Here is a 72,089-nt window from a genome sequence, read left to right as displayed (position 1 = left end):
TTGAAGGCTTTCAATTCTGACATATCAATAATGATCCACTCGCTAGGAGGCAATACCCTCCCGCAAGCTTTTGAGATAGCGGTCCAAGTAGAGAATAACCTAATCGATGCAAGGAAGCTCACGCCATGCCCTCTCATGTCAGTCTTTCCCAAGCTATCTAACCAAGCCTCTAAAGAAGCCGCGCCTAGAACATCTGCTCCTCAATCCATGTATATGTACCCTGACCCCCAGCAAGCATATGCCCCTCCGTAGTCATCTTTGGCCATGGAAGTCAACGACATGAAGAATTTGTTGAGAACCTTCTCCAATGAAATTGTCAATCTAAAAAGGGCCTAGATCTCACCCACTAGACCCCCTTTCCAACAAACTTTCTAAAGGAAAAGACCCTCTTACCAGCAGAACCAATATGCAAACAACCATGCTGATAAATTCATGCAACCAAATGGTCAAACAATCCCGATCCCCAATCCTTTGCAGACCGTTTACCCCAGCACCATTAAGGAGTTGATAGTGGGGCAAAATAATCTAGCGGACGATACTAACTCTTGGTGTTTTCCATGCAATAATTCTCACGCTCCCAAAAATTGTCCGAGAGGTAATTTGCAGCAAAAATTTTTAGAGCAATGGAGCTTACGCATGACACCAGATGAGTCAGCCTATGCGTCTCCCGACATGGATAACGCATCTCTCATTACCCAAATGTAGGGTATGTTGATGTAACAAGAGGTAGAGATAGCTCCACACCATGCACTATTCTCTTGGATGGAGGACGAAGATGTCATACTCACCAATGGCACAACTAACTCAAGGGAAGGGGCCCCCCTCATGCAATCAGATTATACCGCCAAAATAGGAGGCTACTTGTTCTTAGACTGGTCCCACCTTATCCTCTACACTCAGTGCGGTGCCAAACTCAAAATCCTTTCAGAACCCCTTCATGTTGAACACGTAGTAGATCAGGGCATGCTCAATTTTGAACCCACTCATACTTCCATCTCAAATGAAGAAAGGAAAACCATAGAGCTTTTGGAGGATGAAGAAGTGACTAGGGACATTCCACCCGATCAAGAGATTTTCTTAAATGAATTCATAGACTCTGATCCATACTCCAACTACCATGCCACTGGCCTAGGTACTTACTACATCTTTGACAAAAACCAGGTCATCCCTAAACTTATCAAGGAACCATCCTCCGAAGAGGAGTTGTCCTCCGCACTCTGGACCCTACACTTTGATGGTGTGAGATGCAAAGTAGGTTCAAGAACTGGGATTTGCCTCACTTCACCATTAGGTGAACGGACTATGAAGTCTTTTCATCTACAATTCGCATGCTCGAACAATGAAGTAGAGTATGAAGGACTGATCTAGGGTTTGAGCTTGGCGGAGAGGATGGGTATCAAAAAATTGAAAGTTCTGGGTGATTCTAAGCTGGTGGTGCACCAAGTCCGAGGAATCTCTAGCGCCAAACACGTCTGCATGATATCCTACTATCACAAAACATGGGATCTGATTAAAAGCTTTGATGCTTTCAATATCTAGAGAGTTCCTCGAAAAGAAAATATTGCGACTGACCAAATGGCCACCATTGGATCACAATTTGACCCTATGGCAGACCTGCTCGCCAATTCCCAAATAGTTTGTGTGGTTGTTCGACCAGCTATTCTTGATAACAACACTCATTGGCAAGTCTTCTAAAGTGATGAGAAGATTGCCATGTTCATTCAAAACTCAGGGGACTTCGCAGATCAGCTGCAACCTAAGGTGAAAGAGGCTTATCGAAACCAAATCATCCAGTTGAGATCCAACAACCTTCCTAACGGGTTGATCACCTTGGAAAATTTGTTCGATCATGATGACACCAAAAATGATAAGCAAAAGCTTACAACCAATAAAGGAGACTATACCAAAATGTTGGTAGGAGGTGGAAGGATGCTCAAGGTCGGGAAGGAGGTTCCTCCAGAAGACAAACAAAGATTGACTCGATATTGTGATGAATATATGGGTGTACTAGCATGGTCCTATAAATATTTAAAAGGTTACAATCCCAACATCATTCAGCACACCATCGAGCTTATTGATGGAGCCAAACCGGTCCGACAAAAGTAGAGACCGGTCAATCCGAAGATTGAATCCCTCATGGCCCAAGAGCTGAAAAAGATGATAGAATCCAGAATCATCTACCCCATCAAGCACAACACCTGGGTATCCAACCTAGTACGAGTCAGGAAAAATAACGGAGACATCTGGCTTTGCGTGGACTTCAGAGACTTAAACCAGGCATCTTTAAAAGATCGCTACCCTTTTCCATCAATGGAACAATTTCTAAGCATGGTGGTGGGATCAAAGATATTCTCAATGCTAGATGGTTTCTCGATTTACAATCAATTCTTAGTGAAGCCAGAGGATCAACACAAGATGACTTTCATATCCAAATGGGGAACATTTGCCTACAAAAAAATGCCTTTTGGGTTGTCAAATACCGGCGCAACTTTTCAAAGAGCTATGGACTTGGCATTCAAGGAGCTCATCAACAAGTTCATCCTCATATATTTGGATGACTTAACGGTGTTTTCAAAGCACAGAGAAAATCATTTCAATCATATCAAGGTAGAGTTCCAAAATTGTCTAGAGTTTGGGATGTCTTTAAACCCCAAAAAATGTATCTTCAAAGTCCCTCAAGGGAAACTACTAGGACATATAGTGTCCAAGGAAGGGGTCTCCATCAACCTTGACCGAGTTAAAGCAATAAAAGAGCTTCCCCTCCCTGTCAATAAAAAGGGGGTCCAGTCTTTCCTAGGAGAGATTAACTTTGTCAGCCACTTTATTTCTGATTTTGTGGGGATGGTAAGGCCTATCACCTTGATGCTCAAGAAGGAAATGCATTTCAAATGGACTCTCGAAGCTAAGGAAGCTTTTGAGAAGATCAAAAAGGCTATTTGTTTAGCCCCCATTCTATCCAACCTGGATATGTCTAAAGACTTCATAATGTATGTTCTCTGGTCACTATAGCATTGCTATGGTCCTGACCCAGAAAGACGCAGAAAATGGGAGTGAGCACTCTATAGCCTTTCATTCAAAGACCCTGAAGGAATATCATGTGAAGTATAATTTAGTTGAAAAATAATCTTTGGTCGTGGTCAAGGGCCTCAAAAAATTCAAGCACTTCATCACCTGCAATAAGACTACAGTGTGTGTTGCTCATCCAGCAGTCAGAGAATACATCATGGAAGGTGAAATCGTTGAGAAAAGGGCAAACTGGATCACTAAAATCCTAGAGTATGATATTGACATCAGGCCCACCAAAATAATTTGTGGCAAAGGCTTGTGCGAATATATAGCTCAAGAGTGCCAACCCTGAGAAATGAAGACGACCATAGAAGGAGTTGTGATGGTTACCTCTGAGCCATCAGAGACATGCTGGATGGAGACCTGAAAACACTTCATGAAGATGGGGAGCTTCCTCGAAGGTCTTCTAGAGGTCTTCCCCCTAAAAATAAGAGACTATATAGGCTTCAGAATAGAAGTTTCCGCTTGGTGGATGATATACTTTTCAAAAGAAATTTTGATGGAGTCCTACTCCGTTGTGTGAGCCAATGCCAGACTGGTAAGATCTTATAGGAGTTTCACTACGACTCGTTAGGAGGTCACTTTTCAGCACAAACGACCATCATCAAGATCACTCATGTCAGATATTTTTGGCCCTCCATGTTCAAAGATGTGCACACCTTGGTGAGGGAGTGCAAAGAATGCTAGTATTACACTGGCAGGTGTAAAAAGGCGGCAATGCCACTCAGACCCATAATGGTGGAGGAACCCTTTGCTCAATGGGGACTCAACTTTATAGGGATGATCAATCCTTCGAGCTCAGCCAGACATAAGTGGATCCTAACCGCTAGCGACTACTTCACCAGATGGTCAGAAGTTGTTCCCTTAAAGAATTCATCAAAGACCAAGGTGTTGACATTCCTAGAGGACCTAGTGTGTCGATATGGTCTGCCAAAGACCATAATATCGGATAACACACATGCATTTGTGGGTTCACAAATCACCCAATTTTCCCTCAGCAAAGGTATTTACCTAAAAACCTCCTCTAACTACTATCCGCAAGTAAATGGGCTCGTCGAGTCCACTAATAAAAATCTTATTAAACTCATTAATAGGATAGGCTTGGAGTACAAGAGGGAGTGGCACCACCACTTGAGGAGTGCGTTATGGGCTGACCAAATAATGCCCAAGCAAGTCTTGAAGAACTCCTCACACAAGCTGGTCTATGGTAAGGATGCACTTTTTCCCATTTCCTTAGAGATCTCAGCCTTGCAGTTACTCAAGTCCATCGAAGTAGCAGAAAACAATCCTATGGACATAAGATTGGTGGAGATTATGGAACTAGAAGAGGTTAGAGAAGTAGCTTTCGCATCTCTCTTGAACCATCAGCAAACTATCAAGAGGTGGTTCGAAAGCAAAAAGAGTTCTGACCCGGGATTCAAACAAGGTGACCTTGTGTTAAAGTATAATGAAAGAACGGCCAAGCCCGGTCAGCATGCTAAGCTCAATGGATTATGGGAGGGACCTTTCCGCATCATAAGTTGTAAAGGTTTCAATTTGTTTGACCTCAAGGATATGCAAGGGGACTCTCTCTAGATCCCTGTCAATGGTTTCTATCTTAAACCTTTTCACTAGCAGTTTCTCTCTAAATGTATATAATGTAAATAATGCTTTTGTGTGCTTTATTTAATTATTCCCAGTCATATTCCCAAGTAGGCAAAATGAAATCACAAGATATGCCATAATTAAACAAGAGAAAAGAAAAATCATTATATTATGGGTGTTTTATTATTATAAAATTCATAGACAGACCCCTGGCCTTCCTTTTTTTAAAAGTTGCAAGATGAAGCCCTCAGCGACAAACCACCATTTTCTCAAAGACTCTCTCCATCTTCATCTTCCTCCATCTAAAAGTCAAGGTCTCCACTATCATCTGACGTATCCTCTCCCTCTAACCACTCATAGTTAGAAGCACCACCAGGCACCCCACCCATGGAGATAACAACCAGATTTGGTTGAATGTGTGGTGTTAAGGCCTGAGGGAAAATGTAATCCCAAAAATCAGAGTACCATTCGGTACCATCCAGAGCAGGAATTATCAGATGGACATGGAGGAGGAACTTCGCAGTGAGCTCTGCTTGAAAATGGTTGTCTAATAGCGTTGTCATCCTTAGACCACTGATAAGCGGGTGCCAAGTCACCTCCTCAATGGAAGTAATAAAGCACCTCAGATCCAACGCTAGAGGAAGGCCCCTGAAAGGGACGTAGTATGCCACCACATCTTCCAGCCCTCCCAGGTGTCTTGGGAGAAGGGTGCCTTGGTAAGCACGAGGTCAATAGCCCAGCCAATCTGGAATCCAGTAGTGAAGCGATAAAACATGAACAAATGTTTGTGTTCATGCGGTATTGGTCCATGTTATCTATAAAATCCTCGCCAAGCACCCATTTGATAGCAGCAACAATCAAGGGATTCTTTCACCTTATCATCATCTACAGCCTTCGATCAGAAATGTTCCCAAGGAAAGCGACTTGAGCTTTGCTGCTAACAAGTCTAACAGGAGTGTCCATATCCTAAAGGAACTTTGTCATCAAAGTAGAACCTGCACAAAAGAATGTTTGAAAAGACATATTTATAATAGATTCTCAACTCAGGATGACAAGTGACAAATACGCTAATGCTCTCGATTTTCAATGCTCCTATCATGTTTCATTAATTCGCACGATAGAGAAAGGTCTGATTCAAAATTGGCAATGTCCTGCCTGGTACCTCGAAGAAAGAGGTGATGTAAATAGATGCCACGTGTATGTGTAGGTACATCGTGTTTTAAAACATAACTCCTGCAGGACTGTCTTATCTTGTGCGAAGCCCACTGGCTGTCGATTTTCTTGGTAAAAGAGGAGATCCATCTGGGCGAGATTTTTGTCTCAAGTGGCTTTAATTAATAGCGGGCTAAATAAGTTTCCTTTGGGAATCATGAATGGCGGTGCTTGTCCTTTTTAGGGTTAATTGCAACTGCAAAATGAGTTGGCATGCGTGTAAATGGACGTTTGCTTTTAAGTGTCCCCTGTCACAAAAATATAGGTGCACAGAGCATTAAAGGAAGTGGGTCACCCGATGATCATCTTATTGCTCTTTCTATAACCTAAGTGTCCATTTTCTTTTGAAGGGTTGACAGAGAAAAGCCCTCTTGCAGAAAATGGAAGCCGAGACTTCTTCCTCAGGTGCTACTCAAGGGAAACTATGGGTCAATGTTTTCGAAGAGCTCTCCTATTCTTCCCACGCCATACCACCTAGGGCGGATTATCCAAAAACCAAGGTCAGGCCAAAGACAGTTACCCGCAATACGTCCGCTATAATTAATTCTTTTGAAAATGTTTCCGAGCCCGAGCTCTGCAAACAACTCAAAAGATTTAGGGAGGTTGCAGGAAGTAGAATGTTGCATCATAGAGCGGAGCCACAATCCATGGCTACTCAATTTTGCAGCAGTGGCACACCCCAATTTGTAGTCCCTATGGTTCCTTACTATCTGGATTTTGCCACCACGTGTGCCTATGGGTTCGACCCCATTTCCTAATCGTTTAGCGGCTCATCCTTAAGAGTAGTGTTCTCCTTGGAATCCATAAGGGTTATGATGTGTTGTCCCATTTTTGAGGGAATAGAGGTGTTCTCTGAGAATACTATGGAAGAATTTTGGAACATCAAAAGGGATGCCTTATCGTTTTGCTAGAGTGTCCTTAATCGGAGTCTATCCTTCGGGCTTCTGAGTCTCCCTTTATGCTTCAGTGACCTGAAGCATGATGAACTCAAAGATATCTCGTCTACTATTGCATGGCTATGTGATCATGAGAATGACCAAGAAATCGCGGTCATTATGATGGGTTTCCTTTTCAAATGTCATAAACAAAGGGAGTCTTTTCATTTTGATTTCTTTGTTTTCATATCCAGGGCCATGATAAGGCAGCTATCAGAATTTCAGCAGTTGAGGTGGTTCAAATTCACCTTGATCTTGGTCCATCTGTTCTTGCACCAGAATGAGGCCTTCTTCAACCAACACATGTGGTTGGCTATCTGCGATGAGTTAGGGAACCAGATGTTGGTGTCATCTTGGACACCCATTCTACTAGCTTCTTACGATGCATATCGATTTTCCAACTATTTCTTAACACCCATCCTTAGGGATTTTGGTTCAATCCCTAATGAACCGCTTGCCCGCTTCTCTCAGATTCAAATGAACTAGATGTGTAATGAGCGCCCCCCTGTGACTGGTTCATAGGTAGTGATTTCTCTTTCGTCTGGATGCATGGTTTCTCTGAGGAACCATTCCTCTTACCTACTTATGTGACTGAGAGAACCCTTGCTCTGGAAATTGCGCAGCAATTAGTAAGAATCGAGAGAGCCATCACGGCGGGAAAGCATGACACCTCCATCACTGAAGACCACAAGGCAATTGGTCCCATTAGTCTAGTCCAGAGAAACAAGAATGAGGAAGTCCTGACATCCAAGCTGGTGCAACTCAGCCTAGTGGTGATTGATGATTATTGGAGTTACGACCCAGATGGGTGTCTTAGCAAAAGGAAGAATGCAGTGAAACATGAGCCTTCGAGCTCATGGGAAGGTCACACAAATCCATAGGTGAATGACCCAAGTTTGTATGTGGGTCTCAATGATTTTCCCATCCTAAAGTGGCCCTCATGGTTGAGCTTCTACACAGCCATGCAGAAGTATAACCCAACAAAGCCCATTTCCTAGGAAATGCTAGAAGCCATGATTGTAGATTCCTGGCCTAGAAAGAAGAGGGAGGATTTTTGGATCTACCGGCAAGAAGTATGTCAGCTTAGGGCTAGCATCAAGAATGCCCCTTTCAACAAATGTTTCAAGCTAGAATGGCGTGAGCACAATAAATCTGATGAAGAGACAAGTGATATTTCCCCACGTGGGTACTCATCTCCCGAGGTGGCCCAGCAGCAAGACATAGAGGTTATAAGTATCAAAGAGCCAGATCTTGAGCCCCATATTATTCTTCCTCTCGCTAGTTCCGCTCGCAAGCCTTGTTCTCAGGCTGGCAAGAGACAAGCAGAGAAATAGGCGCATGACTTCCCTCCTAGTAAAAGGCAGTATCTGAGTTCCACAAAGAAGATTTCATCTCCTCAAGCCACGGGGTTTCCCTTAGATCCTCAACGGTTGGTGACTTCCATGGTTTAGGTACGCCCTTCTTTGCCTTTTCCTTCTACTCAGGTTGTTTCTTCTGATGCCCCTCTTGTTGCAATGCAAACCTAGATTCCTACCGCCCTTACACTAGCACCCGTCGGAACACCAGTTGATCCCCAAGAAGCATTTCCACAGGCCTCTATTCCATTCCCAGCCTCTATTTTCATCCCTGTAGCATTTTCCTCTCAGATGTCTGAAGCAGCCACCATCTCGCGTAGGCTTGGTTTTGGAGAGTCCACTCCTCCCCAGAATATTAGAGTAGTGTCCGTTGATCCGTTCCCCTAAGGAGCCTCTCCCTTCATCCCATTATTTTCTCCAGCCACGCTTACACAACCTATCTAGGATGCTTTTGGTGGCCCCATTTCCCAGTTTCCCTTTGCGGTGCCCCCTGGCGCAGCTTTTGCAAGCCAGGTTATTGCCAACCCAGATGATTTCCAACAATAGGTTTCTTATTCCAAGACCACATGTATTGGCAGGATTGGCAAACGGAAAGAAATGGAAGGTACTAGGCCAGCCCGTCCACACCTACAAACGCATTTCAACAAGGAAAAAGATTGTCTTTTCTTTGCAAATATGTTCCCCAAGGTTGATAAGCTGGAAGCCCAAATGAGACCCAACGATTACACTCTACACTTTATTGGCATCAACCTCCTAAATGCTACAGTGTACGACAAGGTTGAAATGATGGAGGAAACTTTGAAGGCCATGTCTTCGGACTTCATCAAAAAGAGTCCTCATATGGAGAAGCCTCAAATGGAGAATGTGAACCTCTGAGAATCTCTGGCCTAGTAGAGAAAAGAAGATAAATCTTGGAATTTCGAGATCAATCACCTACAAGGATTGCTGACATAGGCTAATTCGGAGAAAGGAAAGCTGTAGGGCACCCTTAATAATGTGAGTTCTCAATTGAAGGGCAAGGACACAATGAGAAATGTAGCTTTGAAGGAACTGCAGGAAATGGACCAAGAGATCTAGCAGCTAAAGGCCACTTCTAGAGATGCCACCCAAGTGCAAGCATAATTGCATGAGGAGATTTGTCTAAAAGAAGAGTACGCATAGCAACTAAGCGATGCACAGGTCATGCTATCGAAGGAGAAAGTGAGATTTGAAATAGAGTTGCATGAAAAAGACAATGGCATAGAGCGAGTCGAGAGAAAATTTCTAGATGCAGAGGTTTTGCTACAGCAGGGGCAAGATCGTATATCGTAACTCCAACAGACTGTGCGGGATGGAAGTGTCAGGATCCTCACTCTGGAAAGCCAAGTGATCATCGAGCAAGATAGGTGCAGGGAGCTACAACATGAAATAATGACAAAGAGTGAGGAAGTCTCACGATTGCTAAGTATTTCTCCCCCCGTGCAGGTTTCTCAAGACTTTTCTCCGATCATGTTGGAATTGTATGCTTCCCATTGGGAAAGAATTAAGTAGTGCAGCCCCTCGTTGTAGCTCGTGTTGAGGTTCATCAGATAAGCACAATGCCTCTACGTCGAGGTGGGAGCCCTCATCAATGATTCTATGGTCGTCATTGGTCCCAAGATCCTCGTGGCTCAAGACCTAATCCAAATGTTGTATGCGGCCCAAGATGAAGAGTTGAGAGTGAAGGGAATAGAAGACCGCCGACAATTTATCAAGAAAACTAATGCTTTCATCAACCACCATAGAGTGATCATGCATATATCAGTGATGTTGGAGCCATTGTAGATCTCCATCATGGACATCAAGCAGTGTGTAGAGAGGTTTGTTTCGTTAGGCCTACCTTCTCCTTTCCCCGCGAATGGTTCTGTGTTGGAAGTTGAGAGAATTTTAGAGCAAATCAAGCAATCACAGTAGGATAGAACTTTCCTCTAGTGCCTAAACAATCCCATCTCTATGGAAGAGGTTGAGCATCTCCTACACCCCCTCGCCCATCTCTACATGCTTCCAAAACTGGTCCATGATGAACCGGTAGGCTTGCCATTCGATGAGATAATCTGTCTAGATCGGCATTACCAGAGTCTCGAAGCACAAACACTGCCCTCCAAGGAAGAATGGACTCCATTGCAGCAGGTCTTTGATCTGCTCCGACCTATTCTGACATGAAGTCTAGTCTCTGAACCAGCATTTTTGGGTTCTAGCATTCCGTAGGCAGAATGCCCCCTTTTAGTCGCCAAGAAATGTTAACATTATTTTGGGGTTGTCCATAGGCGGCATTTTAATCGGGTGGCACCCCTTTCTTTTGACTTCCCAGTTGTGCTCACCGTACAGGATAGGTGTCTTTTCGACATTGTTCCTATTGGCCTAATTTTTCTGTTTGAGGTTAGGGGCAACGCGAATTTGCCAAATGGCTCGAGTTTTGATGACTGTGCATCCTGTTGGACCTCACTCTGCATCATGTGAAGATAGGGACACATGGTGCCTTCGCACTGCCAGTCCTATTTCTATTTAGATGCTCCTTTTTGGATGTCCTCGAAGCTACCATGTGTTACCCATGGTGACTTGTCTCTCTGGCTGTGATTCACGTCAAAATATTTTCTGATTGGGAAGGTATGGAGATGATACAACAAGGTGGAGGCAATAACCTCGAAAGTAGTTTTGCTGGGTGTGTTCCTACAGGATGCCACAATGGTTTTTTCTACTTAGAAGCAATTGCGGGAGGATGGCAGATGCTTTGGACTGTTAGCCGAACCAGGGGCTCTATTTATGCACTTTTCTTTCCTGTTTTAGGGGTTCAAAACTTTTATGAAAAAGAACAATTAAGTATTCTAGATAGCATTTAAGCCTTTTCGTTATTGTTTTCTAAGGAAAGGATAATCAAATTGTGCCCACGGCCTTTGTGATATTTGTTTTTAGTATGTTGTAATAGTTTTATGTGCATTCTTATAATTATGATGACTTTGGAGATATATGTCTAATACTCTGTCGATTAAACTATGTTTTGCACTTGTTATCTGGTGGATGCGTGATGTATGTTTCTTTATGTTAAAAGGAATCTTGGTTGTGTCTTGTTTATGGTTATGTTCTGATATATAGATTGTTAAATGGGCTTTAAAACTGGATGTTTCTAGGTTTTACATGTTGTTTATGTGTTTCCCAAAATGCTCTGGTGTATCGCCTAAATAGTCTAGATCATTTGTCTTTAAGTTTCTTCTTTCCCTTTTCCCCCCAATCACAAGGAAGAGTCGGCTTCTTAAATCCAGAGGTCATTCAGTGATTTCAGCGCAATAGGTCCCCCATCACTGAATTTCCCATAAGGCGATTTGTTTCGAAAGTAAAATTTAGAGTCAACAATTACATAAAGTATGCCTCTCAATGTTGCACAAAAATATCCTAGGAGCTACAAATTAATGGTGAGAATCATAGGGAAGAGAAGCCAACATCATTACAAACCCTAAAATTTGTGTCTCCACGTCCACTTTTCCCTAGGTTCTTATTTTCCCCACGTTCATCTTTTTCCTCAGACAAGTGTATATCTCACTGCCCTATGCTCATCTTTGTTTGATCTAACTCACCACGTGAGTTGACGAGGAAGCACGTACCTTCACTCCCGCTAGCCCACACCCCATTTTCTTTCATTGTGAAATTATTTTAGGGTGAAGGGGAGAGCTACTCGCCTACCCCGCTATCCTACGACTCCCATCTTGTCGTTGCATGCTTCATGTGGGGTGAAAAAATAAAGAAACTTCAAGCTTTTTAAATGCTTGAGGGGACTTTATAAAGTCTCATTTTATTCACCTCTTATATTTCTCATAGGCCCACCAAGAAAATACACCAACACATTCAAAAGTCAATTTATATCAAGATGATAAACAATTTTAACATTGTCATCAACCATAGATATTGTCAAATATGTTAAATCACCCAAAATGCTTTAGATAACCTGGCCCACTTTCATCTTCCCCTTTGGATATATAATAATATTATTTAAATCCAATATGATTTAAATAGTATATATTTTTCTTGAATTATCTCCATTTGATCTTGTAGGATGGACCTCATTTTTATTTAAACCAATAATGATTTAAATAAATATCTCTTTAAATTAGCACCAATCTGTCTCACTAGGTCACAACTTTAGTCAGGTCCTGGGCAGGCTCGGCTTAAAAAAAATAGTTTTTTGACAACCGACCTATGAATAGGATCTAAAGCATCAATTAGATGCATTCCAGACTTTGAAAACTCGAGTGGGTGTTCATTAGATTTAACGTTTGACACTTATGGGCTCTAGTCAAAACAACCTGAGTAGCCTCTAGAACTAGCTTTAAAAAGTGATCAAATCACCTCCTTAAGCCTTAAAAACTTGCATACTTGCAAAATGTAATATGAGGAATCCACAATGCCAAGCCATAGCTCATGAAAATACCTAAGGCAAAATATTTTAATGTCTAAAGTTGTCTACTCAAATTTTTTTGAAAAAGGCACTTTTCCAACCATTCTGAAATCTGTACAAACACTAAATTGAAAAAATATCAAACCTCAATTTCAGGGGCTGACACTTGGCAAACTAATACATCTAGATATCATAAGAATGTTTGCAAGAGGTTTATCTTAATTTGATCACATGTGCAAAATATTAGCCCCCAAACTTGCCTTCTCTGAAAATTCTAGGAATGTTGATTTCTAAACCCTAAAAAAATCCATTTGGAATTGGCCTCAAAAAATATCAAATGAGGTCCTGGGGCACCATAAACTAGAAAAGTTGTAGGAAATTATATAGATAATCACTATGAACTTACACCTTTGCATGCAGGTCATTAAGTTGCTTAACAAAAATTCAAACTTTGGGCTACTTTTGAAGATTTTCCAATATCTAATTTGCAAATCTGAACAATTTGCAAATGGATTTGACTTGGAAAACTCATCAAATGGATTCATGGGGCTATCCCAACTAAAATGGGGCTTCATTAAGATTCATAAAATCACCAAAAAATGTTGGTTTGACATGACATTGAACTGGTGACAAAATAAAAACTCTCAAAGATGGCCTACTCAAAAAGGTTAATCAATTGCAATTAGCAAACCTACCTATGGACCTCCAAACAAGGGCATAAAAAACCCATCAAAAATGATCATGGGAAGCTAAAAACTAACATATGCTATCTCTGATAAGTGCTCAACACTTCCCCAAAGTTATTTTTCATGACAATCCAGGTGTGAAAATATAGGCTCTCAAGGTGAGTTACTTGGGTTGATTCTACAGGAGCACCTGAGTGTCATGAGAAAAAAATTTAGCATTGGCCCTCAAACTTTGGCAAAATTTTTGAGGTCCAAAATTACCCAGACAAATAACTTCAATATCTAATGTATGGAAAAATAATAATTTTTCAATGAATTTTTTTTAGTGATGTTTTAAAGTAAAACAACTCACCGAGACATAGTTTTCATGGGACATCTAATTCCATCTAACTTCCTATTTGAAGAGGATTCTCTCCTCTAGTGCACCATATATTTTTATTTTTTTAAATATGTTTTAATTTTTAATCAGCCTCATGTTTGATTATAAAATCATACGTATAGTAAATTTAAAAAGGTCTCAACGAAACTAATCATTTTTTTTTGGATTTTATACTTTAACTCTACAAAAGGGTGTTGTTAGACTTTCATAAAATTATCCCTAGTTGGAGAAGTCCGGAGTTCATGTTGAATTTTTTTTTTTTTTCCCCAAAAGAGGGGTTAATCTACCAAATAGGCGGCCACATAAATGATTTTGGTTGAAAGGGTTTTACCTGAAACACTTTCGATTGAAACCTTTTCATCCAAAATCTTACACAAAATTTAATCCATTTCAAATTTTCAATGGAAAAAATATTTTATTATTTTGGATTAAGAATTTTGCCTAAAACTATATGCACCACATATATGCCACATGGTTTCACTCAAAAATATTTAGGGTGAAGTTGTTATGCTCAAAACTATTTGGTTGGCCAAAAGTGTGACATGACTTTGTGTTATTACATTGGAACAAAACTATTTAAGGTACATGTTTTAATTCTATGTATAAACAATAGTTGGTATTTCAATTTATAATTCATTTTTAACCCTAGTCAGTTTGAGGACCAAACTTGTCAAAGGCATAGTGGTTATTTGCTCAAGGTTGGAGGTAGCAAATTGAGTATAATGAAATACAATTTATCCTAGTAAATAAATGATCAAAACTAGAATCTTATTTGAGATTTTATCCTAGACCTACTATAGAAACATTTGTACTATGAAAATAATTTGCAACAAAAACTTTGCTACATGAACAAAATTAATTTTCCTATATGAAAAAATAATTATTTGTTGTAGAAAAGGAGTACTCTATAATAGAAAATAAATCTATCTCATTCAAGCCAAATAAGCATAGATGTAGATATAAATCACCACAAGTTACTTGAAATCTAAATCAAAATCACCACAAATCAAATCATAAATCATTATATGAACTTACAAATAGAAAAAAAAAATATAGAATCCATAACTCGCAATTTTATTTTCTATAAATTATTATTAAAACACAACAACTAGAAGACAATATACAAGGAAAAACTCACTAAACATGATATTATGTGAAGAATAACAAATTCAAACACAATAAAACATAAAAGAATCACCAAGCTTTCCATGAGTGGGCCCTCCTCATAGTATGTTATGCAATGGAGATTTATATCCCATGACTCATTAAACCTAAGCTATAAAAATCTATAAAGCATTGTGTTAGCCTTTGACCCATAAAATTAAGACATAGTTGTTGATCTCCAAAGCTTACACTTAATGAGAAATCCAAAAAAATTAAAGATGTAGGACTACAACCTATGAAACAATCTTTGTGATTTTAGAAGCTGACTCTTCATAAATTGAGAGGAGGATGAAAAGGGAAAGAGCTATAATGAAAGAAATAACACATAAATATTTTTTAAGGCAATGTACCATAACTTAATCAAGTTCACTCTTAATGTTGAATAATGTAACTCAAACTCATAAAACATTCACAAAGACTTGAAAGAGAAAATGCATGATTCAATACTCCAAAAAATAACATAACTTTAGAGCTAAATATTACATAATAAATATTAGAAATAATACAAAGAAAATGATTCCACAACATTGAACATAGAACATCACATCCTCTTCATTGTTGGGGGAGAATAGATTAGAAAAGTCTTTTAGACACAAATTAAAATATTCAAAATCCTTCCCACAAGGGGCACCTATTAAGGTTCTATGAAAATCAAAGTAGTATTATCTCCTACTATATCTATTAACTACAAACTCCAAGAAATGACAAGTACAAAGTTCTACAATTCTCAATGTGTGAACCCCTTTGAAAAAACAAAAAAATAACCAATAAATAGAGTGATCCTACAATAGCCCAGTGGGTATACCCGGGTAACAAAAACCTAATGGAATCTCCAACATGAATTCCCATAATGATGGCCATTACAATAAACTAACTACCTCATGATTAAAACTTTGATATATGGCATGCATACAGTGAGGATCATTGGAAAAGAAGCAAAATCATGACATTCAAAGGCTTTGATCTTTCTGATATTGGAGAAAAGCGGCTTGACCTTGCATGTCCTTTTTCTCTCCTCCTCACAGTTTCTCCCCATGTTGGTTCAACCTATGGGCCCATTCTATCATTTCTAACAAATGATGCAAATTCATGAAGCTCTCAAAACAAGCACAATTGTGCCAAGTGGCATACTAAGGGACTAGCACTACTCAAAAATCTTTTCAACTTTTACTTTTTCCTATACAATGCGAAGATACCATGTGTATCTTCACCACTGCTCGAAGGGAATCTAGGGATTCCATAGAAATGAAAGAGCGACAACCTGCCATGTAATTCTCTCCCAAAACACTTATTTTATTGAATAAAAGGGACACTTGATAGTAAAAATAACCTACACTATAGGAGGCTCACCTTTTCTTACAATTTCAAAAAAAAATTCATCAATGCCTCCTAATTTAAAAACTAAAAAATATGGATTTAATCCACAACTCTGGTGACTTGAAGTGGGCCTTCACTTGTGGAGGCAAGAACCTAAAGTTTTTGATTCATAGACCAAACAACAAAAAGGCTAAAACTGGAAAACACTTCAGATTCGCAACTTTTAAAGAGAAGACTATAAGGATGTCCACTCATCTTCAGAAGGATACACCTTCTTCTTTAGGACTCTAAATTCTCTATTCAAATTTATAATCTCCTTAAAGGATAAGTAGCTCAAGATCGAAATTATGACTTGCATCTAGAATTCTAGTTGTGCAAGCGGCTGCAAGATCGCTTCAACCTCATGCACCAAGCGTGCTTGGCTTAGCACTTCAAAAGAACTCTAGTAATTTTTCTTATTGTCCAACAATTCTCTAATATGGCTTTTCAAGAGTACACTACCATTTGGCTAGAAAGATGAGGTGATTTCTAGCTAGAGTAGTTTCTCAATGTGTCCCCTCACTGCCCTGGTGACTTGTTCTAGCACATGTAGATAAGCCTTACACTTTAAGGCTACCTCATTGTAACTCATGAACTGATTAACTTTCGTGGCCGCTTGTCATCTATCATCCACGTCGATTATCTACATTGTTTCTTTGGAGGCACGATACAATTTTACAACAAGTTATTGGGTGTACTAACTTATGGTGGAACATGGCAAGGATTTGGTCCATAGTTGTCGTGATGGGAAAAGTGAATGATGGAGAGATGAAAGTTTCACTACAAATTTTCCTTCAAACAATTTATCCACATTACATTTAAAAGAGGGGGGAAATTCACTAGATCCAATCTCTTAGGGAAGAGATTGCATACTAAATGAATTGATAATGGTGTGAAAATGATAACCTAACCCCTCTTTTAGAATGGAAAATGGTTGAATTATGTGTTTTGAGACTAAGTGTAAAAGTAGAAAAGAACTGATTGTAACTTGAAATACAATCATGGGATGAAGCTGTGCACCTGGATCTGGCTATAATATGTCAAGACAAAGCCGCCCTACGAATTTGAGGAAAAGTTGTCGGGACCGTGTTGAAAGTGCACACGGTCCTCCAAAAAATTTGCAAAACGAAAAGGGTTTTTCTGCCTCTGCAAATGGAGTCCAAATTTGCAAACACAGTTGCGCACTTGCAACCTACACATAGAAAAGAGAGGAAAAGGGGTTGGGATTGGGGGTTTGCCTTTAGGTCAAACCCCAGTTTTGGAATTAACCAAATGATGAAAGAAAGTATTTGCAAGTAAATGTAAATGAAAGACTGAAATGTAATTCACCTCAAGAGAGGTTGTAGATAGAGATGTAGTTATATTTTCTTGTATAGAAATGAATGTTGAAAGGGATATCCTCTTTAATGGTTGAATCCTTGACTTGAATTCAACACCTAGCCTTGAAGAGAGACTTGAGAATGCTCAATGCTGGAAAGGAATGCTTGAATGTTTGAATGTTTGAACTCATGCCCACTCTTCACTTATTGAACTTCCAACTTATGCAAATGAGAGGACAAATACAACTTATATAGTCGTCAATTATGGTTAATTAACTGATTCTTCATCATAGGCTGACATAGGGAAAGTTTTCCCGCTTTAAGTGCAAAGACCAATGCAAAGTAGAAGGAGCCCCAAAATAGGGAAGGGACAGGTATCTTAGGATAGGAAGCAAGTTCAGGCAGTGCAGAGGGCAGAAAAATTGTAGTTTCTAGGGATGAGCATGTCTTGGGTCTCCGATCAAGCTTGGGGATTCAAATCGCCAATGTGAAGACCCTAATGTGGTCACAAATTGCAGGGGTCACAATTTTATGACACTACATTTAGCCCCCACTTTAGCGGAAGCATAAGCATACGCCAAGGGTAAGTACACCAAGATGGTGAACAAAAAAGTGGCCATATGCAAAAAAAAAAACCAAAATTTTCATAACCTGTGCAGGCTCTGAAAATTAAAAAACGTACTAGGCTTGGTGTTAACAAGCCTAGCCAAAAACAATTAAAAAACAAAAAGTTCCTCAAAACTCGTATGGGTTTTTAGGAACATTATATTTTTTGGTATCCCACGGGTTACGGCCATTTTCAATGCCAAAACCCATGGAACAGTAGCAAAAGGAAGCCAAAAAACCACAAAACCTACACGGGTTTGGAATCATTTTGGATTTTTCCAGCATTAAGAGCAATTTTTAATAATGTCACCCCATCGAACAGGTAAGATTTGATTGGTTTAATTTTTTTTGTTTGCATTTTAATTGAAGTAGGGTTTTCTAATTGATTTAAGTTTTATTTTTATTAATTTGATGTCAAATTCTTCAAGCGATCCCCAAAAATGAAATAGACAACAAAGACTTCCTCTTGCACAAGCAACACAAGCAAACCTATAAACATTGCACATAAGTAACAAGAAAATCCTCAAGACATTTCTCCACAACCACAAAATCCTCAAAATGTTGCTCCTCAACAACCACCGCCACCTCGAAACCCTCCACATCCTCCATTAGATCATGTAGATGCCACACAAGAGGATCTCATCAATCGCCTTACACAAAATAGTGCCCAAATTTCTATATTGGTGAATAGGTTGAGGTCCTCTAGGATTGAGCACCACTCAACCCTCACCACAATGCTAGAAATAATGGCCAATATTGCAAATGAGGTATTTAGGGAGGTTATGAAATGGGGTTCATGAAAGGATAGATGTCGAACATTTTATGCGGATGGGTTGTCATATGATCAAGTGAAAAAAAAGGGCATACGTAAAGCTGACATATGTGCTCTTTTCACCGATCCTCTTACCAGTAACAACCTATAACTAAATACGACTCGGTTTCCTATACATTGGTGTGTTCATGCTAGGCTGAAAGAAGATTTTTGGGATAGGTGGTATATGGTCTTTGACCAACCACCTTGTAATAATTGGGAGATGCCTCTAAATTTTTTGAGAAAGTTGTATTGTGAGTTTATCCTCGGTGAGAAGCTGAATTACTTTGACATCTGGCAATTTCAGGGTAGAGGGAGAGGCTTTGCACAAGATAGGCTTGGGGCCCATAGGGTGGTACAACCACAACATAGGAGGCATACAACTCCTAACCCATGGTTCATGTCATTGTCCCTATATCCTTGAAGGAGTCTATGGAATTACAGACTCTTCAGGCAGCTACATCATTGACTGATGTCATTGTTCAGCATGGAACATAGTTGGTCATAGCAAAGCATGTACCATCACCTATGGCACCTCCTTCATCAATGGCACCTCCTTCATCGGTGTCACCTCATGCATCATTTGGCACGGGCCAACCCATTCAACATATATGCGCCACATGTTAGGGTGTATGTTCTGGTGTAGACACTAACGCAGATGAGGATGGTTTGACATCTCATTCATGTACATGTTGCGGGAGTAGATTTCATGCTTCCACTACAAAGGATGTGGCCCTCACTAATGACCTGATCTGCATGTTGTTCCCTCACTATCAGACATAGGTGCGTTTAATTCTATTTATGACATGTTATCAATTAACTGACTAAATCTTATAAAAAGAAATGAATTTTTATTTTTAGAAAAATTTAAAGTGACATATAAATAAAATGCATTGTAGGGTGCAGCAGGTGGTAGGAGTACACCACATACTTTTCAGTTGACTCCACGGTCACGAGTAGTTTCGCCACCAGAGGTAAAGATTTGTACGTTTGTTAAAAATATAATAATACATTGGTTTCAAAATATGTTTTGTTAATATATATGTATCATTGCTTGGTGCTTTATAGGGCTTATCAGGGGCTGAGATGTCCCAACTTGATGATATCACAATTTCGGCCATTGACTTTAGCCAAGATAGCTATGATGTACCATTTAGATTTGTATATGTTTTATTTAAGTAATATATTAAATACATGCTCTTTTCCCTTATGTTAATATTTTTCTATTAGTTTACCCAACCTACCTCGAGGACATCTCATGTGAGAAATGCATCCTCTAGCACTCTGAGGCATAAAAATATATCCTCCTGGACACCCAAACGACAGAAGGTAATTCAGTACCATTTAAATTCATTTGTTGAAATGTATTATGTTTAAACATGTATATGTAGATATTGATAAATGCACTTAATTTATTTATTCTATATACAAAAACATATGGGGTTTACGGAATTAATGAATGCACCTGATGTCGATGAGGTTCAGCAGAGGGAAGAGGTGATATCTTCATATTCACTTTGGATTGCATTCTTGTTTGTTTGAAATAACTAAATCCTTTTATGTCTATATCATATGCTATCATTTTTCATACAGGAAATGGTACTAGCTGCATCAAATTCGACTAGGCCTCCTAAGGTTATAGGAGAACTATACGAGGCTTCGGTATGCATTTTCTCTACATATGTTAAATATATTTGTTCTATCTAGTTTGTCAACAACTTTGGGTTATTAACTTGTATAATTGTCTTTAACCTATTACAGCCTCGTTACAAACTTCCTACTGATGTTCTACCATTCCATTTCATTACAAGTCTTACACGTATAATATTCGATCCAGCACGACAAAGGGAAAAGGTATTTCTATCTTAGATCAACTCCTTTTCACTAAGTGCACAATGGATTTGACACCCTCTTGTTAACTTCTTTTGGATCACTTACCATGGATATAGGAAATGATAGTAATTGATTCATCTGTGACTTTTCCTCCTACGACCATAGCACATCCATCTGAGGCTTTGGTATGCTTTAGTTTTTTAGTCTATTCATTTTTAGTTATTATGTGTTATTTGACATATATGTTATTAACTTATATTAATGTTGTTTTACTAGTTACAGCCCCCTTCGGGACTTCCCACAAATCCTCAACCTCACCCAATTGCAGAAGACAAAGATGAGGTAATCAACATTTCAACTTCAAACAATTTAGAGTTCAGTATTTAGTTATTTTGATGTTATATTGAGAAAATATATTTGATTCAACATTTGAATTGTCCTTGTGCAGCCACCTGTAGAGCCACGTACTACTTCGAAGAGGCTTGATTTTTATGATCTGCCACAGTCATAGATACCAATAGAGACATAAAGTTGTAGTTGTGGTCATTGAAGGACTAGTTTTTTTATATATTCGACATTTGTATATGTATAGATCAACTTTGACAGACATGACACATGCCACATTTTTGTAACTATTATTGATTTGGCATTTATGCCATTTTTTGATATGTACACAATTATTGTTCATTTTGATATATATGAAACTTGATATTTGATCCAATTTGTTCATTGATATATATGAAACTTGATATTCTTGAAACTTAATTATTTGCTATTGAAATGTGATCAAACTTGTTCATTGTGTTTATGTCTTGAAATGTGATCCAATTTGTTCATTACATGTAACTCATATGGCGTATACTTTAAAACTAGGTTGCTCATATTGTGTATACCCATGTACCCAAGTACCGACACCGATAATGCTCATATTGTGTATTTTGATTGAGTGAATTTTCTTTGAGTCCTTTTGAGGATTGATGAAAGTAAGTTGCATGAGTTTGAACATTTGAATGTGCAATGAAGTAATCTTTATCTCTTTCATAATTTGCCTCACCTGTGAGTATGTTTTGGATTTCAAAGTTTTACTTCATGACTTCACCTTTGGAGCGAACTTCAAGTGTGAGAGTTTAGGAGTGAACTTTGGCTTCAAGCAACTAGGAGAGAAATGCATATTTCAGGTATCAAAAGAGTTGAGCGAAGTTTCATGCTTCATTAATCAGTGTTTATGAGTGAAGTTGATAACTTTAAGAGCTGCAAGCTTCAAATGCAATTCTTTACTTCATGTTTGACCTAAGAGGACTGAAATCATTCACTTCAAAGGTTGCTAAGGAGGAGCGAAATTGTTACTTCATGTGTTTGAGATAAGGAGCAAACTTCGTGCATGAAGACATTGGAGTGAAGTTATTTTTTTATAAAATCATGCTTCGAAGCGAAGTTTTCATGTATTGAACAAGGAGAACAAAGTTTTATTACTTCATGACTTGAAAGCAAACAAGATAACTTTGAGAGTTGATATTATGGAGCGAAGTTCATCATTTCAAGAATCAATTAAGACAAGTCGGCCTTAGGGTAAGAGATGCACCTATTCATCTGAATAGCCTTGTTGGGACTCATAAAATTTTGGTGAATTTGGGAGGCCCATTTAAAGATTTTTGCATCTGCATCTCATCCTGGCATGTTTCTAGCAGTTTTTGAATTTTTGCCTTATCGGCATAACTTGACCAGATGGACTATGCAAGGTGCTGGAGGTAGACACTAGTGCTATCGGCCATCGAGATAGCGTGTTTGGAAAGGTCCCAATAGAAGGGCCCAGTCATGAAGAAACTTTTGTCCCACATTGGTTGTGGGGAGGAGCACTTCAATATTTAAATGCAAAGCCCTGCACATATTAAATGTCAAAAGCTTGAAGGTTTTGGCAAGATGGCAGTTCGGCGTCGGTGAGTTTCCTATGTGCGCGTACATCTCAGAGCAGCCTAATTTTGCAGCAGATGAGCAAATGTCAACTTTGAGCTTGAACTTTGAACCGATTCAAAGTGTTCGGTGGTTCAATCGGTTCAAAAGTCCAAGTGGCAGGCCCGGTGATGATGAATGTTGAGCAGACCGTGGCGTCAATAAATCTCCAGGTGAACTCACCGAAGGCTCAGTTTCATCGACATGCAAGGTGTTAATGAAACTGTTGGTTTGATAGGACATGAAAGCGGCTGGCTAAAGGAGAAATTCCGTCGAAAGATAACATTGAATGAACCAAAAAATATAAGCTGGTAGGCCAGGTGGCACCGAGGTAAGCTCTGAGAAAATCATGAGGTGCCGAGTGGTGTCATGTAGCTGGTGATGTGGTGATCCAGTGGATGGTGACGTAGAAGGTCCAGTGGTGACGCAGTAGAACAGATGGCAAACAGGTGGAATTATCATCAAGATGAATGTCAAGCAAACTATGGTTTCGATGGATCTCAGGGTGGACTCACCGAAGGCATCAGTTTCATCGATGTGAAAGGTGTCGATGAAACTAAGATTTTGATAAGATGAGAAAACAATTCACCAAGTGCTCGGATCCATCGACAAGGGCACATCGAAGAGGCATCAACTGGTTTCATCGAAAAGTGAAGGCATCGATAAAACTGTGGTTTCGATGAGACAAGAAAATGGATAGTCGAAGAGGAAGTTTGGCCGAAAGGTTGTGGCCTAACAAACCAAAGGAAGTGGAGGGTCAGGTGGAGGTGACTAGGCGGTCCAGGTAGATCAGAGAGTGAATCCAGAGGTGCCACGCGTTGACACCATGGCATAGGCAAGAACCATTCAGAGAAGGTAAAGGTTGAGCAACTTGAGGAAAGATCTACGGCTGTCGCTATACCACAAGATGAAGGTGCTCAGATGTTAATGGCCGCAACTTAGTGACTGATGAAGTGGCAAGACACGTGGAGTCCAAAGGGACTCAAGAGCAAACCAGGTGATGACATGTGGCTGAAGATCTATGAGGGTTAAGTTTTGCCCAAATATGGATTTGTCACATATCAGTGGATGGCTCTCGATCCGATGAATCTGATTTTGCAGTCAAGTGCAACCCATGACAAGTATTTCTAGGATAGTGAGCTCGAGATCTCAGGGTTTATTCTTCAGTCAGAAAGTTTGGATCTTCTACATGCCAAGTGCAATAGCGGTTAATTTTTTAACAGCTAGAGACCAAAGTGTTGGGGCTCATTCCTAAGAGGATTACTCGGGAAGTTAAAAGGTATGTTAGTTTCCCATGATCGGATGGTTGTCGCTATACCGCTATGGAAACTCGTCTGAACTTTAAAGGTTACGACTTGGCAACTAAAGAAAAAATTGCTCAGAGAGAGGGTCTCCTAATCCGTTGGTGCCAAAGAAATTTTAAATATTAAAAAAAAATGTCAGCAGAGCTATGCAAGTTGCATATGACATTGCTTCAAGATGAAAATGAGTTGGTGAGAGGTACCCAGGAGATCCACAGGGAGATATGTGAAGAACATAATGGTGCTCCGCTCTGTGATAAGAACTCATCAATACTCTGGCACAAGATGATCCACCGACATTATGAAGCTGCCGGTTGTTGCAACCATTTTTGGGTAATAGGAGCCTGATCTTTCAACCATCCTCCAAAGGAATGTCCAGTAAATTAATGAGGCATGCATCCCAGAAGGAATGTTATATTTCTCCCTCAACTCCAATGGCACAGATATAACTTTTGCATTAAATGACTTTTAGGGTAAGATTATTCTTCTAGGTGGTCTGAAGCTTGCTGCATTCTGATTTCTATAAAAGGATACCAAGGTTACCTAGAAAAGGGACACAATTTTGTAGCTAAACTCTGGCAAAATTAATACAAGCCTTTGACTTAGTAATTTCTGAGTCAAATATGAAGTACTTGTAACCTTTTGATAAGGGAATGAAATATACAATCAAGAGAATTTAAATTCAGATTTGTATTATCTCTATGTCATTGTACTAATGTTGATTTCGTTTAAGTAATCAAGGATTGATTATTTGAATGATTTGCTAGGCATCTAATGAAGTTGGTTTGAGTCTTTTTCTTAAGGAGAAAAATATAAATATGCTTGGAATAAAGTCATTGATATCAGTATTTCTAGTGTGGATTTGATGATGAAATCTGGTGCAGATTAGGACTCTGTGTATGTCAGGCATATTCAGAAGTTGATAGATCAGGAACTTGTGATTTGTGTAATAGTTTCTCTTGTCAGGTTACAGTCTGTTGTAGATGACTCTGTTGCCCAGATAAGGCACTAATTTATCTATTGGTTTTTGTTACATTTGTAATCCTTTTCAAAAGTTAAATCATTATCCATTGACTTTTATGTTGTAGGTTTAGTTTGTTCCATTTATCTCATGCTCCAATCTTGTTGAGATGTCAATTTAGATCTAGCCCATCTACAGTAACCTCCTTGTTGTTGAGCCCTATGAGATTTATCTGCTTTTATTAATGCCATATGTTTGTAACTAGTTGTACTTTGTGCATCAAAGGGTGTCCCCCCTAGGTCTTGCAAAACCTGAAGTGTAGGAGGATCATTAGGATCCTATGTTATGTTGTCCAAGCTATGAAGCTTTTCATTTATTAAGATTGGCTATTTCATAGATAGATTGCAGGTTAACTTGGGTGTCTTTTTTTAGACCAACAAAATGGCGACTCTGCTAGGGAAATATGAAATTTATTGAAGATACTTTCCTCCATGAAGGAGGTGGCAACTCTGTATGAAGATCGATGTATAATGTTAGAAGGTCTGAGAAAGATCTCACCAAATATCAAAACAGCAGCTGCAATATCCAGGTACTTGCCAAACTTGGTATTTAAAGATTGTAAGAATTTTTGTTCCTTACCAAGTGAGTTTCAGCATTAAGAAGGAAAAGGAATAAGTTAGGTTGCATGCTCCTATTAGCTTAAAAGCATGGTTAAAGCATTTTGAATAATAGGGAAGATAGACTTTAGCTGCAATAATTCTTATTGGTTGAAAATAGTGAATGTATTTAAGCAAGGTTGCAGCTAGTAATGGATTGTTGTAGGAATTCCTCTATTAAAGGTTATGTGCCATTTTGTTTTGACGGCATACCTGGTTACCCGAATCAGATTCCAAGTGACATTAGGAAGCACTTACCATTGTTTAATGGGGACCAGAAAGAATCAACAAGAATGCATGTGCAAAACTTTGTTGATTTGATGAATGACTATGATATCTACCATGAGGATATTTGAATGAAGTTGTTTGTGTAGAGCTTGAAGGGGGATGCCAGGATTTGGTTCTCATTTTTGTAGGAATCTTATATTCCCTCATGGGAGGAATTAGTTGCATCTTTTCTTGAGCAATTTGCTGAGAGGATAAACTTTAATGATATGCTAAGGAGCCTAATGGAAATTAGAGTTGAAGAAGGTGAACTAGTGTCATCCTTCAATGTCAGATTTTCCAAAGCACTGGCTGAGATCCCACAACGGTATAGACTAAATGATGAAGTGTCTTTAGTGATTTATTTGGATGCCTTTGGATAAAAGATGAGTTATAGGTTGATGGATAAAGATCCAAAGACATTACATTAGGATTTTGTGACAGTCATGGACATAGAGAAAAACTTAAAATATGGTATTCCTAAAGGATTTTTATCTGTCGGTGTCCGCTATCATGATATTGGTAATGCCAATTGTGTTGAAGATGAAGTGAGAGTAGTTTCAGATTTCACCTCTTGTAATCATGTTGATGATCTTTCTGATATGAAAGTTGAGCACAAATTTATTTAAGAAGATTTTAATGGTACACATGATTGCAATGAAAATACAGCCCACATTGATGAACAAATTTATAAAGAATGTCACATTGAACGGCAGCATGTAGCTCTTCTTGAAAGGATTGAACAACTGAATGCATCAATTAATGATGACATGAAGTAATTTGCAAATACTTACCATGTTCATGAGGCTGAAGAGAAGTCTTATGACAAGGAATTATCAACAAAAGAATGTGAGAACCATAGTCATGAAGATACAGCTGAAGACAGTAGTAATTATTTTGTTGACATAAAAATTGATGTGCCTAATCCTGAAAATATTCCTGCATATGTTAATGAAGAGCTTATTTCTTCTGAAGAGGTGGATAATTGCTCATATGCCAGCAGCAATGATGAAACTATTGAAGTTCATTGTTACCCCAATATACATGTTGATATTCCTTGCCAAGATGATTCCAATGAAACTTATGGTCATTGTGTCAATTCTTGTGATTGTAACAGAAGGAATATTGAAGACAATTTTTTTCAGATTTTGTTTCTTCCTTTTTAGATGAAGATGATTGTGACAACAGAATGGATGATGTTTGCAACAGGCAAATTTCCAAAGATTTATTTGATGCTAATATAGATCATGATCAGTCGTGGCTCTACCATAATGTTCAAAAAAGGGGTTTGCATTTTATTTTTAACCCCTTGTATGAAGAGATGTTGGATATGCCTGATGTTGTAAAAAATGAACCGATTCCATGCAGCAATAACATGTGTCAGGATGAAGATTTTTGTAATGAGTTGCCTGATAGTATGTTTGAACCCCATCTTGAAGTTTTTCATGCAAATATGAGTGTGTGTTCAAATCTTATTTCAGATTATATGTTTGTGCCAGAAGTATATGCATTTTTTCAAGAGTGGGATATCAAAGATGTTGATTTATTGCATATAGTAGATGATGAAAAGAATGGATATGTTTCAGTGGTTGATCATGAAAGTAAGGTCCAAAGTTATTTTCATGATGAGTGTGCATATAATGCTAACCGAAAAAGCATGTTGAATGATGTGTGTCACAACACAAACACGTCTCTGATGATCAGTATTTGCTTTAGATTGTGTACATTACCAAGTGATGAGAATCAGATTTTTGATAAGGGAAAGAGTTGGTTTCAACTTGGATGGCCCGGGGCCATTTTATAAATAATTTCTATGTTGTACAGTTCCTTTGTTTTCTGTTGTGTGGTTTTCAATAAGGAACCCCTATTCTGGAGAGTGAAGCTCATTGGAGAATTTAAAAGAGAAAAGAGGTGATCTATTTTTGGCTGGTCTGCTCTACCAATGTTTCTGGATTCTTGTGTTGATCTTACAATCAACCATCCCCAGTAAAATCCATATTTGGGACTCATAAATTTATGGTGAATTTGGGAGGCCCATTTAAAGATTTTTGCATCTGCATCTCATCCTGGTGTGTTTGTGGCAGTTTTTGAATTTTTGTCTTATCAACATAACTTGACCCGATGGAAAGTGCAAGGCGGTGGAGGTAGACACCGGTGCTATCAGCCATCAGGATAGCGTGTTTAGAAAGGTCCCGATGACCCAATGGAAGGGCCCAGTCATCAAGAAACTTTTGTCCCACATTGGCCACATAGAGGAGTACTTCAGTATTTAAATGTAAATCCCTGCACATATTAAATGTCAAATGCTTGCGGGCTTTTGGAAAGATGACAGTTCGGCATCGGTGAGTTCCCCGTGTGCACGTGCATCTCAGAGCAGCCTAATTTTGCAGCAGATGAGCAAATGTCAACTTTGAAATTGAACTTTGAACCGGTTCAAGTAGTTCAATCGGTTCAAAGTGTTCGGTGGTTCAACTGGTTTAGAAGTCCAAGTAGCGGGCCCGGTGATGATGAAGGTCGAGCAGACCGTGGCATCGATAAATCTCCAAGAAAACTCATCGAAGGCTCAGTTTCATCGACATGCAAGGTATCGATGAAACTGTTGGTTCGATAGGACATGAAAGCGGCTGGCTGAAGGCAAAATTCCGCCAAAAAATAACATTGAATGAACCAAAAAATATAAGCTGGTAGGCCAGGTGGTGCCGAGGTAAGCTCTGAGAAAATCATGAGGTGTCAAGTGGTGTCAAGCAGCTCATGATGTGGTGATCCAATGGATGGTGAGGTGGAAGGTCCAGTGGTGATGCAGCAGAACAGATGGCAGACATGTGGCATTATCATCAAGATGAATGTCGAGCAGACCATGGTTTTGATGGATCTCAGGGTGGACTCACCAAAGGCATCAGTTTCATCGACATGAAAGGTGTTGATGAAACTAAGATTTCGATAAGACAAGAAAATAGTTCACCGAGTGCTCAGATCCATCGACAAGGGCACACGAAGAGGCATCAACCGGTTTCATCAAAAAGTGAAGGCATCAATAAAATTGCAATTTCGATGAGACAAGAAAATAGATAGCCAAAGAGGAAGTTTGGCCGAAAGGTTGTGGCCTAACAAACCAAAGGAAGTGGTGGGTCCGATGGAGGTGAATTGGCGGTCCAAGTAGATCAGAGAGCAAATCCAGAGGTGCCATGCATTGACACTGTGGCATAGGCAAGAACCATTCAAAGAAGGTAAAGGTCGAGCAGATTGAGGGAAGATCTACGGTTGTCGCTATACCATAAGATGGAGGTGCTCAGATGTTAATGGTCGTGACTTGGCGACTGATGAAGTGGCAAGATAGGTGGAGTCCAGAGGAACTCACGAGCAAACCAGGTGATGACATGTGGTCGAAGATCTGTGAGGGATAATTTTTGCCCAGATTTGGATTTATCACATATCAGTGGATGGCTCTCGATTCAAGAAATCTAATTTTGTAGTCAAGTGCAACCCATAGCAAGTATTTTTGTGACAGTGACCTTAGGATCTCATGGTTTATTCTTCAATCAGAAAGATTAGATCTTCTACAGGCCAAGTGCAGTAGCAGTTAAGTTTTTAACAGCTAGAGACCAAAGTGGTGGGGCCCATTCCTAAGCGGATTACTCCAGAAGTTAAAAGGTGTGTTAGTTTCCCATGATCAAATGGTTATCACTATACCATTATGGAAACTCGTCTGAACTCTAAAGGCCACGACTTGGCGACGAAAGGAAGGTTCTCAGAGAGAGGGTCTCCTGATCCGTTGGCGCCAAAGAAATTTTAAATATTCAAAATAAATGTCAGCAGAGCTATGCAATTGCATATGACATTGCTTCAAGATGAAAATGGGTTGGTGAGAGGTACCCATTATATCTACAGGGAGATATGTGAATACATAATGGTGTGTCGCTCTGTGATAAGAACTCATCAATGCTCTGGCACAAGATGATCCATCGGCATTATGAAGTTGTTGGTTGTTGCAACCATTTTTGGGTAATAGGAGCCTGCCCTTTCAGCCATCCTCCAAAGGAATGTCCAGTGAATTAATGAGGCACGCATCCTAGAAGGAATGTTAGATTTCTCCCTCAACTCCAATGGCACAGATATGACTTTTGCATTAAATGACTGTTAGGGTAAGATTATTCTTCTAGGTGGTCTGAAGCTTGTTGCATTCTGATTTCTATAAAAGGATACCAAGGCTACCTATAAAAGGGACACAATTTTGTAGCTAAACTCTGGCAAAAATAATACAGGCCTTTGTCTTAGCAATCTGAGTCAAATATGAAGTACTTGTAACCTTTTGATAGGGGAATGAAATATACAGTCCAGAGAATTTAAATTCAGATTTGTATTGTCTCTATGTCATTGTACTGGTGTTCATTTCATTTAAGTAATCAAGGATTGCTTATTTGAATTATTTGCTAAGCATCTAATGAAATTGTTTTAAGTCTTTTTCTTAAGGAGAAAAATATAAATATGCTTGGAACAAAGTCATTGATATCAGTATTTCTGGTGTTGATTTGATGATGAAATCTAGTGCAGATTAGGACTTTGTGTATGTCAGGCATATTCAAAAGTTGATAGATCAGGAACTTGTGATTTGTTTACTAGTTTCTCTTGTCAGGTTGCAGTCTGTTGTAGATGACTCTGTTTCCTGGATAAGGCACTGGTTTATCTGTTGGTTTTTGTCGCATTTGTGATTGTTTTCAAAAGTTAAATCAATATCCATTTACTTTTATGTTGTAGGTTTAGTTTGTTCCATCTATCTCATGCTCCAATCTTGTTGAGATGTCAATGTAGATCTAGCCCATCTGCAATAACCTCCTTTTTGTTGAGCCCTATGAGATTTATCTACTTTTATTGATGCCATATATTTGTAACTGGTTGTACTTTGTGCATCAAAGGGTGTCCCCCCCTAGGTCTTGCAGAACTTGAAGTGTAGGAGGATCATTAGGATCCTATGTTATGTTGTCCAAGACGTGAAGCTTTTCATTGATTGAGAATTGGCTATTTCATAGATAGATTGCAGGTGAACTTGGGTGTCTTTTTTGAGACCAACGCGCCTATATAAGAAGAGTTGAAGAAATCATTTTAGCATCAAATAAAACCAATTATCTCTTCTTTCGTCAGAAACCATCAAACTTTGACGTCACATACATTGGAGACTGTGGCACCTATGGACGATCTGTTCAAACCTATGAGGTCATGTTGTCGTTTCCTAAAAAGCCTCTCTCAGTTTCAAACAACTCGATTCCATTTTCTTGCGGTGAGATTTTTCTGTCGTATCAAAAACCATTAGTGAGAGGTGGCAAAATAGTGCATCTTTCATTCTACTCGTCATGGGAATGAACCGTCAGTGCGAGTGCATGTGAGTGGCTAGGTTTATGCTAGGTGTTCCCTTGTCTTGCTCCCCAAGATGTCTGATCATTCTGAGCCACCTCATAGCGACGCTTTCCCTTGAGCACTCAAAGTGGAAAAATTGGTCAAACTTTGACATCACGTAACTTGGAGACTATGGCACTTATGTATGAGTCATTTAAAACTATGGGGTCTTATTATCGCTACCAAAAAAATCCTCTCTCAATTTTGTTTCCTTGTGGTGAGATTTTTTCTGTCACATCAAAAACCATTAGTGAGATGTGGCAAAATAGTGCATCTTTCATTCTACTTGTCGTGGGACTGAACCGTCATCGTGAGCACATCTGGGTGGTTGGTTTTATGCTAGGTGTTCCCTTGTCTCACTCCCCAATACGTCTGATCATTTCGAGCCACCTCGTAGCGGCGCTTTCCCTTAATCACTCAAAGTGGAAAAAATAGTCAAATTTTGACATCACGTAACTCAGAGAACATGGCACTTATGGATGATCTGTTTGAACCTACGGGGTCATGTTGTCACTGCCTAAAAAAGCCTCTCTCAGTTTTGAGCCACTCAATTTCATTTTCTAGTGGTGATATTTTTTCTGTCCCATAAAAAACCATTAGTGAGAGGTGGCAAAATAGTGCATCTTTTATTCTACTTGTCATGGAAATGAACCATTAGCATGAGCACATCTGGGTGGTCGGGTATATGCTATATGTACCCTTTTCTTTCCCCCCAAGATGTCTTATCATTCTGATCCACCTCGTAGTGACGCTTTCCCTTGATCACTCAAAGTGGAAAAAATGGTCAAACTTTGACATCGCGTAACTCGAAGACCGTGGCACTTATGTATGAGTTGTTCAAACCTACGGGATCATGTTGTCTCTAGCTAAAAAAGACTCTCTTAGTTTTGGACAACTCGATTCCATTTTCTTGTGGTCATATTTTTTCTATCGCATCAAAAACCATTAGTGAGAGGTGGCAAAATAGTGCATTTTTCATTCTACTCATCATGGGAATGAACCATCAACGCGAGCGCGTCCGGGTGGCCAGGTTTACACTAGGTGTACCCTTGTCTCACTCCCCAAGACATCTGATCATTTTGAGCCACCTCGTATGAACGCTTTCCCTTGAGCGCTGAAAGTGGAAAAAAGGGTCAAACTTTGACATCGCGTAATCCGGAGACCGTGACACTTATGACATCAAGAAAAGTGCAGCAAATGATAGGTTTCTTATTGAATATCCTTCAAATGTATTTATAATCAAATAGTACAACTTTATAATCAAATGGTACGAATTTGGGTTCTCAAAATTTGCAAATCAGCGCCATGGGCACTTTAATATATAAAATTTGGCATCTAATATAAATGATCAAGCTCATTACTATTTATATATACAAAATTTTGCATCTAAATATGCAAATTATAACTCATTGTTGTTTTTTTATACAAAATTTAGCATCTAGATATGCACATTACAACTCATTGTTGTTTTTTTATACAACATTTAGCATCTAGATATGCACATTACAACTCATTGATGTTTTTATATACAAAATTTGGCATCTACATATGCACATTACAACTCATATGCATGTAGAGCACATCCAAAAAAGTGAAGTTACAACGTTTCACAAAATATATATACAAAATTGTCAAAATTATTTTACCATATTGTAGAATTATTCTTCTCGATGGCCCAAAATCAATCAAGTGAACCTTTTGGATCGGCTCTAACCCTTCGTGTCTCAAGTATTGCCTCATGGTCAAATTCAAGAACTTTCCAAAAATCCTTGTTAAGAGGTCTACCACGATATTTAATCAAATGAATATTTGTTGCAACAAGAAGGTTTGAGTAATCAAGAATATGTCTATGTGTCTCAAAGTCCTCAAACAACCAGGCATTAGAATTTTTGATAGGGTACCTGTATTTTATAGAAGGATAATTTAATGCCAAAATCAATACGATGACTGATAAATAAATAAGTTTAAGAGGTCTCAATACAACTTGACACAATGGTACCTTCTAAGCCATGTCCCTGTCACAACAACAGATCCTATTGGGTACTCAATACCCTCTCCATCAACCACTGTAGAAGTCAATTTCTTTTTGGCCTCAATACAAGGACACAAAAAGTAATTTATTCCTTCTTTGTTGTTCTCATCCGCAATAACTGCATATACATGACCTACATTTAATAGAAGGATATAAGTTAATACCAAAATCAACATAAGTTAATACTAATAAATTGAGCTTAAAATTGATTTTACCCAAGTAACAAATTGCAACCATTTACCTGGTTCAACTATGTCTGATACATGGTCAAAATCCATTGATGCTTCAATTTGGTTCATTTGTAGTGCTCTAGGAAGTTGATATGTATCTAGGTTTTGCAAAGGTCTACAAGACCATTGGTCAACCCACTCTTTTGATTCACATTCATCCCACACAAAATCCATACACGAGCAAAAGCATGCAATCTGTCTAGTATAAATAACTAGTGATGTTGCATTTGAACGTCTAAATGAATGCATGTCACTTGATCCTATAAGTGTACAACAATATAGATAGTTTTCAATGTTAGATTCACATATTAACCAAAAATATATAGAAACCATAAACTTACCTGCATTACCTGGTCCCATCGTAGAGTTACACCATTGCATAATTGTTTCTGCATCTATTAATATTGCACCACCTTTGTACTTCAATTACTCTTTGGTAAGAACTCTTTTCACACATGCTCCCGCACCATTATGCTCTCCCTTTCCATGCCCTACCTCAGTGAAATTCCAAAAATATTGCACACCACTTGTCACATGCATCCTAGTCAACCAGTAGAACATCCTTGCATTCTTGAATTGTGCTGTGCAATTGTCCGACCATATTAAGTGTTGGTTGTATATTATATCTATTTTTCTTAAACTATCATAGAAGACTGTAAATGATCCTTGCACAAACTCTGAGGAATGAGTACGATCATCACTGATATCGAAGTGATATTTTCTTATAACCTTTTTGTCCTCCTCGGTGCTATCATGTGCATGCATGAATGATATGTGTAAAAAAAATGTAACTTTTGTAGAGTGGTAATACATAGATTGTAATTCATTTTGCGGCTTTAGTGTATAATTCTCAGAAAAATAAATGACAGAGACAATAGTGTTGAGGGGGAAAGTGTCCTTACACAACTTGAATTGCTCATCTAACCACCTAGCTCTATGTGTGTGACCTATGTACTCATACACTAGTTTCTCTTGAAACATCTTCATAAAATCAGCTATGCATATATCCCTTTTCACTAACTCACACCTCTTTAATTCTTTTCCATCTTTAATACCATATGTGACTGACTTGTATTTTCCAATAGAAACTAGTTCCTTACCAATTTCATGTGTGTTATCTAGATGTAGGCATCTATGCAACTATTGCAAACCGCCACATATAGGACAAAAACCTCTCAAACACATCATCTTATAGTAAATGCACCTATCATCTTGTCTACATAGTACACTTGTGTAGTGTCATAATATTGCAACCCTAGCAATTTTCAACCACATTAGGGTCCTCACGCATGCAAGATCAAATCCTCTAGCCTGATCGAAGACCGGAGACTACTCAACCCTTAGAATCTACTTCTCCCTTGGCCTCTGCACCACCCTGTCTACACTCTGCCCTGGAGAAAGGGGTAGGATAGGGGCATGGTGCCCCTTTCCCCCCTAGGAAAGGGGCGTGATTCCCCTATCCCTACCCTATTTTGGGGCATTACCTTTCCTAAAGCATGCATTGTAGGTTGTACAGTAAGCGGGAAACTTCCTTGATGTTGGCCTGTGACAAAAATCAATTTTATTAACCCTGATTGACATGTATTTAAGTTGCATTTTCCCTCTCATTTTGGTAAGTGGGAAGTGGGTCAAGGTGAAAATTTGCGATCAAGCATTCAAGAGCATTCAAGCATCGCTTTCAAGCATTGAGCATCTCAAGTCTCCCTTCAAGGCTAGGTGTTGCATTCAAGTCAAAGATTCAACCATTGAACAGGAGATTGATTCCAACATTCAATTCCACACAAGCATTTCTATCAACATTTCTATCACAACCTCCCTTGAGGTGATTTACATTTAAGTCTTTCATTTACATCTACTTGTAAGTACTTTCTTTCATTGCTTGGTTAATTCAAAAATTGGGGTTTGACCTAAAGGCAAACCCCCAATCCCAACCCATTTTCCTCTCTTTTTTGTGTGTAGGTTGTAGGTGCGCAGCTGTGCTTTCAAATTTGGGCTCCATTTGCAGAGGCAGAAAAACCCTTTTTGTTTCGCGGATTTTTCGGAGGACCATGTACATTCCCACCAAGGTCCAGGAGAATTTTCCTCAAATTCATAGGGCGGCTTCATCTTGACATATTAATACTAGATCCAGGTGCATAGCTTCATCCCATACTTCAATCTCAAGTTATATTCAGTTCTTTGTCACTTTTTCACTACATAATTCAATCAATTCCTTTCCATTTCAAATAGGAAGAGGGGGATTAGCTTATCATTCCCATTTCACTCAGAATTCTATCTTCTTCTTTGAAGGTTGAATCTAGTGAATTCTCCTCTCCTCTTCCAATGTAATTAGGTGAAAGGTGTTTGAAGGGAAATCCATAGTAAAACTCCTTTCTCTTCTTGGAGGGAAAGGGTAGTTTTCCTCTTGATCTCTCATTCACACATGTTTCACCCACCATGGTCACATTACATTTTGGTGAACCCAACATCTTGCATGCTTTCCTTTGAACAAAATTGCATATTTTTCATTTGTAAGTTTCAAATTTTTACAAACTTAGTGTTTAAATCATTAAAAACCCTAATTTTTAAAATTAAAATTGAACTTTTGATTTGTAAAATTGCTTGTGGTTATCTTAGATCTGAAAATTATTTTGTTTATCAAATTCAATTTCCTCATTGTCTTGTTCAATTTGCAAATCAAATTTACAAAATCAAGAGGTTACTTGTTAAAACCCTAATTTTTCAAAAATCATCTTGAACTTGTGCAAAAATTGGATTTCCATTTAATTTTCAGATTTCTGATTGTTCTCAGACTTGTTTTCATTCCTACAATTCAAATTCCAAAATTAAGTGATTAGGTCATAAAACCCTAATTTTCAAATTTAATTGGATTTTGTGCAAATTTCAAATCAATTTCATTCAGATTCAGATTTCTAAACATTTTCCAAGGTGTCCCTATCCATTAGGTTTGACCTTTTTCAAATTTGCAATTCAATTCCTCTTTTTCTTCAAAACCCTAATAAGGTCCTATTTTTATATTTGAACCATAATTTCGCCCATCTAGAAATCGTAAAATTTGCTAATTTTTGGGGGTTAGCTTTGAAATCATCGTAATATTCATCCTTGAATATTTCGAAAAAATTTGGTCGGACCATGTGCATTCCCGCCATGGTCCTCGTCTTTTTTCCCGAAATTTTGAGAGATTGTTATGATTGTATTTAATAGCCTAAATCCAAAAGACTAGCTGATTTTATCAATTTTTTATCCCTCTAGAATAAAAAATACCTCCAAAATTCAATATTTCAAATTTCAAGAATTTTTTTAAAATTAAGAGGTTAATTATAATCGACCCTAATTTTAAAATTAAGTGGTATTCCCTTGGCCCTAATTTTAAAAATTCCAATTTCCTTTCATTTTTGGAAATGGTGTCATTCTCTTCTTCCAACAAAGTTCAAATTGTGTAATCATTATTTTCTTAAAATTTGCATTAGTCAATTTTGTAAGCTTTGTTCCACAATTCAAAATTCAAATTTTTCCTCTAGTGCATGAGTTTTACCACTATTATTCCTACCTATCCTATCCCTGTTAGATGAAGCATTAGAATTAAGGCCTCCAAATATTTAATTACTAAGAAGATGGAGCCTAATCCGGGTGACTTCTTTAATGAGGATCATACTAATTCTTCCCATCTTAATCATGTGCCTATTCACCCCATTGATGAATCTCATGATGAAGAAGAATCTTTAATTAGGGTCTCTATAGATCAACTTTCCACGTTGGACAATCAATTTGATAACTTTCAACAATGGATGTCCCAGGAATACCCTAATAGTGAAGCTCTTACATTAATTGAAGGCCTTAAGTGCATGATTCAAAGTGATAAGAATTAAATTGATATATTGTGTGGCATTGCACATATTGTTGATTCTAATGTCATGCCTATCAAGAGTTGTGTCAAAACCCTAGGTTATTCACAACCTTCAACACAAGTCAATCCTTCAATTCCTTTGATTACTCTTATGACTAGTATTCCTACTTTTACCTCCAACATCATGGCTACTTCAACTCAAAATGTCATTCCTACAACAATTGGTCATGGGGGCAATCCCTCTTCTTCATTTAATCCTCCATCTTTACCTATGTCTTCCATAAGTATTCTTATTATTCCTCAACCAATCAATATGACACAAGGGGGAAATTCCTTTAACAACTTTGTTCCTCCTTTAAGTGTCCCTTTTCCTACTCAATCATCACCTATGCCTACTTATCACAATGTCCCACCACCTTATTCTTAGTTCATGCCTTCTTTCAATAACATCATACCACCTTCTCAATCAACTATGTCTAATATCAATTCTTCTACCGAAGTGACAATTAACAATCTTGCTCAAACTGTGTCTTCCTTACAACAACAAATTTCTTCTAGGAGTCAATCCAAGTTTAGTGTTCCCACCTTTGATGTTGCGAGCCCACTTTCTCTTGATATTGTTAAATCCATACCACCTAAACATGTTGAGATCCTTTAATTAGAACTCTATAATGGAAAAGGTGATCCTCTTATGCATGTCAAAACATTTCAAACCTTGTGTACCGATTTTGCCTATGATCAAAGATTGCTTGCAAAATTGTTTACATGAACACTAAGAGATAAGGCTTTACAATGGTATTGATCTTTGCATTCATATTCTATCACTTCCTTTCAACAACTGTCAAATGCTTTCATCTAACAGTTTCAAAACAACATTGGTCCTAAAATCACCTTGACTGATTTAATGCATTGTAAACAAGGTGTTAAAGAAAAATTGACTGATTTCATTGGTAGATATAAGCATTTGCGTGCTCAAATTTCTTTTCATGTACCTGATAATGATATTCAAATAATTTTCATTTTTAATTTACAAAAAGATATCAGGGAAAAGCTTCTTTTGTCTGAGTTTACTTCCTTTCTGCAGTTGTGCGCAACACTCCACAATTATCAACTGGTTGTGAGTCAAATGTAGCAATCCACTCTTATGGCTCCAAGTGATAAGGGGGAGAGTGTTCACCAACCATTTGCAAATTTTAAACCAACAAAAAGATCCATCAATTTCAATGATACAATCAACAACAACAATGTGAATGCTACAATAAGTGTGCCTTCTATTTCTAATTTTTTCCAAAGAGAAAGACAATTTACTTCTTTGAATGAATCTTTACATAGTATTATGTCTCAGTTGTTGCAAAGAAATGTTATCAAACTTCCTCCTTTAAAACAATTTGATCCTTCTAAAATTGCATCCCCTTATTTTGATAACAATTTATTTTGTCAATCTCATCGTCAGCCTGGTCATGATACTGAGAAATGTTTCGCATTGAAGAATAAGATTCAAGACTTAATTGATAATAATACTACATATGTGGCAGGTGTGAATGATAAAGGGAATAAATTAGTAGCTCCTCCTAATAAAAGTCTTAAGATTTTGACTGATCCCTTGACTTCTCATATCTCTAACGTTATTGATATTGTGCCTAATTCTTTCTCTTTTAAAGATTCACCTCTATGGCTCCGAACTTGGTTAATATGGTAGAAAAATATGCCTAAGGATCCTTGTATTACATTTAACACTAGTGAGACCATTAGACCACCCGATGGCCCTTTATACATAGTTACAAAGGTTAAGGATATCCCTTGCCATGGTGCCCTTATTGATCCCTCTTGCGTGGTTAATGTCATAACTGAAGAGTATATTTTCACTTTATGATTGCATAGACCAATATATGATGATTCTAATGTGGTTGTGAAGTTATTTTATGGATTGTCTTGTCCCACCATTGGCTCTATCACCCTTCCTACTGAAGTTCATACTAAATCCATGAATGTTGACTTTGTTATCATACCCTCTTCTGAGTAATTATGTGTGAAGTTTGGCTATCATTGGCTATCTTCCATGAAGGCTATTGCTTCTCCAATCCACAAGTGTCTGAAATTTCCTCACAATGGAGAAATCATAACCATGAACCATAGCTTATTTTGTCCATCTGAAATAATCCCTAGTATTCCTATTGATTTCTTTTGGCCTAAACAATTTCAATCTCTTCTATCAAGGAGCGATGCTCTTTTTCAATCTTATCAAAAATGGAAGAGAGATATGATATTATCCTTAAGTCAGCCTAGATCCCCAATAATTGACATTCCTATTATTCTTCAAGATGAGGTTCTTCCCCTCATGGATAGAACTAATCTCCCTCCTAAGGAAGATCATCAACCTATTCCTATGGATATGACTATACCTTCTCCTAAGAAGAATAAAAATATCCTTCCTAAGGTTAGACCTATACCTCCTCCTCATGATGGACTTGGTCTTCTTCCTACACCTACCATTCCTCCTTTCTATGGCATAGTTCCACCTCCTTCCTCTTATCGAGAGAAGAGGCCTTCTTCTCCTCTTGTTCAACCTAAAAGACCTAAACCTAAACCTTCAACTTTAAAGGAGAGAAACATTCCTATTTTTTCAAGTGTTCCTCCTCCTTCTCAGCCTTCTACTGAGATTAGATGGAATCTTTGTGTGAGAGAACACCGATGAAGACACTGTGTTCGAGCTCGTGAAGATATCCCTCAAAATACTCAATCTCCTCAGACTCCAACAGTTGACATGATTCTCTTTTCTCCTAAGCAATATGTTCAACCTACATCTCCAAATCATAAGTTGCACAAAACACGTAATGGTTTTACTCCTATTCGTGTTCTTACTCCTCTTTCTCTAAACTTTGATGATTCATGATAACAATACAACTCCTAATTCTTCTGATAGTGAGTATGAATATGTTGATGTGGACAAGCATTTATCAACGGAATTTTCACAAACCCTAATCCTAGCTCCTATAATTGAACAAAGTGACTTACAACATGAGCATAGTCCTTGTTTGGATCTTGTGATAGCTCCATCTATTGTGCTCGATGTCTCTCCTTTGGCATGTTGCTCGCCTTCCCAAAATAGTGATCAGCGAGATCGGGAGGTGAATGTCATGCTAGATTGGCAATTTTAACACTGTAGATCTTCTCTCTATCTCCTTTCTTTCTCTTTTGTGACCATTATTCTATGTGTATCATTGTTCTTCTATTGTTCCCTAAATGTCTACTTGGGGATGATGCAAAGCATTGAGATCTTTTCTTGGTCTCTTTCATGTTGACTCAAAAGACATACTCTCTTCCCTTTCTTATAAGGTAGTGTCCTTCTTTGGGGAATGATAATTATTATATACAAATACATATATGATATACATGAGTTATCATACAGCATAGTGACCCTAAGGAAAGTGAAACTACCTTGTACCTCTTGTTTTGTGTTCATTATCCTTGGGTTTATTCCTTGATTGGGGGCTCAATCCTTGTGGTATTGTGCTTCCTCTCTTCTCTTTCTCTTGGGTGTATCCCACCTTAAATAAATCACTCCCGATAAGGTGTGTGCGATCACTTTAATGTGGGGGCATACACTCCACTCATATTTTCCTTCTTGATACTTAGAATTACTTAGTGAACTTTGTTTTGCTTTGTAATATTTAGTATCCTTGCTTTCATGAATCTAATGGTATGATCAAAGAATAAGTATTTGATAGAATACTGAGAGGGGGGGTGAATCAGTATATTGAAAAACTGATACAAAGTTCCCAAGCTCAAACTCAGTCAAACAAAGTAAACATCTCTCAGTCAAGATCAATATTCTTAGGAATACTTGACATTAACCAGTTTAACTGTTCTGACAACTTTTAACAGTAAACACCTTCAATCTTGTAAATATCAACAATGCTTAATCTTAACTCAACATATTCATCTCTCAATGCTTCTACTTAACATGCCTTATTATAAATTAACCAAATCAGCATATAAGATCACAACCACAAAAGAATTCACCATTTGACACAAATGTTTATACATGGAAAACCCAAATAGGTAAAAACCATAGTGAGATGAGACTCACAAGGATAGCTATCTGAACTCTTTCAAAGTTTGCCCTATTAGGAGCCAAAGCCTGTTAGAGCTTTGCAATAAGTCTTATTAAGAACTAATTCCAGTTAGGAATGACCTGGTTAAGGGATTTACAAATATGCCTTTTTAGAAGCACAATACTCTGTTAGGAGTAACCTCACTCGAGGATTTAAGAATTCAATCTAATGGACCACCTTGATAGAGGATTTAATGAGTAACCAAGCTTGTTAGAGCTTACCCGGTTAAGGGATTTTACTTATGCTGTAATTGTTAGAAAACAACAGGTTTTCTTGATCTATCTGAGTAGCACTAGATTTGCTTGATCAGATCCTTCTAAGCTTCAATTTGCCTTCACTCAAAAATGCAGATCCATTCACTAGTTGGGAAACCACACACTCAATAGGTATTCTACCAGTCTTTCCAACAACCTTTATAAACAACTTCATCGACCTTAAATACAAATCAATTAGGTCGATAACTCAACAAAAACCTAATTCTCATCATTAAGATTACAAACAAATCGGTTCAATCTTGACCCTTATAAATCATGACAATCTCTTCACATTCTTCAAGACAATTCCAACCGCTCCATGATCACTGCTCCATTGGAATTTATAACTCATCACATGTTGTGCATTAAATGCAATCCTCTTTGCTCCTTCCCTAGACAATAAGCAAACGTGCCAAACCAATTTGATTTCATCCTCATACAATGATCACATGTGTCTCCATCATTACCGCTATTCAGATAATAAACCAACAAACTTGATCTGTTAGGGTTTAACAGCTAATAGAGTTTACCAATTACATTACATAGAAAGGTTTGAACCTTTACACCGATTCACCGGTTCAACTCGCAAGCTTAACATATCAGTTACAACATCATCTACAAATCTCTTCTTACTGGTTACTAGCCAATATCAAAAACAACAATATCAGCAATAACATGAATACCTTTCACTGGTTCAATTGACATCAATGACAACATATCATTAATGCAATCTCTATGTAAAATTCCAACAGAATCATAGTGAGGAGAACTTTTCTACTTGCAGTCATGGTTCTCCCCTTCTCGATCTTCCCTCTTACTTTGTCAATCGAAGTCGTAAGATTCTAAGTCCACTGGGGGGCTTGGCACATCTTGCCTCCTTGACGTGGTAAAAGTCTTTTAATCTTGTTTCCTTGTACTTTACCGGTAGTATTGGCGTACGCTCATACTCACACTAAAGTGGGGGCTAAATGTAGTGTCATAAAATTGTGACCCTAGTAATTTTCAACCGCATTAGGGTCCTCACACACACGAGATCGAATCCTCTAGCCTGATCGGAGACCGGAGACTACTCAACCCTCAGAATTTGCTTCTCCCTTGGCCTCCGCACCACTCTACCTTGGAGAAAGGGGTAGGATAGGGGAGTGGCACCCCTATCCCTGCCCTATTTTGGGGCATTACCTTTCCTAAAGCATGCATTGTAGGTTGTGCAGTAAGCGGGAAACTTCCCCGATGTCGGCCTGTGATAAAAATCAGTTTCATTAACCCTAATTGACATGTATTTAAGTTGCATTTTCCCTCTCATTTGGGTAAGTGGGAAGTGGTTCAAGGTAAAAATTTGTGATCAAGTGTTCAAGAGCATTCAAGCATCCCTTTCAAGCATTGAGAATCTCAAGTCTCCCTTCAAGGCTAGGTGTTGCATTCAAGTCAAGAATTCAGCCATTGAATAGGAGATTGATTCCAACATTCAATTCCACACAAGCATTTCTATCAACATTGCTATCACAACCTCCCTTAAGGTGATTTACATTTCAATCTTTCATTTACATCTACTTGCAAGTACTTTCTTTCATTACTTGGTTAATTCCAAAACTGGGGTTTGACCTAAAGGCAAACCCCCAATCCCAACCCATTTTCCTCTTTTCTGTGTGTAGCTTGCAGGTGCATAGCTATACTTTTGGATTTGGGCTCCATTTGCAAAGGCAAAAAAACCCTTTTCATTTCACGGATTTTTCGGAGGACCGTGTACATTCTCGCCAGGGTCCAGGCGACTTTTCCTCAAATTCGCAGGGTGGCTTCATCTTGACATATTACTCCTAGATCCAGGTTCACAGCTTCATCCCATACTTCAATCTCAAGTTATAATTAGTTTCTTTGTCACTTTTGCACTACATAATTCAATCAATTCCTTTCCATTTCAAATAGGAAGAGGAGGATTAGCTTATCATTCCCATTTCACTCAAGAATTCTATCTTCTTCTTTGAAGGTTGAATCTAGTGAATATTCCTCTCCTCTTCCAATGTAATTAGGTGAAAGGTGTTTGAAGGGAAATCCATAGTGAAACTCTTATCTCTTCTTGGAGAGAAAGGGTAGTTTTCCTCTTGATCTCTCATTCACACATGTTTCACCCACCAATACACATTGGCCACATTACAACTTGAAATAAATTATGTCGGAGACTTAGGAGGTGCTTGTAGACCACATTCCTGCAAAACATCATTAGTGTGCAAAGTACAACATATATAGCGATAAATATCATAATGCATGGAAAATTCAACATGGACCCTACAACAACATGTAGTATGTGCATGATTAATCTTAACATAAAATGGTTTTTTCATCTCAAAAAATCTTTGACTAATTTTAATCTGAGGAAAGCTTTGAAGAAACCTTTCATAAAATTGTGTTTGAGTTATATCTAAATAGTGTTTTGGATGTGGCTCACGATTTTTAATTCCAATTTGCCTTCTAACAACATCTCTTTGGTTGGGTGAAACCCTTGTGTTATCATGCCAATATTTCTCAATTAACTTTCCTAATACATCAACAACAACCTTGTCCTTGTGTGGGAGTCTACCTGAGAATGCCCAAAGAGAATTATTGTTAGGATCCTCGATTTTCTCTCACCTCTCTAACGCATAGTGTAATGTGGTTCTACGTATCCTTAATTACTTGCTTGTTTTACTTATTAAATGAGATTTTTTCATTTCCTTTCCCATTATGGTTGATGTGAGGACATGATGAGTAACATTAGCATCTTTAGTGCATGATTTTGAACCAATGGCTTGGTATGCATCAAAAAAATTTCTCACAATGGTTCTTTCACTATTATTTTCGGATGTTCTTAACCCCAAAATTTTCATTGTCTCTCTAAATTTCAAATTTTTAATCATTTCAACAACTAATTGAAATCTTCCACTTTGATTTAAGTTTTCAAAATAGTTATTCCAAATTCTTCTAACCATTCTTCTACAAGTTCTTTCAGAAATTTTATCATGCATTGGCTTCACAATATTTTCATCAATGTCTATTAGGAACTTTGGTTTTCTACAAATTATTCTAAGAGGTGTTAAGATTGGTTCATGCTCTTCATTTTCATTAGGTGCATTATGTGCATTGATCACATCAAATTCAAATGGTATATCTTCTTCAATTTCATTAACATGTGCATTCATCGAATCATTTTAAAATGGTGTATGTTCATTGCATTCATGAGGTGCATTCATCATATGCATTTGAATTGGTGTATGTTGATCATTTTGATTTGGTGAATTCATCATATCAATTTCAATTGTTAAATGTTCATCACTTTCATTAGGTGTATTAGATGGCATACCTTCATGTAATCTCCTCATATGCTCCCTTTGTCTTTCCTTCATTGCCTCTCTTGTTCTTTCCCATTGTCCTACACATAACATCATGATGACAATCCACAATCAAATAGAAAAAAAAAATGATCATCATTTTGTTATAATCTAAAGTAGCAATGATAAAATAACTTTAAAAAAATAAAATACAAGACAAATCAATCATGATCAAAGAAAAAAAATAACAAATGATCATCATTTTGTTATAATCTAAAGTAAAATTGATAAAATAACTTCAAAAACTATCCAATATACGAGACAAATCAATCATTTCAAAGAAAAAGTGACCAAAAAAAAAATGAAAACCTAACTATTACTGTCCTAGAAAATCATGTGCAAAAGCAATGGGGCCTTCAAACAACTTGCAATGCTGGTTTTTAGGCTGTTGGGACTAAAATCTATTAAGATTTTCCCATGACCCGTATGGGTTACAGAAACCTAATGTGAACGTTCACAATTTCTCATAACCCGTATGGGTTATGTAGAACTAGAAATTTTGGCTTTAGTTCTGCATTACCAATACGGGTTATGGAAACCTAATGTGCATGTTCACAATTTCTCATAACCCATATGGGTTATGTAGTAGAACTAGAAGTTTTGGCCTTAGTTCTACATAACCCGTATATGGGTTATGTAGTAGAACTAGAAGTTTTGGCCTTAGTTATACATAACCCGTACGAGTTATGTAGAACTAGGAACCAAAAAGGAGAGAGAGAGAGAGAGAGAGAGAGAGAGAGAGAGAGAGAGAGAGAGAGAGAGAGAGTAGGATAAGGAGAGAGGAACCAAATAGGAAGTGGCGAGAGAGAGAGAGAGAGAGAGAGGAATAGAATATGATAAGAAGAGGGGATGGAGAGAGAGTTAGAGAGAGAGAAAGAGAGGGAGAGAGAGAGAGGGGGGGTAAGAGAGAATAGGAGATAGGAAGAGGAATAGGATAGGATAAGGAGAGAGGGATGGAGAGAGAGTTAGAGAGAGAGAAGGGGATAAGGAGAAGTGGAGGGAGGGAGAGGGAAAGAGAGAGAGAGAGAGAGAGAGAGAGAGAGAGAGAGAGAGAGAGAGTAGGGGGAGAGGGGGTAAGAGAGAATAGGAGATAGGAAGAGGGAGAGAATGGGATAAGGAGAGGGGGGAGAGAGAGGGGGAGAGATAGAGGAGATTGGGAGAAAGGGAGAGGGAGAGGGAGGGCGAAGATGGGGAGAATAGGATAGAGAGAGAGAGGGGGGGAGGAGAGATAGGATATAGGGAGAGGGGGAGAGGGAGGGCGGAGATGGGGAGAATATGATAAATAGAGGGAGAGGGAGAGAGAGAATAGGAGGGAGGGGGAGAGAGAGATGTTGAACACAATGTACCACTGAGAGGGGGTTGAATCAGTGGTTCCTAATACTTTTCTCTTTTAAAGCAACCTCAGAATATCGATTGTTATCCTAAGAACTAAACAATCAAACCAGTAAGACAAATGAGAATACCAAAATAGACAACCACACAAATGCAACCCACAACACTAGATGTACGAGGAAAACCCAATATGGGAAAAACCTCGGTGAGAAAAGTTGTTGGAGACTACTGCTCCAATCCAGCCTTATAGGTGAAACACTGAATTACAAATATTTAGGGCACCAACCCCTTCTGATTTAGGACACCAACCCAATGAGAACCAACCCCTACACCAAGATCCAACTTGGTGATGTATATTGAAATACAATTTTGTTACAATTATAGCTTCTTGTTGGAAATGAGTTCGGCAACTCTTGATCAAATAGATTACTGTTGGTTGACAATCTTCTCTTCTTTACTGGATCTCACACTACCGGTTATGAGATCACTCTCTCTGGTTCTTGGCCTCTCTCTCTCTCTCTCTCTCTCTCTCTCTCTCTCTCTCTCTCTCTCTCTCTCTCCTCTCTCTCTCTCTCTCTCTCTCTCTCTCTCTCTCTCTCTCTCTCTCTCTCTCTCACACACACACACACACACATAGCCTCACAACCAACCGTGTCACACTGGGATGCCTTCTTGATCAATCACACCTCACCGGTCAGCTCGACTACTATACCTACTACAATTTATCGGTTCTCTATCACTACCGGTTAAACCCTCTCACTAGTTTGCTTGTTAACATGCTCTACAACTTTCTTAGAATAAATTCTAACGGAGAAACACTCAAGCTCTCTTCACTCTTCTTCTTCTCCTTAAGAATCAATCTTTTCTATTTCAAGCTCATCTATTTATAATCATGGATTCCCACCAAGGACGCATTCGATCACTATTGTGTTAGGTTTTTCCTTCTCCAACTCGATCTGAATTCGAATTGATTTGATTTGATTTTCTTTTCCAGGGATAAGATCTTCATGACATCGATCAATCACCAGCAAAGCTTCGCATTCTAATATGCATTTTCTAAATATGGAGGTCTACACCATGATTTTTTGCTTTTCTTTGTCATTCGCCATTAATGGCTTTGTTGTTTCCTTCACCAAATAGATATAAAGATCATATCTTCTTGTAGGATCAGTTCAGTTGCTTTGCCAGCTTGCCTTCCTCGATCCGCAATCCTCTGGCATCCTTCGTGACTTGCAGATTCTTCATAAAAGTCAACCTTCTTGCAGATTTGTTACGTCGATGCACACTCCACTGACCTGTGCAATATCTCCACCTGGCATCCAGCTGTCATGCTTGTCGATTCCCACCTTTGCTTGGATTCCTATGTCGGTTTGACATACTTTGTCGACCAAGGTTGACTACCGGTTTAGTTTACCTTACCGATATGACCATCAAACATCCTCTATGTTTTTTTCATCGGTTGTTGTGCCTTCATAACAAACAAACAACCTTCATCTCAGGTTGTGCCTTACCGGTAACCTTCCTTTTGTCTTGCTCTTATTATATTGGTCACCATTTCTTACTTACTGGTGACTTGTCCAAACTGATTGACATCAATGACAACTTAAAGCCAATAATGCCAACAAGAGAGATAGATAATAGGATAAGGAGAGGGGGAGAGAGAGAGAGAGAGAGAGAGAGAGAGAGAGAGGATACGATAACAAGAGAGGGAGAGGGAGAGGGAGGGGGGAGAAAGAGAGAGAGAAGGGGGAGAGGGTGAGAATAGGATAGGATAATGAGAGAGACAGAGACAGAGACAGAGACAAAGAGAGACAAAGAGAGACAGAGAGACAGAGACAGAGAGAGACAGAGAGACAGAGTAGGAGAAGGAGAAGGAGGAGAGGGTGAGAGACATGAGGTAGAGAGAGAACAAGAAGGAGAAAAGGGTGAGAGACTCAACTGAGAGAGAAGTGTGAGGGGGAGAGAGATGAGATAGAACTCAAGGAGGATAATTAGGGCTCTGAATAGACAGAGATGGTGATGGGGGAAGGAAGATGAGAGAGAGGAAAAGAAGATAGATGTGCATGTATACAAACATATATACATATATCTATATAACTATAGATATGCATATATACATACATTAACACATATCATATATGTATGTCTATACATATGTGTAGTAAATGCTAAGTTTACAAGCATACATTATTATGTCTTCATAACCTGTACGGGTTTTGTGAAACATAAAATAATGGTTTTAGTTCTACATAACCCGTACGGGTTTTGTGAAACACAAAATAATGGTTTAAGTTCTACATAACCTGTATGGGTTATGTAGAACTGTCAATAGTACTTTTTGTTTTCGAAACCCATGCGGGTTTTGGCTTGGTAAAAGGGTTGGAAAATGACCCTAAGGCTTGTAAGCCCATTTCCCCCCCGTTTTTGTCCCTTTACACGTTTTTTCATCTTCCAACATGATTTATCGACTTTGTCATCATCAAGTTTACAAATGATCAAGTAGGTATCTCTAAAATTACCACCATAATCTCACACGTCTTGTCAGTTTTCTGACCATATAAAGTTTTCTATTTTTGGACAACATTAGCATAGTAAACTTTAATTTTCTTTACCAGTGGCTTGACAGTCCTCACAGACATATGTCTACCATTTTTTTAATAACTTTTGATATACTTGAACAAATTCAAAATAAATTATATATTATTGTTCTACACTAGATTCTATACACTTTAAAAAAAATAAGTTTGCATTTTTTATTATTTTGATGCAAGTTATGCCCAGCGCACGAACATGTACCAAATTTTTAGGATGCGGTCACTTCAAAAAATCATAAAAAAAAATACTCAACGGAAAATTACAAAAAAATACACAACTTCTAAATCTCACTCTTACCTATCATCCTACCAAATGGTTTTGCAAAATACTAAATCTAACTATATATTTTGTGCAGCGCACGAAAACAGCTATGTTATGTTTTTTTCTGAAAAAACAGGAATAGTTTTTCGTGCGTGAGAGGTTTGACCCTCTTAATCTTATCCAAATTTTAAAAACTTTAGTAGTTTAGAAACTAGATTCAGATTACTACAATTATTATTATTTTCTCAACTCCTAGTTTTGAGTGCATGACCTTCAAATATCTCTTTGAAGTTCATGTTTACCTGTTTTCAGGAAAAAAAAAAGTGGCCACTTATACTCCCTTTTTGTTCACCATCTTGGTGGACTTACCCCCAATACTGTCAGTAAAGTACAAGGAAACAAGATTGAAAGACTTCTACTACATCAAGGAGGCAAGATGCACCAAGCCCCCAGTGGACTAAGGATCTTACGACATCGATTGACAAAGTAGAAGGGAAAACATGACTGCAAGTAGCAAGGTTCTCCTCACATTGAGTCACAAAAAGATACCAAAATTATAAAGCAAAGCTCAGTTCACTAAATAACTCTAAGTATCAAGAAGGAAAATATGAGCGGAGTGTATGCCCCCAAGTTAAAGCGATCCTGCATGCCTTATCGAGAGCGATTGATTTAAGGTAGGATACACTCAAGAGAGAGAGAAGAAAGGGAGCACGCTATCGCAAGGATTTAGCCCCCATTCGAGGAATAAACCCAAGGTAGTTTCACTTTCCTCGAGGTCAGTATGTTGTATGATAACTCATGTATATCATATATGTATATGTGCATATAATAATCGTCATTCCCCAAAGAAAGGACACTACCTTGGAAGAAAGGGAATAGAGGATGTCTTTCGAGTCAACATGAAAGAGACCAAAACAGATCTCAATGCTTTGCATCATCCTCAATTAGACATTAAGGGAAAAATAGAAGAATAGGGATACACATAGTAGAATAGTCACAAAAGAGCAAGAGAGGAGAGAAGGAGAAGATCTGCAATGCTAATATTGCTAATCTAGCACGACATCCACCTCCCGATCTTTTTTATCACTATTTCGAGAAGGCGAGCAACACACTAGAGGAGTGACATCGAGAATAACAGATGGAGATAACACAAGATCCAAATAAGGACTATGCTCATAAGTCACTTTGTTCAATTCTAGGAGTTAGGATTAGGGTTTTTGAAAATTTAGTTGATAAATGCTTGTCCACATCAACATATTCATAGTCACTATCAAAAGCATTAGGAGTTGTATTGCCATCATGAATTACATTTTCACTCATTTATTCATCTAGATTTATAGACAGAGGAGTGCGAACATGAATAGGAGTAAAACCATCACATGTTTTTTGCAATTTATTATTTGGAGATGTAGGTTCAACATCTTGCTTAGGGGAAAAGGGAATCATATCAATTGTTGGAGTCTTGGGAGATTGAATAGTTTGAGGAACAACTTCACGAGCTCAAGCATGACACCTTCATCGGTGGTCTCTCACACAATGATTTTGTCAATTCTTAGTGGAAGGCTAAGAAGAAGGAGGAACATTTGTTGAAGGAGGAATAGTCTCCTCTTTGATAGTTGAAGGTTTATGTTGAGGTATTTTAGGTTGGACAAGAGGAGAGGCGGGCCTCTTCTCTCTATAAGAGAAAGGAGGTGGAATTGTGCCATATAAAGGAGGAATATTAGGTGTAGGACGGAGACCGGGTCCGTCATGGGGAGGTGGTACAGGTCTAACCTTAGAAGAATTATTGTTTTTCTTCTTAGGAGAAGGCATAGTTACATCCATAGGAATAGGTTGAGGATCTTCCTTAGGAGGAAGATTAGTCCTATCCATTAGAGGAAGGATTTCATCTTCAAGAAGGATGGGGATATCAATTGTTGGGGATCTAGGTTGACTTAAGGATAAGATCGTATCTTTCTTCCATTTTTGATAAGATTGGAAAAGAGCTTTACTCCTTTGTGGAAGAGATTGAAATTGCTTAGGCCAAAAGAGATCAATAGGAACACCTAGGCTTCTTTCGGATGGTCGAAATAAGTTGTGGTTAACAGTTATGATTTCTTTGTTGTGGGGAAATTTCAAACACTTGTGAATTGGAGAAGCAATTGCCTTCATGAAAGATAGCCAAGGGTAGCCCTACTTCACATGGAATTGCTCAGAAGAAGGAATGATAAAAAAATTGACATCCATAGATTTAGTGTGAACTTCAACAGGAAGGGTGATAGAACCAATGGTAGGACAAGAGAATCCATCAAATAACTCCACAACCACATTAGTGTCATCATATATTGGTTTAGGCAAACGTAAAGTGAAAAGATACTCCTCAGTGATGACATTAACCATGCAGGAGGGATCAACAAGAGCACCATGGCAAGGTATGTTGTTAACCTTTGTAACTATGTATAAAGGGCCAACGGGTTCTTTAATGGTCTCACTAGGGTCAAATGTAATACAAGGGTCCTTAGGTATCGCTTGTTTCTCTACCATATTCACTAAATTTGGAGTTGTGGTAGTACGATCAGAGGGAGAGAAAGAGGTATGTTTAGTCTCAATCATGTTAGAGGTATGAGAAGGCAAAGGATCACTAAAAATCTTAAGATTTTTATTAGGAGGAGCTACTGATTTGTTTCCCTTATCATTTACACCTGCCACAGATATAGTATTATTATCAATCAAATCTTGAATCTTACTTTTCAATGCAAAACATTTCTTAGTATCATGACCAGGCTGATGATGAAATTGACAAAAGGAATTGCTATCAAAATAAGGGGATGCAAGCTTAGATGGGTCAACTTGTTTTATAGGAGGAAGTTTGATAACATTTCTTTGTAACAACTGAGACATAATAGTATGTAAATATTCATTCAAAGGAGTAAATTGTCTTTCTCTTTTAAAGAATTTAGAAATAGGAGGCACACCTGTTGTAGCATTCACATTGTTGTTGTTGATTGTATCATTGAACTTGATGAAGATTTTTGTTGGTTTGAACTTCGCAAATGGTCGTTGAACACTCTCCCCCTTATCACTCGAAGCCATAGGAGTAGATTGCTCCATTTGACTCACAACCAGTTGATAATTGTGGAGTGTTGTGCACAATTGCGGAAAGGAAGTAAACTCAAACAAAAGAATATTTTCCCTAATATCGTTTTGCAAATTAGAAATGAAAATTCTCTGAATATCATTATCAGGTAGAGGAAAGGAAATTTGAGCACACAAATGCTTATATCTACCAATGAAATCAGTCACTTTTTCTTTAACACCTTGTTTATAATGCAATAAATCAATCAAACTGATTGTCGGACCAATGTTGTTTTGAAATTGTTGAATGAAAGCATTTACTAATTGTTGAAAAGAAGTGATATAATAAGAAGGCAAAGAGCAATACCATTGTAAAGCCTTATCTCTTAGAGTTCTTGTAAACAGTTTTGCAAGCAATCTTTGACCATAAGCAAAATCAGTACACAAGGTTTGAAATGTTTTAACATGAGTTAGAGGATCACCTTTTCCATTATAGAGTTCCATTTGAGGGACCTCAACATGCTTATGTGGCATAGTTTTAATAATATCAAGGGAAAGTGGGCTCGCAACATCAAATGTGGGCACACTAAACTTGGATTGACTCATGGAAGCAATTTGTTATTGTAAGGAAGATATAGTTTGAGAAAGTTTGTTAATGGTCGCTTTGGTAGAAGAATTGAGGTTAGACATGGTTGATTGAGAAGGTGGCGTGATGTTATTGAAGGAAGGCATTGATTGAGAATAAGGTGGTGGGATATTATGATAAGTAGGCATAGGTGATGATTGAGTAGGAAATGGGACACTTAAAGGAGGAATAAAATTATTGAATGAATTGCTCCCTTGTGTCACACTGATTTGTTGAGGGATAATAGGAATACTTATTGAAGACATAGGAGGATTAAATGAAGAAGAGGGATTGCCCCCATGACTAATGGTTGTAGGAATGACATTTTGAGTTGAAGTAGCCATGATGTTTGAGGTAAAAGTAGGAACACTAGTCATAGGAGTAGTCAAAGGAATAGAATAATTGATTTGATTTTAAGGTTGTGAATGACCTAGGTTTTTGGCATAACTCTTTATAGGAACGACATTGGAATCAACAATATGAGCAATTCCACACAATATATCAATTCCATTCTTATCACTTTGAATCATGCGTTCAAGGCCTTCAATTAATGGAAGAGCTTCACTATTAGGGTACTCTTGGGACATCCATTGTTTAAAGTTATCAAATTGATTGTCCAATTTTGAAAGTTGATCTATGGAAACTCTAGTCAAAGCTTCTTCCTGTTCATCATGGGATTCATCAATTGGATAGATAGGGACATGATTAGGATGGGAAGAATTAGCATTATCCTCATTAAAGAAGTCACCCAAATTATCCATATTCTTGGTAATGAAACCTTAGGAAGCCTTAATTCTAATGCTTTGTCTAATGGGGATAGTGTAGGTAGGACTAGTAGTGGTAAAAATCATGCACTAGAGGGAAAATTTTCAATTTTGAATTTTGAATAATAGGAACAAAGTGCACAAAAATTGAGTAATGCAAAATTTGAGAAAACAATGATTAAACAATTTGAACTTTGTTGAAAGAAGAAAATGACACAAGTTCCAACAATAATTTTATGATGAATGAAAGAAAATTGGAAGTTAAAATTAGGGCCAATGGGATACCACTTAATTTAAAATTGGCAAAATCAGAAATTTTAAAATCGGGGCAGATTATAATTAACCGCTTAACTTTAAAAAAAATTCTTAAAATTTGAAATATTGAATTTTGAAGGTATTTTTTATTTTAGAGGGATCAAAAATCGACAAAATCAGCCAGTTTTCTAGATTTAAGCTATTAAATACAGTCATAACAGTCTCCCGAAATTTCGAGAAAAAGGTCGGGGACCGTGTTGAAAGTGCACACGGTCCAACCAAATTTTTTCAAAATTTTAAGTGATGAAAGTTACAATTATTTTAAAGCTAACCCCAAAAAATTGGTGGATTTTATGATCTCTAGATAGGTGAAATGGAGGTTTGAAAGTGAAAATAGGACCCTATTTAGGTTTTGAGAAAAAAAAAAAAAAAGAGGAATTGAATTGCAAATTTGAAAAGGGTCAAACCTAATGGATAGGGACACCTTGAAAAATGTTTAGAAAACTGAAATTGACTGAAATTGATTGAAATTTACACAAAATCCAATTAAATTTGAAAATTAGGGTTTCGGGACCTAACCACTTAATTTTTGAAATTGTGAATTTTGAAAAAGGAGGAAAATTGAAATTTTGATTTTTAGGACAAAAGATAAGTCTGAAAATAGTCACAAATCTGAAAATAAATGGAAATTCAATTTTTGTAAAATTTCAAGACGATTTTTGAAAATTAGGGTTTTAACAGTTAACCTCTTAATTTTGTGAATTTGATTTTGCAAATTGAACAAGACAATGAAGAAATTGAATTTGAAAAACAAAGCAATTTTCAGATCTAAGACAATAACAAACAATTTTTACAAGACACAGGTTCAATTTTAATTTTTAAAACTAGGGTTTTGAATGAATTAACCACTAATTTTGCAAAAAAATTAAACTTGTAAATGAAAAGTATGCAATGATTTTCATAATAAAGCATGCAAGATGTCGAGTTCACCAAAATGTGATGTGAGAAAAAGTGAATGATGGAGAGATCAAGAGGAAAGCTTTTCTTCCCTCCGAGGAGAGATGAAAGTTTCACTGCATATTTCCCTTCAAACACTTTATCCACATTACATTAAAAAGAGGGGGAAATTCACTAGATACAATCTCTTAGGGAAGAGATTGTATACTAAATGAATTGATAATGATGTGAAAATGACAAGCTAACCCCTCTTTTAGAATGGAAAATGGTTGAATTATGTGTTTTGAGACTAAGTGTAAAAGTAGAAAAGAACTGATTATAACTTGCACTAGAAGCAAGGGATGAAGTTATGCACCTAGATCTAGCTATAATACGTCGAGACGAAGTCATCCTGCAAATTTGAGAAAAAGTTGCCGAGACTGTGTTGAAAGTGCACACGGTCCTCCAAAAAATCTGTGAAACGAAAAGGGTTTTTCTGCCTCTGCAAATGGAGTCCAAATCTGCAAACATAGTGGCACACCTGCAACCTACACATAGAAAAGAGAGGAAAAGGGATTGGGATTGGGGGTTTTCCTTTAGGTCAAACCTCAGTTTTGGAATTAACCAAATGACGAAAGAAAGTACTTGCAAGTAAATATAAATGAAAGACTGAAATGTAATTCACCTCAAGAGAGGTTATAGATAGAAATATAAGTAGATTTGCTTGTATGGAATTGAATGTTGAAAGGGATCTCCTCTTCAATGGTCGAATCCTTGAATTGAATACAACACCTAGCCTTGAAGGGAGACTTGAGAATGCTCAATGCTGGAAAGGAATGCTTGAACTCATGCCCACTCTTCACTTATTGAACTTCCAACTTATGCAAATGAGAGGACTAATGTAAAGATAGGACATAGGGGGGCCCAAAATAGGGAAGGGATAGGGGCGCCACACCCTTGTCCTAGGGAGGATGGGGGTTGCCCTTATCTTGGGACAAGAAGTAGGTTCAGGCAGTGCAGAGGGCAGAAAAAGTGCAGTTTCTAGGGATGAGCAAGTCTCGGGTCTCTGATCGGGCTTAGGGATTTAAATCGCCAATGTGAAGACCCTAATGTGGTCGCAAATTGCAAGGATCACAATTTTATGACACTATAGTTGTGTTAACCTCCTATCTATCATCCACGATGACTTTTTGCAATGTTTCTTTAGAGACATTGTACAAATTTTCAACAAGTTAGTGGGCATTATTGACTTTCATTGTAACAAAGGCAAGGTTTTGGTCCACACCATGTTGAGCTTGGCACTCAAGGTCTAAAAATATAAGATAAACTTGAGGGAAGCATTTAAAATTGTTGTGGTCTACTTGATTCACTCCTAAAATGAGTATAATTTTTGTGTTATAATAAGGAAATTAGGGGCCTTAAATCTTTACACTATCTCCTGATATTTGGTGTGGAATGTTTGTTATAGTTGATGTTGTTGTTGAGCTTCCATTAGACTTTGGGTACTTGTGTAACTAACACACACTTGCAAATTTTGATTTGTAAATTTTTCTTTTTCCTTCTTTAGGGTCTCAATATGCACTCTTATTTCTGCAACCTCTTCTTGCATCTTTTCTTTAATGATATGATTCCAATTTTAAACCTTCTTGAGTGACTCGTTTTTGGAGCTCAGCCTTCACCTTAGTGAACTCTATATCCTTAGCTTTCCATTTGGTATTTATGTAGTCTAAGGTACTCTTAACCCTTGTGACCTCTTGCTCCTTGTCTAGGTGGTGGCTGACCCTATGGTAGTCAATGGTGACAAACTTTTGCATCTTTTCCATAAGATCCACATTATCTTCTGGGGTTACCTGACTCGGATTTAGGCCTACTAAATGTATTGAGTAATCCTCAAGCTACATTTTCTCTTAGGGCTTGATCACAGTGGGAGTCATATGGGTAACTATCAATGTTTTCTTAGAGGGCTCATACAATTATCTTATATGTGGAACTGTATCTACTTTTTCCAACAAGCCTCATGAGCCTTCCTCATAACTTTAATATGATTATAAAAGTTGCTAGCAGATTGAATTAATTTTCCTACAAAAAGGGAACATGGTGGAAACCCATAGGGAATGGTCACTAGCTATTGTGAAGTACCAAATGACGTTCTCATGGGTAAAGGGGAATGGATAAGAAGAGTGGAAGGGGAGGAAGGGGGAAAGTTGTGAAGTGGAATGGAAAGTGATTGTGCCACAAGGGTGGTTGATGAGGCAGATGCGGTCATGGGAGTATCAAGTGGCATAGGTGTGGTAGCAGGATAAGTGGAAAAAAAGAAAGAAGTCGAGTAAGAAAGAAGAGGGGTAGAAAAACTTACCTATTGAAGAGTCATTGTTGACTAAATTGTTGCATGGGGGGCATTAGCTAAATTGGTGTTTTCATTGTTTCTTCCTCCATTTCTTCCTTTGGATCTCCTTCTAGTATTATTTTTCTCTCCTTCTTATTTGGCACTAAGGAAGAACCAACCAATATGTCTTCGGGGCCAAGTTGTTGGGAATTATTTTCAATGTACTCTACAACTATCTTCTCCTTCATTTATCCCACAATATGTGAAGGTTATGGCCACGTTTTTGGCCTCTATATTTTAAATATTTCTATCACTCCTTAGTAGTGGGCAATTCATATTATTTTACTTTCTCTTACTCTTTTGTTTGTTCTTCTTTCATCATTACCTCTCGCGAATTCAACTTGTGTCTAGTGGGGAGTTAGACTCATCATCATGTTACTCATCCCATAGGATTTCCCATTGCTCATTCATTTCTACATCTTTGAATCTCCTCTCCATCTCATGAATTTCCTAACTATATTTCTAAAAGGCTTCATTTTTCTCAAGACTCCAATCTTTATTCAATAGCTGCTACCGCATACCCTTAGTCATGACCCTTATTGGATCATACAGCTTGATTGGTGTGTAAAATAAATCCCATGACTATAACTCCTTTAGAGTAATTAGTGAAAGGTCTATATAGATACTTGATTAGTCCTTAGTGGGTGACCACTTCTTTTCAAACTATGGTTGAGGCTCATGTGCAAAGAGGGGGCTAGCTTCAAGTTGTCTATGTGAACATCCAAGTCATAGTTCCATTGATTTTTTATCATATCTAGGCCAAGATTAATCAACTTCAAAGTGTTTAATTTCTCTATGAATCTCTTTGTTACCACTATTCCTCATCTCAAGAAGTGGGTGTCATATATTGATTTCTTCTTTTTCCTAGCCCCAACAATGGAGTCGACCACATCTAGATTTCAAGCCATTTCCAATGCTGAGGTTATCTCAATAATCTTGCACAAAAGCCTAAATGGCTCCTTCTCAAGGTCATGGAATATGATCATTATAAAATTGGCTTTGAAGAACTAGTCACAAGGGATTTTTCAACTTGTGAGCCACTTTCACTAGGCATTGGTCATTATAGGAAAAAAATATTCCTATCTCATGCATATTAGCACAAGGGACAAAAAATAATCAAATAATTCATACTAGTCATGAGTGGCTAAAATAATATGGGTCCACATATATATCAGAACTATTATGTGGGGATATATGGACAATTCTATTGTACCCAAGTTAAGGTATTAGGAGAAGAATCTATAATTTTGAAACAACATGGGATGGAGAAAACAGGAGGAATGTCTAAAAACTCCTTCCATCTCAAAATTCATCAATTAATAGAGGTTACTATCTATGATAACTCCAGAAAAATCCATTCTATAAGATTTATCCCTTGAGACATACCTTAACTAGAGAGTTTCTCCAAACTAGTAACCATAGACATTTGCATCATGATATAGCCCAAAGATAAAGTTAGCATGGAGAACATGTCCTTCATATCTTGAGCTAGAAAGTTATTTGGTGCAATAGGCAGAGTAGGTATCTCAGTATTCTCCTCATCCAGCTTGAGAGTTGTATTGATAAACCTTGATTTGTTTTTCTAAGTATCCCATACTTTTCATAATATTGCCTTAATGTATAATTCCATGATAGGATTATAGGTGAGGCACAATATTTCCCTCACTACTTCAGCACTAATTATGACTATAAGGTTCCTCCCTTGTATGATTCTATTATCATCATTGTATATGTCTACACATGAAAGAATTAATTCTGAGTATGAATGGACCATAGACACCATATATTGAGCTAATGTTGAGATCCATAACTTGAACCAAAAAGAATCATAGTCATTGGTAAGCATCTTATTCAAGATGAAAATATATATGCCTTCTATCAATTTCTTTGGGTTCTTGAACAATTTGGGGTTGAAGATCTCATCTGCATAGTCTTGGACCAAGCTAGAGTATTTGTAATGGCCCTTATTTACTCACATGACTTTTGGGACTTACGTCTGAGGTAGTTTTGTTAACACAGACCAACTGCCACTACACAAAAATCTCAAACTATTAGTGAGAGCACTACTAGAGAGGTTAGGATGTCTAGAAGGGTTGAGGGTCCCATGTGACAATAATTTAGCCCCTCGAGCCAAGAGGTTCGTATTAGACACAGTCGACCATGAGGCAAGTAAGTTGTTACCAGTGGGATTCAAATCCTCCTTAGTAGAGTCATCGATCTATGAAAGAGTAGAAGCATAAGACTTTCTTACCATATACTCTAGTGGGATTTTCTTTTTCTTTCTGTTATCCTTAGTTTTTATTGTGAAGCAAAAATTGGATAACTCCTACGAATTTTTATTTGAATTCATTCTCATTTCTCTAAAGTTTTTTTTTTTGAGGAATTTTGTCCACCTAATTAGTCTTTGGGAATCTTTGTAGTTGCTTCTCAATTTTAGTTTTGTTGGTTAATTCAAAAAATTAACTTAAACACGTTTTTTTTTTCTTTTGGTGCAAAGTCAAACTTTAAGCCCGATATTACACCACCTTTGGTCTTTTTGTACAAGGATGGAGTTAACTCCGATGTTGTACCATTTTAATCTTTCAAATGATGCAATTCGGATGTACAAGTCCAAATTGCACCATTTTGTTCTTTTATGTGTGAGTCGAACTTGTGGCCTGAATTGCATATTTATTTTTGCACGAAACAACATATTAATTGGTTTGGGTTTTTTAAGTCATTTTGATTTCTTCTTCTTTTGTGTCTTTATAGTCCTTTTTTCTCCTTCATTTGTTTGTTCATGTTTGAGTTTTTTGCATATTTTGCAACCAAAGTAAGGGTCGAATCCATTCCTTTCATTCAGGTATGTTTCCTGGCCCTTTTGTCTTTATTTTAATTATGTTATTTTCTTATCTTTCGAACATGGTGTATGTTGTCAATTAAATCTCATCATACACCATATCCATAAATCTTTGCTATGGAGCATAGTAGGCCTTAATCCCATCATGCACCATCTTCGCATACGGTTAATAGCACAAAATTGCATCACGTTTCAAGCCAACTTATCAACACAAGTGATTTTAAGTAATTCTAACTAAATATTAATTTTATTTAAATATTTGGTTTATAGAGATTCATTATAGCTATCTTATATATGGGCCACAACTTTTCCAATTAGAATTGTCTGCTAAATGTATATTTTATACTACTTTGGGTCTAATTACCAAATTTTTTTTTGTTGAAAAACTCAATGTTTCAAAGCCTCCTACTCTTATAAAAAAAAAAAAATTTAAATGTAAAAAATACCCTTTTATAGATCTATAAGTGAATTTTCCAAAATATATAGCTTTTAATATTTTAATTAGATTTTATATTTTATATTTTATTTTTATTGAAAGTAGGTCATCAACACTAAAATATACGGTTAATTATCTTGTAAAGGAAAAATACTAAAATTTATTTAAAACTTTTGAAAAAAATAAATGCACTGGAGAAAAGTCTATGTCAAAATGGTATAGTTCTTTTCTAATTTGGATGAATAATTAAGAAAACAGGTGATGCGAAATGGATAAGTTATATTTCAGTACAACCAACTTTTTAAATTTATTGAGAAATATAAATACATAAAAAATAGTTAAAAATATATTTTTGCACTAAGGTTTCAAGTTATCAATATACACAAAAAAATTGAAGAAAAAAAGGTAAAATTTACTATATAAAGTGTGACACCTCGTGTAACTTCAATTTCAACATTTTATCAACAACTAAATTATAGTGTTTACTTTATAAGAAAGTATATTCAAATAATTTTTAAAAAAATTTAAAAAATTACAAACATTAAATACACAAAAAATAATACATTTTATTAGTTGACATCATTTCAAAATTCAAAACATAAATTTCACTTTTTATTGATTCAATTTAAAAAGTTGAACCGGCATTGGTCATTTCCTTTATAAAATTGTGACACGACTTTGTGCTTTCACCCATACTCTTTGCCAACTTATAAATAAGAAAACACAATGGATGTGGGGTTTGTTGGGTTTGTAACCCCGACATACACCATGTTTTGCATGGTGGATGTCTTGGTTGCAAACCCGACATGAATTATTGTTATATCTTTTTCTTTTTGGTGTATGATAGGTTTATGACCCTGGCACGCACCGAAGTCTTTCCTTTCAATGTATGGCAGGGTCATAGCTCTACCCTAAACCAACAATATACTTTTTTACCAAGAGTTGTTTGTTTGGTGTATGTCGAGGTTGTAACCCCGACCTACACCATGGTTATTTCCTTTGGTGTATGGCAGGGTTACGACTATGATATGCACCAAATTAAGTGTTTCTCCCTTTGCTCCTTTTTTCAGTGGTGCAAGTTGGGTTTTAAACCCAATTGCCACCACTTGTTTATTTTGTTTAGGTGCAAATACAGTTTACAAACCCGATTTACACCAAGTTGTTTTTTATAGCTTTTCCAATGCAAATCTAACTTATAAGTGTGAAATGCATCTTTTTTGAGCCACACCTATGATAGGTGTAAATCATGTTTGTAAGCCTAATTTGCACCAAATGCACACACATATATAAATCGGGTTTACAAACCCGATTTATATTCAAATGCATTCTTATTCTATCAATAAGTTAGGGTTTTTGAAACCCTAATAAGGTGATTCTAATGGGCTAAAGTGTAAGGAAGTTAAGTAGTGGAACAACTTCCTACACTAACCTTGAGAGGAGGGTAATATAAAACTTTTATACATCATAAAAATAGTTACAGAAACTTAACAAAAATAAACATAATATCATGCATACCACAACACAACAACGCTGTGATTTATGTGGGGAAAACCCTTTCGGGAGAAAAACCCCACACTCCAAAAGCAACTCAATATATTATTCATCAATCAATAACAAATTACAATATACTTGCAGAGCAAGCTCTTCACAAGAGTACCACTAATTAGAGACTCAAAGGTAACTCAATCACCATAAGACTCTTACACACAACCTCTATCTTATGCACCTCATATATAGGAGATACAATACAAGAAACCATCAAATAGGATTACAAAACCATGGGCTAAAACCACCCAACAAAGGTGAGTCGACCTTATCTCCATTCTAGATACTTTATGATGTGTCAAAACACACACCAACATGTGTTCCTCCCTTTTACAACTCATTTATGTGTCTGATGCATTTTATATTTCATATTTTAGGATTCCAAACTTCTAGAGGCCATAACTTGTGAACCGTTTGAAGCATCGGAAAGCTCGCGAAGTGCTCTAACACCTCATAAACTGCTATGCTATTTACACCCACTTTTCAGAGCATTTTGGAGCCTCTAAATTACTCAAAATTAAATTTAAACCTTTTATCACACCCTTCAAAAATAAAAACTTTAATATCTTCAAAATCAACTACGATCTTGCGATGAAAAATTTACCGACATGCTTATCTAGCCAACCAAAAACTTTGGGGAGAATTTTGCACCATTTCATGCTCAAACAAAAACTTATTATAAATAGTAACCTCAAGTAAATGCAAGGTTGAGACACAATTTTTCCAACAATCTCCCACTTGTCGAATACCTTGCAAGAGAAAAGAGAGTATCAACAATAATTTAATTACTAAGGGCCATGAGGCTCATAGACTCCGAACACCATTTGAACTTCTTTATGTTCACAACTTTAATAAAAGAATCTACAACATTCATCAAAGTCTCTACCTTAACCAGCATCACCTTTCCATCTTCAACCATAGCTTTGACAAAATGATACTGAACATCAATGTGTTTGGTTTAGGTGAGAAATGTCGGGTTCTTAGCTATGTAGATCACACTCTGACTATCACAATAAACTATTGTTACACTTGGGTGAACTCACAATAATGGTTCCCATTTTTTTGCCACTTTTGACACTGAGATGTACATTTTTAAAATAATCTTCAACTTCTAAGAACTATAACTTTTAAACTATTAAAAATTTGAAGATGATGTAAATTAGTGATTTCTAGCATTTTGTTTGTAGATTCTATATACATTTTTTTCAAATTTTTTTGAAGGATTTTTTAAAAAAATTTCCATCTCCCTCGAAAAGTAGTTTTTTACAACAAACTACATTTTTTAAGAGTGATGTGCCTCCCGAAATACATAACTTTTTTTCTATAAATGATAAAAACTCAATTCTTTTGAATTTTGGTTTTTAACATCAATATCCAAGGCTTGCATTTGGTTTTATAGTGATATGTTCAATATTTTTCATTTTATAAAGTTTTGAAGTCCGACTAGTCATAATTCAGACATAGGTTTACGTTTGAACACATAACTTGTTCTATATAAATCAAAATTCAATTTATTTATTTTTGTTAGAAAGAAGACATCAATACCAGGGGCATAGATATTTTTCAGAATTTTTTTGAATTAGTTTCTTATTTTTCCCAATGCGTTGAACAGAGAAGTTCATGTTCGGTGAAAAACCAATTTTCCATAAAATTAAAAAAACAAGAACATAATAAATTCAAAATATAACAAAATTATACTCATTGGAAAGCTTGTTCTGAGTACTACCATCTAATATTTTTGGGTTATCAATATTACTTCATTCGTGCCTTGAACTAGAGCTCCGAAGTCATTAATTCTTCAGAACTCTAAAAATTTTTGGGAGAAACTTCTAATTGAAGGGTTCGAGCAAACAATTGTTCAAGTGAATTGGGTTCGCTCAAACCCCTAGGCTTGTTTTTTGGCCCATACTTTTTTGTAACTATCATGTTCAAATGAACCCGACCATTTTTAACTGTCGGGTTTCGTTCGAACTCTGGCCGACGCATTTTGGTTGAATGAATTTCATTTGTGGAGTCGTATAAATGTCCATAATTTTTTTCATTTTTTATCACACAAATGATTAAAATAATTCGCATTTTTGGATGAAAGAAGACATTTGAAAATTATTTTGAAGGCAATAATTTGAAGATTTTTTGTAAAAGCATGGGGAACAAGAAGAGAAGGCAAAATAAGACTTCAAGGAATTATTCTCCCGAAACGGAAGAAAGATATCGAGAACAAAGAAGACAAAGATATCTTGAAGTAAGTATGTATTTTTAATTTTATTTCTATTTAATTTAATATGTATTACGTAACAATTAATTAGTTCAATATTTTTAATCTAATTTTTTAATGAAAATTAATTTAAAAAATCTTAATTAAATTAATTGGAAATAATAGGATTAAAAATAATCTTGTTTTAATTGGAAAGCATAATTAATTTGAGATAATACATGTGTATTTGCAAATTTCAAATTCCATCAACTTGCTTGTTGCATAATTGCATTTTTCTCCTATATAATTAAGTCCATTTATAATATATAAGACCTATTAAGTCATAAAATTAATAAGACGTATTATGTCATAATTTCTAGGTTCTAAATTATATATATTGAATATTTAATCTACATGTACAAGTAATTTCATGTTCAATAGGTCCTTTAATATCACATAATATATCTGTCTTAAGGGGAGTTAAGTATATCAATTGTGAAATGTTTTTTCATACATGGTCATATTGATTTTAATAATAAGGCCTAAATTAGGACTATTACATTGATTATAGGTCTTAAATGTGACATAAATTTATAAGGTCTATTAAACATGTTGAATAATTTGATAGTTCTAATACTTAATATAAGTACAGATCCAATAGCCAACAAGATGAGAGGGGGGGGTGAATCATAAAAACTTAATCATCAATGAAAACATCAGATTCAACCTCGGTAACATATATCAGTCATATAATAAAAATTGTCAAACATGCAAACTCAAAAGCATATGAACAATATAAACCTCATAACACCAGATTTAACATGGAAACCCAAATAGGGAAAAACCATTGTGGGATTTCGGACCCACTAAGAAATATACTCTTCTAGAGTATGTTTGGTTAAAAGCCAAACCTGTTAAAGATTACAAAACACATTGCTAGATGTGACCCAGTTAAGGGATTTCCCTCATATCTGTTAGGATCTTCACTTTGTTAGAAGTGACCTTGTCAAAGGATTTCAAACACTCATTTAAAATGTCACCTTGTTAGAGGATTTACATATAAGACTGTTAAGTCCACTCGGTTAAGAGATTTCCTGTCACTTTCACAATATAACAGTAATACAATCTATCTGCAACTTCACATCTAAAATGCTAAAGCAGATTCTTATTTCTTCAATACAATCTAGACATAGAACTAATCTTGTCTATCTGTTGGGCATCAATACTCTGTTATTCTAACAGGTCTTCAAGCTTATGTGTTTGGTAATCACTATGTAGCATCCCTGTGCGTACACTTGCCCGCATACATTGTTTATCAACAGTTCCTTATTTATAAACAATCTTCTAACCACTTAATCTCCTTGATCACATTTCCCATGATCAATCATAGCCATCATATCTTCAATCTTGTCTAGGTTCATTGTATCTTTCGATCTGAAAATGTTTTACCCCGCCTCGGAACTTGCACATTCATCTTGGAACTTATGTTAGGGTAATGCGGTTCAATCTAAGCTGTAGATCTTCTTGCCGACTTTCCATTGCCTTAGATTCATTAATAAACTTTTTCTACGGCTTGCCAATCATTGATCCGTTCCAGCTCATCAGCATCTTCCATTAAATATCACATGTAATCATTTAATGCATTCTGTTATAGCTCGGTTACAACTCGGTGAATACTAAACTTTACTCGGTAGACATTCTGTCTTCATTAACCGACTGTGATAACCTTAGGGTTTACCGACTAGGTTCCTTAGGGTTTACCGACTAGGTTCTTTGCTTGATAACATAGTGTAGTATTGACCTTTACATTTTACAACATATGTATGATGTTAGAACAATCTAAAACATCAAGATCTCATCATTGTCTGACTCGGTAGAGTTTCCCATTGAATAACTTATCCCTTTATTCATCATATTCTTTCCTGTGTCTTTACCGACTTCTTTATAATCTTCATATCATATTTCTTAAGATATGGCAACATCATACTGAATTAGAAAATCAATTTCTTGACATCAATGACAAAATAATAATATCAAGACAGTAAAACATCTTTAATCAGTTATGTCCATAATCATCAACAACCTTCTCAATATCCTTGTAATATTGCCAACATAATTTAGATGAACTATTTATATGATTTCACGTACATTCAAAAACATTTCAGATTAGGAGGTCTATTATGCAATAATAGGTCTTAAATATACATAGATGTGACAAATTATAGTCCACCTACATTATGGTCCATAACAAATTAATATGAGGTCACCTTTATCGTATGCATGCATCATTTAAATATTTGTACTTTTAAAATTGGAATTTCTAATTTATCAAAATTTTATTTTATGTGTTAAATTAGTGCTCAAAATTAGAGATTGAACTTTAATCGTAACTTGAGAACAAATTGAACTTTAAACCTAAACAGGTAATTTAATTAGAGTTATAACAATAAGGTCCTGAAAGTAATTAAATTTAATAAACCAAATTGAACGGGCTAATTTTAACATGTTACAAAGATTTAAGCCAAATTCACCCCTATTCTTAAACCTAATTGAATAATCTCTGATTAATTCAAGAACCTTACACAAACTCTTAAATTATGTTCAGAACGGGCTCGAGAAGAAGGGAGTTCTGAAGCGAGAGTCGAGGCAAACGAACCTGTTGAAGAACACAATATAGTTGATGAACATAGGGAGGAGATTGTCCAAGTTGAACCAATGGAGACCTTTGAAGGAGAGGGGTCAGGCTCCTTACCTCCTACCACTGATATGGATGAGCATATTGTGGATCTAGCTAAACAGGTGAAGAGAAATATTTCTTTTAAAAATTTAGATCATTTACTTGAAATGGATGTGGATGAGTTGAAACGTCTCAGTGAAGAACCTAGACATACTAAAAGGAGGTCAATGAATAAAAGTGGAAAAGAAATAATGTCTCATTTCAACAATCTTGATACTACACTAAAAAAAGCTCAATTGTTATCAATTGTACTTACTCATAAAGACTTAATAGATCCAATGAAATTGTTGGGTATAGATACAACAAGTCAAAAGAGGAAAACTTCTCAACTACAAAAATCTATTGTTGATAATGTTAAGAAAGGTTTGGTGAACATTGGTAAAAAATCTCGAAAACTAGATAAGACCATTTCAAGAAGAGTGATGTTGACATCTTTAGTAAATGAAAGATTGTCTCAAAAAAGACAAATCTCTTCACTGTCATCTGAGTTTGGTTTTAGTAGAAGGACAATATCTAAATATGTTAAAAGGAGAAAGATTTTGGATGATACTACCTCAGAAGGGAATTGGGCAATTATGTGTAGAGCTCCTCATTCTGATAGAATTGAAGATGTTGTTAGGAAATTTGTGACAAGTTTTTGGAATGATAATACTCGTCCTTCATCAAATAGTAGAGATGTTATCAAGCAAAGGATTGGTCTTGATCGTTATGATCTCCATGTAAAACATTGGATAGACACAACAAAACATGAATTGTATGTATTGTTTACTAAAACAAACCCTCATATAAAGATTGGACAAACCATGTTTGAACGGTTAAGGCCATATTATGTGAAGTTAAACAAAGTTTTCAAAACTTGTTGTTGTCATTATCACATCGAATTTGACTTGTACTATCAGGTGTTTCAAAAGATTAGAGAAGATAGTGATGGTTTTGAAAATGCTCCTCCTAAACGAACAAGTCAATTCATAGCATCCATCTTATGTGATAAATCAAATGATAATGCAACCGGTCAAATAAATTGCATAAGAGGAATTTGTGGAACATGCGGGGACTTGGCTAAATTGCCTTTGAGAGATGAAGATACTGACACGAGGAAGATGGTAAATTGCAAGAGTTACAAGTACAAAAAATTTGAAACAAAATTTGGAAAGGAATCTACAAGGCTAGATTATGAAGAAGAGGAAATACCTATTGGAACATTTATGGAAAATTTTCGTAAGTTGATAAAACCATACATATGCCATGGTTTTTTTGCCAAGTGGCAAGTAGAACAATTTAAAAGATTAAGAGACACTTTTCCACTTGGAACTATTCTATCTGTAGTTGACTTTGTAGAGAATTACTCTTTTGCACATCAAAAAGAGATTCAATCAAAGTATTACTTTTCAAAGCAAATCACTATTTTGGTGCATGTGTGTTATCGACATGCACAGATGAATTTGGATGGTTTTGATAGTACATTTGAAAACCGTGTCATTAAGAAAGAGTAACACTTCTATATCAGTGATGATAAGGAGCATGACACACTTTTTGTACAACATTGCTTTAAGAAGTTTTTTGAATATTTGAAAGATAGAGGCATAAAAATAGTTAAACATTTTGTTTGGTCTGATGGATGTGTGGCACAATTCAAATCTTCGAGGCCATTTTATGCACTATGTAGATATCATCGAAATGACAAAATACCACATGTTTGGAGTTTTTTTTAGAGTGGTCATGGAAAGGGTGAACATGATGGTGCAGGAGCTTGTATCAAACGTGCTTTAAGAAAGCATCAAATAAAGTACATAGGAGAATGTATAGAAGATGCACATGATGTTGTTGAATGGTGTAAGAAACACTTTGAGCAACCTAATTATCCATGGGAATCATCATCGAGAACATACAGACCCATTCCATATAGAGTGTTTTGGGAGATAACCGGTACGTGTTCTCTTTTAGTATTTTATTTAATTTTATTTAATTTTTAAAAAAATGTTCCTAACTTTCAAATGTTTCAATTTAACAACTTGATCTACATGTACATTCTTGTACACATGTACATTTTGTAGATGTGGATAGAAAATCAATGCATGGATGCAAGAGCATGGAGAGGACAAGATCTTTGCATTGTGTCATGAGTACATATAATCGCCCATGGACATTATATACTAGGGATTATTCATGTTTTTGTTCTGAATGCATTTTTGAAAACTATGTTGATTGCAAGAACCAAGAGCTTGGATATGTTAGTGAATGGAAAATGGTGCCACTAGATGTTTCTGACACATACGAGGATTCAAATGAGGATGAAAAATTTGAAGACATTCCTTTGATTTCTGGTGATTACTATCATATTTCAGGATTGATTAAAAAAGGTACATACATGACGTACACGTAAATATTTCCTTAAAAATGACATATAACTTAGAATTTATTTAACTTGTGTCAAATTGTAGGAGATATTTTTGCAGTCATAGCAGAAGATGGAAATATAGAAAGTGTTAGTTATTATTTATTGCGTTGCACAGAAGAGAGAAAGAAGTTATCGAAATCTGAGATGAGTCATGGAATGTCATTTCCCACAGGTTTGAGTTCTGATTTGAATGGGTTTGAGTACTGATTTGAATGAGTTCTCATTTGAATATGTACATGTACAAATCGCTTATGTACATTTTTTTTAATTTCTTATATACATGTACATGCAGGATCAGTTGTAGTGCAAGGGACATATTTCAAACAAGTTAAAATTGTTCAACATGGGATTCATTTCACTGAATACCAAATTGACAACAAGGTATATCAGTATAGTCACTTGGTCATTGTTGTTGGCCTAATTCTTCAAACAGTTCCACGTTGAGGGCGGTCTCAAAAGTGGAGACTAGATAGTGAAGATCATGACAAAATATTAAGTGTTATTGAAGAGCGTTCTAAACCACTTGATGTGGTATGAACTATATATATATATATATATATATATATATATATATATATATATATATATATATATATATATATATATATATATATATATATATATATATATATATATATATATATATATATATATATATATATAGTTAGCAATCCAAAGTACACCTGTGGTTCAGCCCACATGAATTGAATTAATACTGAAGATAAATTCTAGATCTCTTAACTTGTTTTGAAACTAAAGGATAAATATTTTTTAAGTTTAAATACATTATAGATCAAATTAGGATGTATTCAAAGTTAATTCAAGTATGTATGTACATGATTAAATGCATGTTTAATTTGTATGTATAAGGTACTATATCTAATTCTAAATGCATCTAATTTGTAAGGACCACTAGTTTAAATAATTTATTTAAAAAATGCATATTTAAATTAGAATGTAATATGTAATGTATTTTTAAAATTGATATAATATGGAATTAGGACATTTGTAATTACCTGACATGTACATGTTGTCAACTATTTAACTACAGTATACATACCTAGAAGCTCACATACCATGTGAACTATTCAATGTACATGGCCTATTAAGTTTAGTTTGTTCATTTCATACATACTCTTTTGTTTGAACATGTTCTTTTAAATTTTAATGCATATCTTCTTATATTTCTAACATGTGCACGTGATATATATATAATCCAGTCCAATCCATCAAACATAAAGTATGTATATATAATCTAACATGTGTGTGTACATGTGCACATGGAATATATAATCTAACACATGTACATGTGCATGAAATATATATATAATCTCTAGTCTAAACTTCATATTGATACCTGATGTAGTGGAAATATATATATAATCCTATCAAACACAATGGAGATATAAAGTATTTAATCTAGTCTAAACTTCATTGTACATGCATGTGAAATATACAATCTAATCAAACATGTATTGAAATCTAATCTAATCAAACATGTATAAATCTATATAATTTCCGATCAAACACAATGGAGATATAAAGTATAATCTAGTCTAAACTTCATTGTACATGCATGTGAAATATACAATCTAATCAAACATGTATTTAAATCTAATCTAATCAAACATGTATAAATCTAATATAATCAAACATGTATAAATCTATATAATCCGATCAAACACAATGGAGATATAAAGTATAATCTAGTCTAAACTTCAAATTTGTACATGCATGTGAAATATACAATCTAATCAAACATGTATTTAAATCTAATCTAATCAAACATGTATAAATCTAATATAATCAAACATGTATAAATCTAATATAATCAAACATGTATAAATAGATAATCTAATCAAATGTATGTATAAATCTAATATAATCAAACATGTATAATTTGATCAAACACAAACTAGGTATAAAGTATAATCTAGAGTCTAAACTCCATGTACATGCATGAATATATATAATATGAAAGTCTATAAAAAGATAAATGTAAATGAGCTATAAAGTCTGGAGCAAATCAACAGGGATCATCATGTCGGCTACGAACTGAGTGACCATCTGAGGGGGAGTCCTACAAAAGTAGAATTTATTTAAATATTAAATATAATATATCTATCTCTCTAGACATGCATGTACATCAAATCCAAGTAGAGTTAAATACAAATTTAAATATAAATTGTAACGTGCATGTATACATACATGTACATATATGTACCAAAAACCATAACTAACCTGTACACTAACAGCCTCTAAAGAATCTCTCCTATGAAGATGCTCAGAGCTCAAGGAAGGAGTGACATGAGCTAACTGTCAATTTAAGGATTAGTCCATGATCAATTTAAATGATCTATAAATTAAAACTTAGAACTCTATATTATTTATTAAACATGATCTATATATATATATATAGATTTATCCTACAAATTTGCAACATGTATACATATCTTCTAAAAATTTAAACGTACATGTACATGTACATACCTGTGTATCACTTGGAGTAGGTTGTATAGTCTGATCCTATCCTGTGATCATATCAACAACATCAGTCGTGCCTGCATATCTCTCTCTAGCTGTACGTATCACTGAGGAGTGCAAGGGGCTAACTAGATGAGTGGGCATCGTGGATGAAGTGTCTAACTATAGTAG

The sequence above is a fragment of the Cryptomeria japonica genome, chromosome 2 (genome assembly GCF_030272615.1).
Source record: "Cryptomeria japonica chromosome 2, Sugi_1.0, whole genome shotgun sequence".
Taxonomy (NCBI): domain Eukaryota; kingdom Viridiplantae; phylum Streptophyta; class Pinopsida; order Cupressales; family Cupressaceae; genus Cryptomeria; species Cryptomeria japonica.
Note: the sequence above shows the minus strand (reverse complement) of the source record.